We start from the raw sequence: 60,049 nt of genomic DNA on the forward strand, positions 1-60,049 counted from the left end.
GCTTCTCTTCATAAGAATTTATTGTGGCATCTCCACCCATGTCCACCCATCTCCACCCATCCTTATATGGGTCATAACTCAAAATATGAATTTTTTTCAGGACTTTTTGTGGTCCTTCCTGCTACAGGCCACTATAAGAAACAAAAAACGTTCATATTGTGTTGGGTTATTCCCAACAGGGCAAGAGTTACGAGCTTCTCTTCATACGAAATTATTGTGGCATCTCCACCCATCTCCACCCACGTCCACCTATCCTCGTATGGGTCATAACTCAAAAAATAAATTTTTCTCAGGTTTTTTTGTGGTCCTTCCTTCTACAGGACACTATAAGAAACAAAAAACGTTTATATTGTGTTGGGTTATTCCCAACAGGGCAAGAGTTACGGGCTTCTCTTCATAAGAATTTATTGTGGCATCTCCACCCATGTCCACCCATCTCCACCCATCCTTATATGGGTCATAACTCAAAATATGAATTTTTTTCAGGACTTTTTGTGGTCCTTCCTGCTACAGGCCACTATAAGAAACAAAAATCGTTCATATTGTGTTGGGTTATTCCCAACAGGGCAAGAGTTACGAGCTTCTCTTCATACGAAATTATTGTGGCATCTCCACCCATCTCCACCCACGTCCACCTATCCTCGTATGGGTCATAACTCAAAAAATAAATTTTTCTCAGGACTTTTTGTGGTCCTTCCTTCTACAGGACACTATAAGAAACAAAAAACGTTTATATTGTGTTGGGTTATTCCCAACAGGGCAAGAGTTACGGGCTTCTCTTCATAAGAATTTATTGTGGCATCTCCACCCATGTCCACCCATCTCCACCCATCCTTATATGGGTCATAACTCAAAATATGAATTTTTTTCAGGACTTTTTGTGGTCCTTCCTACTACAGGACACTATAAGGAACAAAAAACGTTTATATTGTGTTGGGTTATTCCCAACAGGGCAAGAGTTACGAGCTTCTCTTCATACGAATTTATTGTGGCATCTCCACCCATGTCCACCCACGTCCACCTATCCTCGTATGGGTCATAACTCAAAAAATAAATTTTTCTCAGGACTTTTTGTGGTCCTTCCTTCTACAGGACACTATGAGGAACAAAAAACGTTAATATTGTGTTGGGTTATTCCCAACAGGGCAAGAGTTACGGGCTTCTCTTCATACGAATTTATTGTGGCATCTCCACCCATGTCCACCCATCTCCACCGATCCTTATATGGGTCATAACTCAAAAAATAAATTTTTCTCAGGACTTTTTGTGGTCCTTCCTACTACAGGACACTATAAGAAACAAAAATCGTTCATATTGTGTTGGGTTATTCCCAACAGGGCAAGAGTTACGGGCTTCTCTTCATACGAATTTATTGTGGCATCTCCACCCATGTCCACCCATCTCCACCGATCCTTATATGGGTCATAACTCAAAAAATAAATTTTTCTCAGGACTTTTTGTGGTCTTTCCTACTACAGGACACTATAAGAAACAAAAAACGTTTATATTGTGTTGGGTTATTCCCAACAGGGCAAGAGTTACGGGCTTCTCTTCATAATAATTTATTGTGGCATCTCCACCCATGTCCACCCATCTCCACCGATCCTTATATGGGTCATAACTCAAAAAATAAATTTTTCTCAGGACTTTTTGTGGTCCTTCCTACTACAGGACACTATAAGAAACAAAAAACGTTTATATTGTGTTGGGTTATTCCCAACAGGGCAAGAGTTACGGGCTTCTCTTCATAAGAATTTATTGTGGCATCTCCACCCATGTCCACCCATCTCCACCGATCCCTATATGGGTCATAACTCAAAAAATGAATTTTTTTCAGGACTTTTTGTGGTCCTTCCTACTACAGGACACTATGAGGAACAATAAACGTTTATATTGTGTTGGGTTATTCCCAACAGGGCAAGAGTTACGGGCTTCTCTTCATAAGAATTTATTGTGGCATCTCCACCCATGTCCACCCATCTCCACCCATCCTTATATGGGTCATAACTCAAAAAATAAATTTTTTTCAGGACTTTTTGTTGTCCTTCCTACTACAGGACACTATTAGGAACAAAAAACGTTTATATTGTGTTGGGTTATTCCCAACAGGGCAAGAGTTACGGGCTACTCTTCATACGAATTTATTTTGGCATCTCCACCCATCTCCACCCATCCTTATATGGGTCATAACTCAAAATATGAATTTTTTTCAGGACTTTTTGTGGTCCTTCCTGCTACAGGCCACTATAAGAAACAAAAATCGTTCATATTGTGTTGGGTTATTCCCAACAGGGCAAGAGTTACGAGCTTCTCTTCATACGAAATTATTGTGGCATCTCCACCCATCTCCACCCACGTCCACCTATCCTCGTATGGGTCATAACTCAAAAAATAAATTTTTCTCAGGACTTTTTGTGGTCCTTCCTTCTACAGGACACTATAAGAAACAAAAAACGTTTATATTGTGTTGGGTTATTCCCAACAGGGCAAGAGTTACGGGCTTCTCTTCATAAGAATTTATTGTGGCATCTCCACCCATGTCCACCCATCTCCACCCATCCTTATATGGGTCATAACTCAAAATATGAATTTTTTTCAGGACTTTTTGTGGTCCTTCCTACTACAGGACACTATAAGGAACAAAAAACGTTTATATTGTGTTGGGTTATTCCCAACAGGGCAAGAGTTACGAGCTTCTCTTCATACGAATTTATTGTGGCATCTCCACCCATGTCCACCCACGTCCACCTATCCTCGTATGGGTCATAACTCAAAAAATAAATTTTTCTCAGGACTTTTTGTGGTCCTTCCTTCTACAGGACACTATGAGGAACAAAAAACGTTAATATTGTGTTGGGTTATTCCCAACAGGGCAAGAGTTACGGGCTTCTCTTCATACGAATTTATTGTGGCATCTCCACCCATGTCCACCCATCTCCACCGATCCTTATATGGGTCATAACTCAAAAAATAAATTTTTCTCAGGACTTTTTGTGGTCCTTCCTACTACAGGACACTATAAGAAACAAAAATCGTTCATATTGTGTTGGGTTATTCCCAACAGGGCAAGAGTTACGGGCTTCTCTTCATACGAATTTATTGTGGCATCTCCACCCATGTCCACCCATCTCCACCGATCCTTATATGGGTCATAACTCAAAAAATAAATTTTTCTCAGGACTTTTTGTGGTCTTTCCTACTACAGGACACTATAAGAAACAAAAAACGTTTATATTGTGTTGGGTTATTCCCAACAGGGCAAGAGTTACGGGCTTCTCTTCATAATAATTTATTGTGGCATCTCCACCCATGTCCACCCATCTCCACCGATCCTTATATGGGTCATAACTCAAAAAATAAATTTTTCTCAGGACTTTTTGTGGTCCTTCCTACTACAGGACACTATAAGAAACAAAAAACGTTTATATTGTGTTGGGTTATTCCCAACAGGGCAAGAGTTACGGGCTTCTCTTCATAAGAATTTATTGTGGCATCTCCACCCATGTCCACCCATCTCCACCGATCCCTATATGGGTCATAACTCAAAAAATGAATTTTTTTCAGGACTTTTTGTGGTCCTTCCTACTACAGGACACTATGAGGAACAATAAACGTTTATATTGTGTTGGGTTATTCCCAACAGGGCAAGAGTTACGGGCTTCTCTTCATAAGAATTTATTGTGGCATCTCCACCCATGTCCACCCATCTCCACCCATCCTTATATGGGTCATAACTCAAAAAATAAATTTTTTTCAGGACTTTTTGTTGTCCTTCCTACTACAGGACACTATTAGGAACAAAAAACGTTTATATTGTGTTGGGTTATTCCCAACAGGGCAAGAGTTACGGGCTACTCTTCATACGAATTTATTTTGGCATCTCCACCCATCTCCACCCATGTCCACCTATCCTCGTATGGGTCAATACTCAAAAAATGAATTTTTTTCAGGACTTTTTGTGGTCCTTCCTACTACAGGACACTATGAGGAACAATAAACGTTTATATTGTGTTGGGTTATTCCCAACAGGGCAAGAGTTACGGGCTTCTCTTCATAAGAATTTATTGTGGCATCTCCACCCATGTCCACCCATCTCCACCCATCCTTATATGGGTCATAACTCAAAAAATAAATTTTTTTCAGGACTTTTTGTTGTCCTTCCTACTACAGGACACTATTAGGAACAAAAAACGTTTATATTGTGTTGGGTTATTCCCAACAGGGCAAGAGTTACGGGCTACTCTTCATACGAATTTATTTTGGCATCTCCACCCATCTCCACCCATGTCCACCTATCCTCGTATGGGTCAATACTCAAAAAATGAATTTTTTTCAGGATTTTTTGTGGTCCTTCCTACTACAGGACACTATAAGGAACAAAAAACGTTTATATTGTGTTGGGTTATTCCCAACAGGGCAAGAGTTACGGGCTTCTCTTCATAAGAATTTATTGTGGCATCTCCACCCATGTTCACCCATCTCCACCGATCCTTATATGGGTCATAACTCAAAAAATAAATTTTTCTCAGGACTTTTTGTGGTCCTTCCTACTACAGGACACTATAAGAAACAAAAAACGTTTATATTGTGTTGGGTTATTCCCAACAGGGCAAGAGTTACGGGCTACTCTTCATACGAATTTATTTTGGCATCTCCACCCATCTCCACCCATGTCCACCTATCCTCGTATGGGTCAATACTCAAAAAATGAATTTTTTTCAGGATTTTTTGTGGTCCTTCCTACTACAGGACACTATAAGGAACAAAAAATGTTAATATTGTGTTGGGTTATTCCCAACAGGGCAAGGTTACGGGCTTCTCTTCATAAGAATTTATTGTGGCATCTCCACCCATGTCCACCCATCTCCACCCATCCTTATATGGGTCATAACTCAAAATATGAATTTTTTTCAGGACTTTTTGTGGTCCTTCCTACTACAGGACACTATTAGGAACAAAAAACGTTTATATTGTGTTGGGTTATTCCCAACAGGGCAAGAGTTACGGGCTTCTCTTCATAAGAATTTATTGTGGCATCTCCACCCATGTCCACCCATCTCCACCCATCCTTATATGGGTCATAACTCAAAATATGAATTTTTTTCAGGACTTTTTGTGGTCCTTCCTGCTACAGGCCACTATAAGAAACAAAAAACGTTCATATTGTGTTGGGTTATTCCCAACAGGGCAAGAGTTACGAGCTTCTCTTCATACGAATTTATTGTGGCATCTCCACCCATGTCCACCCACGTCCACCTATCCTCGTATGGGTCATAACTCAAAAAATAAATTTTTCTCAGGACTTTTTGTGGTCCTTCCTTCTACAGGACACTATGAGGAACAAAAAACGTTAATATTGTGTTGGGTTATTCCCAACAGGGCAAGAGTTACGGGCTTCTCTTCATACGAATTTATTGTGGCATCTCCACCCATGTCCACCCATCTCCACCGATCCTTATATGGGTCATAACTCAAAAAATAAATTTTTCTCAGGACTTTTTGTGGTCCTTCCTACTACAGGACACTATAAGAAACAAAAATCGTTCATATTGTGTTGGGTTATTCCCAACAGGGCAAGAGTTACGGGCTTCTCTTCATACGAATTTATTGTGGCATCTCCACCCATGTCCACCCATCTCCACCGATCCTTATATGGGTCATAACTCAAAAAATAAATTTTTCTCAGGACTTTTTGTGGTCTTTCCTACTACAGGACACTATAAGAAACAAAAAACGTTTATATTGTGTTGGGTTATTCCCAACAGGGCAAGAGTTACGGGCTTCTCTTCATAATAATTTATTGTGGCATCTCCACCCATGTCCACCCATCTCCACCGATCCTTATATGGGTCATAACTCAAAAAATAAATTTTTCTCAGGACTTTTTGTGGTCCTTCCTACTACAGGACACTATAAGAAACAAAAAACGTTTATATTGTGTTGGGTTATTCCCAACAGGGCAAGAGTTACGGGCTTCTCTTCATAAGAATTTATTGTGGCATCTCCACCCATGTCCACCCATCTCCACCCATCCTTATATGGGTCATAACTCAAAAAATGAATTTTTTTCAGGACTTTTTGTGGTCCTTCCTACTACAGGACACTATGAGGAACAAAAAACGTTTATATTGTGTTGGGTTATTCCCAACAGGGCAAGAAAAAAAAAATTTGTCTTATGAGTTCAGATCCAAATGACAGTTATTGTATGGGGATTAAAATCTCTTCTTCTATAGTTTCCATGATTAATACTGATTTTATAATTAGTTGTCAATAAGCTAGAAAAATTCATTTCTAACATTAAGGTAATTTGATAAAATTTCAATTTTTGCATTTAATAAATTAAATATTACACTATTATATTTCAAATTTACTATACAATGTTTGGCTAAAAAATGAAATGAAAAATTAATATAAGTACACGCGGAATAATAGATTACAATTTTATCGTATATTATTTTTAAAAAAATGATTAATAGTTTTGAGGTACATGTATATGTTTATTTATTTTTCATAAAGACAAAAATATTTGCAATGTAAAATTTTAGATATATGATTCAATATAATTTAGTAGTTTCAAAGATTCATAAATTTTATAGATTATTATTACAAACGCACAGTACAATATAAGTTTCAGGACTAAAAATATACCACACAATCAAAATAGTATAGATGATTGAATTAACAATCACAGCACAAATTGTTAATTGTATTCACAATTAGATTAAAATCCGTTAAGATATTGAGACATAACAGATTCAATCAACAGAACATATTCTGAAATATTTATTGAAGAATATTTTTTTAAATAGAAATAAAATATTTATAAATGAATTTTAAGTCAAATTATTTCAATGAGTTTAATTTAATCAGTGCAAATGAAAATTATTGTATAACTAATTCGACATTAATGATAGCGTTACATCAAAATTATATAAGTTGCATTAATCGCTTCAAAATCACTTCATAAGCTTGATTTTAGCGATCCAGAGTTTGTAGTTTTTTTTTTTTTTCATATAAATTGAAATAAAAAGGTACCAAACCTGAAATCTTTAATTACCCTTTAGTTCCAGTTACAGTTATATCATCATCTGAATTATCGCAAACTTTTAACATTAGCATACATCACAGGACACTAATTATAGTAATTATAATATATATTTACATTGTTGTTCTGTTATTTTTTTTTTTAAGTTAGTGATAATAAAATCAAAATTATTGTTAATTAGTAATTCATCATTCACATATGACTTGAACACAATATTTATTTCTGTAAATGATGAATGTGTAATAGAAATAAATTATGGAATTGATTACTTAAATAATTTGATATTATAAAGAAGACTTGAATGAAAATAAAAGTTAAAAACATGTATTTCAATAAATAACCATTCTGAAATAAATATTTAATTATTAACAAATCAATAGTAACTTCAGTAATGGATAAATTAATAATTTATTTTATAGACTCTCGGCCTCTATTTAATTATTAAGATTTATTATTTTAAAAGAACGATAAGTTTTTTTTTTTCACTATGAAAAATAACTGTATTGTTTTTTATGAAATAAATTATATAAATAATTTATTTCATAAAAAACAATACAGTTATTTTTCATAGTGAAAAAAAAAAACTTATCGTTCTTTTAAATTTGTATATTTTTTTTTGTCTAAACTAAAAAAATACTGAATTTATTACTTTAATTATTATACTTGACACATTTTATTTATAAAAATTTTCATACCAATTTAAATATATTTCAGTTAAAATTATATAAGCGAAAATCAAATATATTCGTATTAAAGCAAAAAAATATGTTAAGTCAATTCTTTGTTTAATAATATGAAAAAAAAATTGTATTTTTTTTTTAATCGTTCGAAAAAATATAATATGCTGGACTGTGTCATTTAACAGTAATTTTTTATTTTATCGTGTTCTCTATTTAAAATTTATTTTTATATTCTAAAAAAAAAAGTTATTCCCATTTATTTTCATCTATCAATTCTACTGAAAGATTGCAAACTGTCAGAAAAAAATTTATGTATATCAAATGACACAGTCTAATAATTCAATTATATACTATTTGATTATCAACGATTTTTAAAAAGTAACTGAAAATATTCTATTTATTGTAGCAATTAAATTATGACTGCTATAGATAATACAATAATTACTAAATGCATGAAATAGTCTTGTTGATATTGTAATTTTTATATTACAAAATATGAATAAAAAAAAAAAATAAAGTTATTTACTTTTAGAATTGTCTTTCCATGATCCAGCAATACTCCAAAATAAACCATTATGAAGTAATTCAGATTGTATATAAGGCAATAACCAACATATATACCATTTTTTACCTAAAACATCTTTAATATTGTCTCTCCATCCAATATTATACTTTGATATATTTTTATCTTTTTCATAAGCAACAGTACCATTTAATATAAGATTAAAATGATAAATAAATAATACACCAGTAAATAGCATACCAACAATAGATACAATATAAAGCATCAAATAAAATTGTTCCCATGAATCGTCAAATCCAAATATAAATATTGCTAATGGAAATATTATTTTAACAATAGATAATGGAAATTCAAATTCCATTTTACTCCAAATAAAATAATTATTATAATAAAATGAGTATGTAGCACCAATAAATATATAAAAAACAAGCATTAAAAAATAACGATGATTTAAATATCCAATGCAACAACCAGTGAATACACAATGATGATCACGTTTTAAAATACATGTATTACATGTTTGACAGTGCCAGGATCGTGGTGGTGATACTGCTTCACACGATGAACAAAATCTCCAACCATCTTTTACTTTTGCTTTGCTTATTGACATAATAACAGGCCTTGTACTGGTATCACACATTACTGTATATGTATAATTACCAACAATATTTATCATTATAAAATTACCAATTATAAAATGAAATATATATAATGATGAACCAGGTTCAAATAAATATGGTAATACAACCCACAATTCAAACCAATAAATTAATGGTATTATTATTAAAATAAATAACATTGATAATCCATCACCAATTGTTTTTGGTAATATTTTTCTACGTATATCCATTATTTATTTATTTATTTATTTATTTATAATAATAACTTTTACACTTTAACAATAATAAGATATTTCTTTTAATAAAATTAATTATTCTTTTACTATACATTTGTTATTGTTTGTTTATTAACTAAAGTTCATTGAATAAATAAAATTATAAGAGTGATGAGCTCAATGTAAAAATTAAATCATAATAAAACTGTTTTATCGACTCAATTATGTGAGAGATTTCGAGATTTGCGAGAATTCAAATAAATACTCCATTGTTAGCTAACGGAGCTAACGGAAAACGTATGTGTATTTTATTATAAATTTTTATATTAAGTCAAAAATTTATTATTTATTACTTTGAATATTTCAAAATAATATATTTAAAAAGTATGTATGTATAAATTTACAATAATTTGATATTTATTACTTATTCTCTATATATTTTTGTTTGTTTATATAAAAGATATAAACAATTTAAAAAAATAATGATACTGAAAATAGCAGATGCTTGGAAAATTTATTTAATTTGAAAACATTTAAAAAATTTTTTTTGTTTCCTCTATTAATTTTTTTCGATTTAATTATTTAAAAAATTGCCGATGGATGTCTGCTGCTTTTAGTATCGTATGTAAAAAAAAATTTAGGCTATATAACTGCTTACTGCAGTATAGTTAATAGTTATTATTTTATTTTGTTAGATAAACATTTTAAGTGAAGAGTTATAAAAAAAAAAATCACTATAAATAAAAAATGATTAAGCAACGACGTAAAAGTCATCGTTATGAATTGATGATAAACACAAATGATAACATTAGTCCTCTACGCCGACGACGAAAATCGTATTCTGGAATACCATCAACACCTACTATTGATCAAATTAATACTAATAATGATGATGAAACTGAACGTGAATCTTTACGTAGCAGAGCTAATAGTTTAATTTCATCAGTATCTTCATCATGGCAAAGATCATTTAATTTTGAAACAATCTCTAAAATGTCAACGTCACAAATATCTAATTGCATTACGGAATGTATAAAATTGAGTGTTGATAAGAAAATAAATATTAAAAATGCCTTTAATTTGAAGATTATTGATTATATGACGTGTTATATGGCACGAAACAAAGATGAAAATCAATTGGATCTACAAATAGCAGCAACAGGTCTTGATGTAAGCGCTAAAATTTATTCACTTCGAGTAGATTCTCTACACCAGGATGCATTGAGAATATCTAATAGTTTGAACCAAGTCATGAATAAGATCACTAATAATGATAAGAACAATAATAATCATACACTGGAAGATAATAATAATAATAGTGAAAATTCTCAAACTAATGGAACTAAAAAAGCTAAAAATAAAATAAAGAGCAAAAAGAAAAGTAATAATAAAATCTTAACAACGATAAAAGCTCTTCAAGGAAAGTCTGATACTGTTGATTATACACCAGTTATGTTTGGTGAAATAGATTGTCAAACAACTAATACAATGTACTTAACTTCTTTGCCTCAATATTGTAATATAGGTCTTAGTCTTAATACTTACTATGACACCATTATTGATACTGAAGATAACATAATAGATGTTCACCAAGATGAACCAAAAATAAAATGGCCGCCAGTTAATAAATTAAATTATATTAAAAATATCAACAGAGACGAATTTTCACATTTTCAATTTCTCAAATGGTCAATTGAAAAAGATAAAGATGAAGATAAATTTGTTGGGCAACTCGATCAGGAGCTTTTATTATGTCAAGACGATGATAATATTGTTCTTGATGATAATGCTAACTTACCAGCATCATCATCATCATCTGAAGAATTAACTTTAAATCATAGTTATGATTATGATAATACTAATACTATCGATTTTTATGAAAACAAAGTTAGTTGTCATAATAATAATAAAATATCATGTGTTATTGCAGATATTAATAATTTCACGGAGGAAACTTCCAGAAAAAACAATATCGAGTATTCATTACTCGATGAGGCTATAGAAATTCGTTGGATTGGTCCATCTTATTGGAAAATCGGTAAGCTTGATAAAAATAAAAAACGACCTGAATGTCGAGGAGCTCAAAAAGAAAAGAAACAAAAATTAATTATATTTGATGATCAGGAGATTGAAATTAGTCAGCAACAAATAGCTTTGCCTAAAAACAAAAACAAAAATTTAATAAAATGGGACAAATTAAAAAATTTTTGGCCGGAAAAAAAATTAATAATACCTAAAAACAGTTATAAAAATAGTCAAGAATTGTATAAATTTTATTTTAGACCAGATTGCAAGGTATCTGAAATTAATATCTATCGTGTTACATCACTTGATGCTGATGATAATGACAATAATAAAGAAATCAATAATTATTTTTCTAATAAAATGGATAATCAAAATAATACATCTGACAGTTATAGCATAGAAGATCCAATTGTAGATGCCAGCTACAATTCCGTTGATGATGACAATCCAATAATTTTAGAAACAACAGAAATATCTTCAAAAAATGAAATGTCGGTACGGCCGTACGCTCGTAGAGCTAGAAAATTAAACGCATTTCGATTAAAAAAAATTCTTTGGAAAATTTTAACTAATACAGATGAAAACAATAACAATTCCTATGATTGTACTTGTGAATATGGCTCAATTTTTGAGGAATTCAAGAATTTAAGTGAAATTTACTTAAACCTATTAGTTCAACTTCCAACAACAGAAGCTGAAGATTTAAGCTTTGCTGTTGTTTTCACTCTACTACTACAGCTAGTTAATGAAAATAATCTAAAAATTTTTTCCGAAGTAGATAATTCAGACATTATCATTACATCAGAAGCACAGATTTAAAATGATATTATTAAAAAAAAAAAAAAAAATTTACAATAAAAATAGTTATTTTATTTCACTGATTTTGAAAATTAATTTAAAAATGGTTTATTTTTTTTTTCACAATCGATTTAAATTTTAAAACATATTTATACAATTGTTTCTATAAATTTAATTTTATTTACTGTAATTTAAAATACAAGTATGAGTAGTTTTATTTTTATAATTATTATTATTGCAAAAAAAATTGTTTTGATAGATAGTTTTATAGATATTCTTTTAAGGTTTATATGTTATTGAAATTAAAACCGACAAAATGTGATTAAAAGTTGTTTATAAAGCAATTAAACAATTAAAATAAATAGTAATATAAACTAATGAAAAATAAAATTAACTGATATACTTATATTTACATTTGTTTAATTTTGTATTGAATTAAAAATAATAATAAATTAATTAATCAAATTTAAATTACGCGCAATTTAATTTGAAAAAAAAAAAAAAAAATTAGCCATTTTATCGACTGAGCACCGAATCATAGCGCGATCTATCAGTCTTTTTAAAGAATTACTCGAGAATTTTTTTTTTTTTTTTCACATTTCTTACAACACCAATGGCTGTTCTTTGTATTCAATATACTTAAAGTACTTTAACGTTTATAAAAAAAATAAAACATGTTTCTTTAAATCTTTAAATATCTGTAAAAATTATTGAACTATGTACAGCGGTTTTTGTTATTTTTATAAACTTTAAATGTTTAATTGATAAGTTAGTAGTAAGGTTTAAAAATAATACGAGTGTTAAAAAAAAAAAACTAGTGACAATTATACCCATTGAACAAAAAAAAAAAAAACATATTATCATTATCTTTATGAAATCGGTAATCGTTAAAAAAATATTTTTTTAACGTTAATTTGGAGTTTGCAAAAGTTTATTTTTTTCTTAATACTTTTGAAAAGTTATTTGTCATGGTAAAATATATATATAATTTTTTTTTTTTATCGTATTATAAAAATAAGTTGACTGTTTTATTTGTCGAGTTGGTAATTAGATAATTATTCTTATATAAATTTTTTAAAATTTTTTGTACCTAGGCTAAAAAATCAAAAATAATGCCGCCATCATCTAATAAATATAAAAAAGTTAAAAGGCCAACTGTGTTGGTGAAAAGGAATCAATTGAAACGAAAATCAATTTCAAAACCTCGTAATTTATGTAATTGTTTATTAAAATTATTTACTTAAATTTATAATTTTTTTTTTATTAATATTTGTTTGTATTTTTTATCAGTGTACGAAAAACTTAAGGCGAATAATAATGCTCTTGCACGTGCATTGTCTAAGGAAAAACAAGATCATCAATATACATTTTCTCATAGTCTTGCATTAACAAGTCAAATTCAAGAAATGCAAATATCATTAAACAAACGTGATGAAATATTATCAAAGATATTGCAGAATTCAAAACAAGGTTTAGAATTACTTGTAAAAGCAACTGGTTATCTTACTGATACAATACAATCATGCAGATCAATCGTACAAACAGAACCATTTAATTTACGAATTAGTTCATCACGTAGTCCAATGCCACGAAGAGAATCATCAAGACAATCAGTTGTTAAATCACCAGCACGTGGTGTTGTTCAACCAATGGTTAGTGGACACACAATAACAAAACCAGTTATTAATTTAAGTAGAATAAATATGCCACGTATACGTACATCACCAAATTTAAGTGATATTGAAGAAAGTATCATATCAACACCAGAACGCAGTTCACTTCAAACCGATAATAGTTCAACAACAGCAACAACAAATAATAATAATAATAATAACAATAATAATTCAACAGCAACCAGTTTTATAAGATTACCACCAGTAAATCAACAAAATGGTTTTCCAACTAGACGTGTAGAAAGATTATTGCCTGAAAGAATACGTGTATCAGCTGCAAGAATAAGCGATGAAATTGATGATTTGTCTGACAATAATAATATTAGTAGACGATCAACAAGTAGAAGAACTAGTCGACATTCACGACGCGAATCACGTAATTCTGAACGTCTGTCTGTTGTTAATCTTGAATCACGTTTCAATAATGAAACTTTACCGGAAATGTTTAAAAGTCCACGTGTTGCATTGCAAGATGTATCACGTTTCTTACGAAATAATACACAAACCATAAACGTTAAAACTTTTATGGAAAATGGTAATACTATTAACAATATCAATAATAATAAGAATAATAATAGTAACAGTGTAAGTAGATCGGAAGACAATACAATTGTTGAGTCGTCAAATGATCGAGACATTTCTGTACAGGACAATGAAAGTACAGTAAATGTTACAGATAAATTATCAGAATCATGGACAGCTCCTACATATGGTTTTGATTCAAAAAAACATGAAACAAAGAAATCAAACAATGGGGATGATCCATTAGAAGGACCAAGTTGGATGCATAATTCAGAACCTATTGATATTGATCAAAATAATTCTGATGCTGATAATAATATTCAAGTTTCAAATTGTTCACGTATTAATCCCTCAGAAACTTATGTTATATCATCATCATCATCAGCAGCAGCAGCAGCAGTAGCAGTAGCAGCGTCTGCACAGATAGATGAACCAACTGGTGAAGATGATCCTAATGATTCTTCACAAATTGAATGGGCTAAAAATAGCTGTACTGTTTCCTCGTCAAGTAGTGATGATGATAATGATGATGATAATGATAACTATAATGTCGATGATAATAAATCAGTTAACTATTCAAAATATTTATCAGTTAATACAAGAGCTAGAAGAATAAATAATTATGTTTCTAATGACAATGATAATATTAATACAACTAGAAATGTATCTAAATATTCTTCTGCTGATAGGGACACTCCAAAGAGTCGTAAATTTTCTACTCGTGTTGTTGATGATGGTGATAACGATGACAATGGAGATAATGATGACGGTGATGATGATGATGAAAAATGTGGTGATTGGGGTAGATTAGCGGCTTCAATTAATACACGACCACGAAAAACTGATGATTTTGAAAATAATGATTTATTACGAGTTTCGACAAATGTTACTGTCGCACGAAGTCGTCAACCTATTGATGATGATGATGATGACTTTACGATGATTATTAAAAAAAGACCATGTCCTACTCGTAACTTACCTTTTGATATAAATGAATTAGATTTACCTGTTTTAGAACGACCGCTGATTGAAACACCACAAGTTGAACCTGAACCAGATTTTACAACTGAAATAAATATGTTAACAAGAATTATAAATATGCCGGCTACTCCTCGAACAAGTATAAGAGAATCATTGATGGATAGTATTAATAATTCATCAGCCTTGATTCCACAAATAAATGAATCAATAGAATTGGAAAACTATGAGACCATTGAAAATACTCGTGATTCTTTTATTGGACATCCTGATGTACTTAAAAGAAAAAGAATAAATAAATATCGATTTGCATCTTCCAGTGACTCAGAACCGTCTAGCCCACTGGAAAAAGTCTCGAAAAGTAAGCGGAAAAATGTTAAAAGAAAAGATCCTAGCAGTGCTAAGGTTGTGCTTGAAAAATTAGATGAAAGTAATAAGAAAATTACGTCAATAACATCACGGAATTCTTCAAACTCTACTTCGTAAGATTTTTTATTTTTAATATTTATGGTTTTGATTATCTGTTTTTTTTTTTTACAACAGTCATTTAAAAACTGTTTATTAATTTTAATATATATTTTATCTTTGATTGCTTAGTTGTTACTTTAATTATATATTGACACTAATATTTAATTTTTTATTTTTTAAAAATATTGATAGATCGCTACAACTTGATCAACAGAGTGATTCAGATAGCAGTAATGCCAGTAGTAGAATTTCTGGACGTCCAAGAAGACGGAAAGCTCCTACTAATCTCAAAGAACCACGTTTAGGAACTAAATTAAGACGACAGTGAATAATTATCATTTTTTAATTTTAAATAGCCATTTTTTTTTTTTTTAACTCTAATTAAATTTTTGTTAATATTTATAATTCGTAAATTAATGATTTAGTTATTATTAAATAATGACGATACAATATCGTTTAATGCTTTATTAATAAAATTAATAATTTTACAAAAGAAAAGATTTTTTTTTTTTTTTTTTGCCAATCATAGCATTTTGGTTTTCATTTTTCTAAATAATGACAAAATTGGTAAATTAATTTTACTATTCAATTATAAAATAACCATTCGATAGACTTAACTATAAATCATAAACAAAAGTTATATTTAAAATTGTAAAAATGTTAACTTAATGAATTTGTTGGAAAGGTTTTTCATTAACTATTATTTATTGTTATAGTTGGATTCAATGTTAACTTAATAATCGATTTTTTATTTTAAATTGGAAAACGAAATAACATATATCACTTTGAGTCACTATTAATATTATATAAAAAAATATATCAACTGAAAGACATAGCTTATGATATAGTTCCTGTTAATGAAAACAATAAAGTTTTAAATTTATGACAGACTGAATTACAATGTTAAGATTAAATTATTTTCCCATGTCCACTTTGCTTTTCCAAAACTTGAAATTTGTCTTTAGGTTCCTAGAGGACCTCAAAACGTCAAAATCTATTCAAATCTTCATTTTCAGAAACTGAATGGAAACCAATAACTTTGCGGAATAGTTAAAAAAAAATTAAATAAGTGCTTACTTGGATTAAAATTATAATTAAAATTGTAGTAAATTACGATTAATTAACTATTAATAGTGAAAACTGTTTTAATAAGAGTGTTTGATTAGACGATTTCAAAAGATATATATTGTATTTTTGAAAACCAATCTTATTGATATTTTTAATATACATATATTCTGATATATATCAGGGGAAATATCTCATATTAAATTAAATGAAATTCCTATATAATTATATTATTTTTTAAATAATTACCAATTGATAGTTTTTTTATAAACATACCGGTAAAAGGGTTACAAAATAAATTTAGTTGTAAGTTATTTAATTTAAATAACGCGCTATAATTTTTAGAATAAGTCAGGTAACGCCATCTAATGTCGACGAATATTCAAGCAATTTGGTCCGTGTAATTTTTTAATCTTTTTATCGACAGACATTGATGGTATAGTTTTATTATAACGGCGCTACATATCCTCTTTCCTTAAAACACACGTGTTTCAGTAATTCTAACCTAATAATTGTTTACAATATTAGCAATATTTTTCAAATATTTTATTTAACAACTTTGTCATAAATTTAGAAATATATTAAGAACAACCAAGATATTTAATATTTTTATACCACTGGAAGAACAACGTATGTATTATTTTTTATTTTTTTATCTCTAACATTCTGTTGACTAAACAGTTTTTTCGTTCATTATTAATTTATTTACTGTGACAAAATACTATAAATTTATTTTATTTATTTTTTTTTTTATAACTATTACTTAATATGTTGTTGTCATTTGATAAGATATAGAAATAATAGCAATTTCAATCGTATAAAAATAATAAACAAAACCGTCTATTGAAAGTTTTTTTTTAAATTTATAATAAAATTGTATTCACAGTTGAAAGATTTATAAATAATTTTATATGTATATATATATAAATTTTTGTTTATAGAATAATTCTACGATGGCGGAATTGTTGAAGGATCCACGTTTTGCGGATATTCCAAAAAATCCTAAATTCAGAGGTATGCCGAAGAATGAAAGAAAAATAAAAATAGATAAAAGATTCAGTTCAATGTTGAAAAATAAAGAATTTCGTGTAGTTTATACTGTTGATAAACGAGGAAGACCAGTTAATCAGTCTTCATCGGAAAATCTCAGAAAATATTATGATTTATCTAGTGAAGATGATACTGATGATGATGATGATGATGATGATGATAATAACGATGGTGATAATGAAATAGATGATCAAGTTGAGAGTGATAATTCTACTAAAAATAAAAAATTATCAAAGAAAAAAGAATCAGTAAAAGCTGATAAAAAAATAAAAGTCGTTGAGAAAAAAAAAGTTAGCAAAAATGAAAAAATAAATAACAAAAAAATAAAGAAGAAAACTTGTGTGAAAAAAGATGAAACTGATTCAAGCGAAACAGAGATTGATGACATTGATAATGATGTACTCGGTGAAAATGTTGATTATGAAACGAATAATTCTTCTGCGACAGATGATGATGCAAATGATTCAAATGTGGAAAAACCAGAGGTTATAAAAAATAAAATCGATAAAAAGAAAGAAAACATGAAAAACACAAATGCTAAATTAAAATCTAAAGTATCAGAAAAGCTTAAAGATCTTTCTGTTGATTATGCGAGAGGTAAGGGTGTACTTTTGTCGAGTAGTTCATCAGAAGAAGAGTCATCTGAAGAAGAGGAGGAAGATATTGATCATAATTGGGGTGAATTAGATAAAGATGCGGAACAAGTTGATGAGCCAACAGAACGATTGGCACTATGTAATATGGATTGGGATAAAATACGTGCTGTTGATTTGATGGTATTATTTACTTCTTTTTTACCACCAGGTGGTTTAGTACGTTCAGTAACAATTTATCCAACAGAATTTGGGCTTGAACGTATGAAAGAAGAAGATATAAAAGGACCTATTGAGATAACAGAAGCTAAAAGAATTAAAGATAATAATTTAAACAATGAAACCGATGAAAACGATCAAGACTCTAATAATCAAATGGAAAAAATAAGACAATATCAGTTAAATAGATTGAAATATTATGTTGCCGTTATTGTTTTTGATTCAAAATCAAGTGCTGAAAAAATTTATACAGCTCTTGATGGTATTGAATATGAATCAACAGCAACTAAAATTGATTTGAGAGTTATTACTGATGATAAAGTATTTAATCAAGAACCTAAAGAAGTTTGTGACAAATATCCAGATGTTTCAAAATATAAACCGAGAAATTTTATAACAACAGCACTACAACAGGTTAACGTTAAATCAACTTGGGATGAAAATAATATGGGAAGACAAGAATTTATAAAAAAAATTAATTCTGGTCAATTAGATGAAATTAGTAACGATCTTATTAGTACATATGTTAAATTATCTTCCAGTGATGATGATGACTTAGACAATGAAAATTTTGATAATTCAAATGATGAAATTAAATTTAAAAATGATAAAAAACAAAGTAGAATCGATAGATTTAGATCATTATTAAAAGAAATGGAAGAAAATGATAATAAAAAGGAAGAAGATGAATATGAAATTGAGTGTACATGGGGATTAAATTTAAAAGAAAAAAGTGAAAAATTAGTTGAAGAGAAAATGAATAATAAAGATGAATTAGCACCTTTTGATAAATATTTGTTAAAACGAAAAGAAAAAAAAAAGAGTAAAATACAAGAGAAGAAAAAAAAACTTGGAAACGTATCTGACAGTGAAGATTCTATTCCGTCTGATATTGATATGAATGATCCTTATTTTAAAAATGAAATTATGAAAATAAAATCTAATAAGACGAATAATAAAAAATCTAAAAAAACTTCAACTCTTTGTAATGATGATAATGATGATGATAAAGATAAACAAGATAATGCTGAACTAGAATTACTTTTATTAGATAAAGAAGATGAAAAATTAAAAAATCATTTTGATATGAATAAAATTGAAGAAAATGAAGCATCATCAAAATCAAAAAAGAAACGACTAAGAAAAAAGAAGACTGAAGTGAATAAAAATAATTGTCAAGATAACTTTACAGTAAATGTCGATGATCCAAGATTTGTTGCGATTTATAGTTCTCATGACTACAATATTGATCCTACTGATCCTCATTATAGAAAAACTAAAGGAACTGAAGCTCTTGTAAAAGAAAAACTTAAAAGACGAGTAAAGAATGATAATACAATAGAGGTAATTTTCTTTTATTTATTATCTATTAACAATTATTATTTATTAAATTAATATTTTATTTAAACTTTTTCAGGAGGCACCAACAAAACGCCCTAAAGACAATAAAACATTAAATGTTGACGTTGAGGCACTCGTAAATCGTGTTAAATATAACACAAAAAATATGTCAAAAAATAAAAAAAAGTAAAAAATAATTTAATTATATTAGTACTAAAGAGAAATTAATGTAGTAGATTTTAAGAGATTACATGATTTTTTCAGATTACTAATAAATTATTTAAAATATATACACTTTTTTTTTCTCAACTATTTTATAAATATAATATCCATAATAAAAGTACCAATAGTTACTGTATTGATAAAAAACGGAATCAAGTTTCATTAGTAGAAAAAATTTTATAAACGTAGATAATCCAATGATATCAATAATTTATGTCTTTTCATTGTGAACTTTGATTCAATACGAGAAAATTTTAAGTACTAGCGATTTAAATATGTTAGAAAAATAAAATTGTTTTGAAATTATTTCTGGTAAATTTTACTTTTAAAGCTTATAAAGTAACTAAAATTAGAAAAATTATTTCTTTATATATTTTTATCATACAGAAAAAAACTATAAATAATTTAATGCAATTTTTTTAAAAATAAATTTATATATATAATTTTTTTTCAACCTGAAAAGGCTTTAATTTATTTTGCTCAAAGACTACAATTGAAAATTATTCACATAATTTTTGTCGTCTAAATGATAACCATAATGATTGAAAAATTTTCATGATTTTTGCAAGATATATATTTTTTTTTCTATTGTAAATGCTATCATTTATGTAACATATCAATAAAAAGAAATTAAAGAATATACAAGCTATAGATAATTTTAACAAACGATAATTTTCATTTACAATTTCCTAAAATTTTACTAAATACTTTTATTATCGATCAATAGCCCTACCTAAATATTTTCATAGAATCTTCTAGACTGTATTGGTTTCTATGCGGTTTTTGTCGCATTTGAGTGGATTCTATGGGAATTTTCGGATAGGAAGCGCTTGTAGCTTAAGTAATTCATATTTTCATTATTTTACTATAATTTTTTGTTTAAAATTTAAAAAATTTTACGAGTTACATTCTATTGCAACAAAAAAAAAAAAAAAAAAAAAAACGGCCATTCGGTATCCGAAATGGAATTAGATTTCTATATATACATAATTTAATAATCACCCATAAAAAATTTTCAAAGATATAAACAATGGCATTATCATCATAACACATGAGTCAATTATGTGACTTTGAACCCTTATTAAAAGTGAAACAATTATCGTAAAACAAAAAATAAAAATCGGTCTCCCGGTTGACCCTGCGGGCCAGCCCCAAAACTTTCCGCTGTTATCGAGCTCCTTGAGCACGAAAAAATTGTTGTGAATTGAGCTCTTCGAGCTCGAAAATACTTTTGTATTTTCTACTATTTTTTCTCCAACGATATCTCTCAGAAGAATTAACCGATTGAGATGGTTGAGGCGGCAATCGGCGTGTTTTATTAAACTTTAGAGCTGATTAGATTTTGTAATCGATTGATCGAGCCATTTCTTAGAAATTTCAAAAAAACTGAAAAAAATTTTTATTTTTTTCGTATTTCTTCTATATTTTATTAGAGTCAATTTGATCGATCGATTTGAAATTTTCTGAAGGTTGACGGCCAAGAAACTCTTTCGATTGCCACCTCAACCCTTTCAATCGGTCAATTCATTAAAAAGATATGAAGAGTTTACATCCATACACACACACACATATACAGACACTCGGACATCCTTCTGAAAATAGTCAGAATAGCTTCCTAGGACCTCAAAACGTCGACATCTGATGAAAACTCGATTTTCGGAAATTGGGGTGTAACCAATAACTTGGCGAATTTTCGAAAATTAACAATTTTCTTAGCAGGAAGTTAAAAAAAGGAAAATATAGCTTTTTCTATCGGCTATCAATAAGTTCTTTTTACATAATAAGGATAGATATACCCGTTAAAAAGTACCGTTAAATGGTATTTTTGGAACCTACTCGATGAATTATGATAGATTATGGCAAAATTCTTTGAAAATTCCACCATGAGGACAAATGCAAAAGATAGATTTCCATTAAATCTACTAAAAAAAAAAAATACCAAATTCGGTTGCTAAATTGAAAAATAATAAAAAAAAATTTGAGCAAAAAAATAATGGATAAAAATTTTGATTTTAAAATTCATTATATTATTTTATACTATACTAAACTATTGCAATAAATATTTTTAAAGCTCTTCGTCGCAACAACGAGAAGAAGATTCGGCATGCCGCGCAGAGCCGTTATTCAACACCTGAACAATCGTATTGCTCAAATTTTTCAGATAGATGATTTCCGAGTTTGAGGTAATACATGAAATTTCTGTCATAAAAATAGTCGTAACGATACACCTCTTAATATCAATAATAAGGGCTCAAACTTGCACAGTAATTTTTTTTAGTCATCAGGAATAATATTTTCACAGTATCGAAAAAAAAAAAATATAGTCGATTTTTTTGGCCCAGTCTATTGTGTATGCTTATTCTTTACTGCATACACACCTATCGAGAAAAAAATCATAATAAAAATGTATACCCCAATAATTATTTTCTTTATACTTCGAATAGAACTTGAAATTAATATTTTTATAATAAGGAACTTCGTTCCTATCTGGTGTCCCACGACACCACGCAATTTTTTTTATAGTTATTTTTTAAAGTTTCGAGTATTAGAATAAAATTTTAGTTTAATGAATAATTTATCCATTATACTACTTTATTCTTTCATAATATAAAATTTCATGAATTTTAAAAATGTATTTAATAAGATACAGTTATAACAATTTTTAAAAAATTTGACGTAACCGAAATTTAATCTAACGAATGAACGTTAAAGTAAAAAATGCCTGGCTGAGCGCGATTTTGAAAACAGTCATTTAATTTAAATTTATAATCTATTATAAAATAATTTGATACATCATATTTGAAAATATTTAGATTCACAAATAATTATTTATCAATAACAATATTTTTAGTTGTAATTTTTTTTTATAAAAATTATAAAAAAACGCCTTAAACAATTAAAGTGAGCGAGTAATGGTACCGAGCGGGTATGAGGGGCTTCTACTTTAACGATATTTTACATTAATCATCATTTGTTAACTTTATTTTAGATACGAGTTCTTCGTCGTTCGAAAAATTGTATTGTACGCCAAGGAATTTATATTTAAGCAGTTTAGATTGGAATTCAACTTCCGCTTCTGATATACTAAAATATTTTAGTCATGATTTATCAAAGAACCTAGTGCGTTCGGTAGTCATATACAAAAAGGACGCTGATTATGAACTCATTCTGCGCTCAAATAGTCGACTTCGCACTAACCATCAATATTATCAACCGGTACAAGAAAGTCCATTCTTTGCTATAATTGCCGTCGACTGCCTAGCAACGGCAACTAGTTTAATGGATTGTTATAACGGTAAAAAGTTCAATGCAACCAATGAAATCCCTGTGGAAAAGGTCTTATAAAATCTCATAAAAAAAATTGGCTATGAGAAAACGATCAGTATTTGTCCACGAATTATGTATACTCAAGAATATTTGTATGAGTATTTATGCCGAAAATCCTTAGCAATCTATTCACGAAAAATCTATGAAATTGAGTCAGTTTATATATTCATCAAAAATTACTCAAGTAAACATTAATATTAAATATTAAAGTCATAATGTATTATGGGATATACTATAGTACAACCCAAACAGGTACTTGTTGGTCTGTCAAATGACAGAGGACTCGAATAAAATCGTATTGAAATTTGGAATATAACACTTCTGAAATAAATGTCTTACCAGGGACACTACATGTCGTAGGCGCGATCTCGTGGCGAGCACCGAACTACTCCCGCTGCTGCTGCCTAGCACCGGTGACTTACCCCTTCTCCATATCGATCTTTTCTCCCAAAAAATTTTTTCTCTTAGCTTAAGCAACTTTTGTTATTTTGGTCGGAGAATACAAAAATACTTGCGTAAAAAGAATAGTACTTGTTCCGAGAAATTTTATTCTGTTTAACCAAAAAAATGCAATATTGCTACAAAAAAATAATGTATCTTGCACCAAAAAAAAAAAATGGGGCAAGATACATTACTGGGTTTGTAAAAAATCACATAAAAACTTATATTTTCACTCATCTCCGAACAGTTAAAATATTCAAAGTACAAGAAAAAGTGATAATATTAGTATTTCTGGTGTAAATTCTTGTAAAAAAAAAATGAAGTTAAGCAATTATTTTTAAATGAATCTGATAAAATTAATATTTTATGTGAATGGAAATTATTTATAAAATCTCATAAGTACTCCATAATATTTTATAAGTAATAGCCTTCTAAATAAAACTTACAAAAACTCATAAATCACATAGCTTTTAAATTGAAATTAAATCTTTCAAGTTTTTACAAGTTAATTCGATTATAGATTTTCTTACTAATTCTCATAAAATTTTTATGAGAAAAAGGTCTGCATTTGTCCATGTGATTCCTGATTCAGTCTCATAAAATTTCGAAGAAATACATGTTAAATATTTTCTCATAAAATATGACAAATATTTTATGATATTCAATAAGATATTATCTCCTAGGATAACTCTTACTAAAACTTATAAATTCTGAAAATTTCGTATGAAAAAATAATCTTATTGAGATTTTGTAAGTATTATAACATCGGAATTCACCTGATCAATTCTTATTGAAAATACATTAGAATAAACTGTAACAATCTTATAGAAGTGAAAGTACTTATTCAATCTCATAATCGTTGGCGGAATTCGAGTCACAAAATCTCATAAATTGAAAAATCTTACTCATTCTTTTAAAAATCTAGTACGGAAATCATGATAGGAAAACATCAAAAGCTTTGACTCATAGATTCTCATAAAAATTCATATGATAATTTTTTTAAATCTTATAGATATTTTCGAACCTCATAGATTCTCATAAAAAATATTCAATATCTTATCAGAATTTATGAGAGCTTTTCCACAGGGAACCATTTCATTGTGGTTAGAGAGAGGCGATGAAAATTACGAAGAAGAAAAAACAGATTGGGCTGAATGATCATCATGATGATTGTGACTAAATATTCGTAACAGAATGAAAAATTAATATTAAAATTCGAGTTATCAGATTTATAATTAATAAAAATCAATCATGTATATTAAATAATTTTTTCATAATTCAAGATTATAATTTATAAGATCGATTGTTTTTATTTACAGACCTGTTGATAGCTTATACAATATAATCCAAAATATTAAACATCCCATGTAAACACAAAAAAAGTTTAAAAAAATTCTGATAAGAAAATCCAAAATTTGAGGCAATTGGTAACTTTGAGTTAAAATTTTTTGGAAAATTAAAGACTAAAAATACAGGTCGGTTCAGTACCTACATTGTTTTAACTTCATTTACACTTTTTTTATATATATTTATTTAAAACGGTTATTTATTTTTTTTCATTTTTTTGTAACAAGTTTAGAAAACAAACATCAAACGAAAATTCTAAAAATAAAGTTTTTGAAAAAAGCTTAATTGTCTAAAATTTGAAAATTATTCATTCATAACATTTTGAAAAATTTTTTTTTCACGAAATCTACTAAAATCTTTAGTTTATATGTTAATAAACTGTCATCATAAAAGACTTTGATTACAATATATGATATCATTAAATTAATTTACTTTCGATAAACTTAAACTAACAACTAATTTTAAAAAAACGTTTAATATTTATCTTATTATTATATTTTTTTTTTACACGTTTTACACATTAAAAGAATAGTCTATATTATATTTTCATCTGATAATTGTAATTTTTAATTATCTGGCCTATCAATAGTTGTCACTTTTTCCCACTGCTTAGTATCATTTAAATTAATAGTCTCATTTATCACTACATTCACTGTCACGGGTGGAATAGTTTGCAGTTGAGTATTGTTCGGGCGTTCAGATAATAGCGTCGTTACAAGCTGAGACTCTATTGTTTTATTGTTATCATTATCATTATCATCAATAAAATTATCCTGTATTACAACTCTTTCAACTTTACCTGTAGGTTGTGCTCGTTTAGTATTATTAGATAATGTTGATAATTTTTTAGTTATATAATACTGTCCAGTGTTTTCATCTCGTGAAAATCTTTGTGAGTAATTAAATGATGCATTTACAAGATTTGATCCTTTTAAACGCGGCCTTAATCTTCTTATAACATATTTTCCATGTGTACTATTAGATTTATTTCTAATTATTCTTATTGGTACTAAACTTATTTTATTTCTTTTACGTTTATTTGATAGAGTAGGTAAAGAAGTAGAAGAAGAAGAAGAAGAAGAAGAAGAAGTAGTTGATGGTGTTGTTGAGGGGAAAGAAGAAAATGATGATAATGTTGATGATAATGGTAATGAAGAAGTTGAGGTTGATAAAAATATAGTTGAAGATGAAAAAGAAGGTTCTATTTCACGTCTTTTAGTATGATTTCTATATCGACTTGAATTTTTTGACACGCCTGAAATTTCTTTATATTTATTATCAGATTCACTTGAACTACGGTCTGTAGCATAATTCGGTAGTGCAACAGAATTAGTACCATTAGGTGGAGGTTCACTGTGTAAAAAAGTAATGGGCCAATGTCTGCATTGATACTCACAACTATCAGTTCTAGGCCGTAATGGTCGATTTATTATTGGTGGTCTTAATGGTCGAGGATTCAATTGATAAGGATGATATTTTTCACTACAAGGTCTCCATTGATCTACAGAAGGACCTACATAACACCAAGGATAATTATAACCATGTGAAAATCCACACTGATGACCAGGATCACAACAATATTCCCAACCATCGGGCTCCGAACCTTCTGGTTGACAAGTCCAAAATCCAGCTAATCTATTTCTTTCACATTTTGTTCCTCGATTGCAAGGATTTCCATTTACGGTAAAATGACGAAACACGGATGACTCATCGGGTCGTGTTGAAAAAAAGAATTTTTCATGATACCCATTATTTTCATTTCCTCCTGAATATTCTCCGGTATCATAAGCTGGACCTAATGCAGTAATTGTTGGTTTTATTGGTTTTGTTGGATCTGAAATTCCTATATCGTAATAATAAGGATCATCTGGTTTTGCATATGGTTTATCTGCTACTGGACGATAAATATTATGACCAGATGGATGAGGAAGTGGATAATAACTTGGTTGTTTGTCATCATAACTGTCGTCTGCTGAACATCTTGATTCTAATTCTTTCCAAACGTATAGTATGTAATCGTTATCATGAGTATAGTCTAAGCCAAGTCGTAAATCTCGTGAAGAAACGTCACTGAGATAACAATTTTCATCCTGAGGATTACTACTAATTCTGTAATTTTAATATATTATATGTCAGATTCTAGGGAACAATTGTTTGTTTGATAAAAAAAACTCACTTGTAATTATAAGACATACATGGAGGTGAATCTCGATGCCTCATATTTGAACATTTTCGACGACATTCAGCTTCAGAGCCAACTTTTAACGTAAATATTATTGCATACGGGGTTAATTTGCACGGCCTGTCGAACCCAGTATAACAGGAAGCTATCATATCATAATTATTTACCATAGATACTAAAAATATTATAATCAATTAATAAATACATTTTGTTTAGTAAACTTTACCATCGTCCGGTCGAAAAGGTCTACGATCAACTGGACGATGTGCACCAGGATCAGGATGTGCTACTGGATGATGAGGCTCACAACCACGTCCAAAACTGCCTCTTTCATATAATTCAGCACCGTCCATATCTTGCATGGCCTCTGGTTTTATTTCTACTGCCGGCCAGTCGCTCAGTAAACAATTTGCTTGTCCATTTCCAGAGTATGTTTCATATCTATAAAATTTTTTATTTTAAAGTTGTAAAAATAAAAAAGGAAATAGAAATATTAATATTATAAGTTAGAAAATATTTCTGATTATTTTTAGAATAATGCCTGAGTATATGGATGTAATAGTAAATTGTGCGACAAGGGTTAAAAAAAGACGATTTCATATAGGGTTCAGTATATTTTTTGTGATTACCTTAAAGTGTTAGCAGCCACCAGTCAGAAACAAGTTAATTCAATACTAATTATCGCAATTAAAAAAATTATTAAATTTTTGTATCTTATAATATTAGGACTTTATAGGGTCAATCTATTTCCCAATTTTGTTATTTTTTTCTATTTAAAAAAAAAAAAAAAATTACCTGAAGACAAAACTTCGGCAGGTAAAATCTCTTGAACCAACGCAATTAACTTGACATTCACCCATACCGTCAACGCGTATTGGTTTTTTTATCATTGACGGTGGCATACTGAAACCACTCCTAACACGCCAAAAACATTCTGAAAATAAATTATTTATTTATTAAAATATTAAATAAACAAATAAGAAATTATTATTTAAAAATATTTAATACCATCCGGTGGATGTGGACGTCTAGGATTTGACGATTTTGTTTTAACTTGACACCATTTTGAATTTTTCGTCATTGCATAAATGTCATAGTCACGGTCAGGCTCAAGGTCTGTATAAAATACAAGATTTTCAAAGACTATATCACTAAGAAGACAATTGTCTGAGGGTGATGTTGCAGCTAAATTATACCTATAAAATAAATTATAAACAGATAAATAACAAAAATATTTAAAAAATTATTTGAATTTACCTATAAGCGAATGTAAGACATGAAAATTCTTTTTGTTCATCACACAAACTTTGACACTGCTCTAAATTCGGAGTGAGATAACTCTTTCGTATAATACCTCGTGCAAGTCTGAATCCACCAGCAGATCTAACAGAGCACAGTTTTGACGGATGAGGTAAATTTTTTGGCGGCAAAGCTGGAGTATTTGAGTAACCATAAGCTCCTCCATAATTATAATATGGTCCAGGAGGGTAATCATGATCATTAGATACTGGCGGTGGGTGAAGTGGCAGAGGTGAGGGTGGGAGTGGAAGCGGTTCTCGACCTATAGGAGATTCTTGAGTTGGTTTATAGTCTCCAATATAATGAGTATGATAACCATCAGCGTATGATGGACCATATGAATCCCAATGTCCTGGTTTCAATGGTTTTCTACGTTCTGGATTATACGGAGCTATTTCATTTGTTTCTAAAAATACAATTTTTTCTTTTTTTTTGTCCATTTAAAGATTTATTGCTAGTAAAATATATAGAGAAGACCAGGGTAAAATGAGACACCATAAAAATTATTTTTTTTAGATATAAAAACAATGGATCAAGTTGGTCAGCTCGAATAATACTGGCAGTTTTATATTTTCAGTAAATTTTTTTTTACACTTTAAGTTTGTCATCTGAATTAATTAATTTAGAGCTGAAGAAGCTGAATCTAAGGTAAAATAGATAGCTACTGAAAAAAAAAAAAAATAATAATAATAATAATAATAATAATAAAAGTTGGATTGAATTTATTGTACTTAATTTATGACATTTAAAGCTCATTTTAATAATTAAAATAATAAACACTTGAAAAAAAAATTTAATAACTTCGTTAACTGTTCAGACTGATGAACTTGCTTTATCCTTTTTTTACAAACTGAGAATTTTTAGCTAAGAATTTTAAAACTAAAAATAAGCACTTACGAAGATTAGAGTGTCTGTATTTTGCCCTGATTTCCCTTAAATATTTACCTGGATCAGAACCATATCCGTATTTTCTTTGAGGATATTTAGAAAAATAATTTCCTTGCCATCTATCAGACACAGGATGGCCATATGAATATCCATTTCCATTTTTCCCATTAAAATCTCCCGGCCTTGCGGGTAAATAAGGTCTTTCGGGCCCCCGATTTCTATTGTTATAATTATAAAAATCATTTTCTGTAGGTCGTTCAGGCCTTTCAGGTCTATCATTATCATAAATGGGATAATAATCTTCAATAGGTCGAACAGGAAGGGGTCTATCTCCACTTGATCCAGGTCGAAACCACGAATCATCATGACTTTGACCTGATTCTGGACGTCTTCCTGGATCAAGTGGTCTCGATAAATCAATAGTCAGCTGAGTATTTTCATTAAACGATCCTCCATAAGGAGCCGGTTGCGTGACGAGAGGGTTGCGATCTGGAGGTAATCTCGGTCGTGGATCTTTTGGAATTGACGGATACCCTCTTTGTTCATCAGTATTCCAAGGCCGAAAGTCTTTTGGAATAAATGGATACTCTTTCTGTCCATCTGGGTTCCAGGGTTTAGAATTTGACCACCAATTTTGTGACGATGGTATATTTTTATCATGCCCATGGAAACAGTGATGTGTCCAGTCTCTTTCGTAAAAGTCACAACGACGATCTTGAGTGAAATCTCTATGTACATTAACCCGATTCATTGGCGTGGATGTTAACTCGCAAATACTTTTACCGGTTGGTTGAGCTCTATTATAAATAAATGAAATAAAGAAACAAGTTATTTAGGTAAAGATGTTGAAAATTTAATTATAAATTTGTTACTCAAGATTTAATTTTTTTAAATAAAATATGGATAAATTTTGATATGGTGAAATTGTTGGGCATTTTGTCCACGCGAGTATCGAAAAATTGCATCCGCACTGATGCAATGCTAAACCGGATAAACAATGCACATCACTTGTATGCATGATGCTCATGAATTATAATTTAACCTAGATATTTCCCTTCTGAGGATACAGCAATCACGCCAAGCGTGGATAATCGTTAAGATTTATCGTTATCATTTGTCGTTATAATGACGAAACAATTGTAATAAAATTATAATAAATATAGATTTTATGTTATAATATACATAGAAAAACTAATTTTATTTATTATTTTTTTTTTTTTTTTTCAATTTACCTGTAATTAAAACCTTCACATGTAAAAGATCTCTCGTACTCACACATCCGATAACAATCTTCCAATCTATTACAATCCATTGATCTTCGTATGTATGAATTGACAATCCGTTTACCCGAGACCGATCTTCGAAAACAAGCTGAGAAATAAATCACAAGAAAAATTTAAAAAAACAAACAAACAAATTTATCACTAATTTTATTATTATTTAACTTACGATCATTACAGTCTGCATCACGCACTATAATTACCGTATCTAAACTAATTGATTTTGATACAAAAGTCATAAATAATAAAATCCACATTTTAAACATTTTTATAAATAAATCAATTAATTATCTATTTATAAATAAATGAAATGTCAACATAATTTATATTTGACTAAATAATTAAAAAGTGGTGAAGATCAAATGGATAGTTTGAGTAATTTATAATGTGTAAACATGTTAATAAAATAAATAAACTGACCGTAGAAAGAAATGAAAAATAATAGCAAAATTCAAAGACTTACATCGTTATTATATACAGAAAAGTGAATGTTTATAAATGGTGGGAGGATTTTATTACACCGTGAGGGAGGGGCTTTGTTTGATGTATCGTAGGATTAAATAAAATTATGAGTACTAACAATCATCCTCATCATCATCATCATCATAATTATTACTACCAATCCAATTACCTGTATGTATACATGATTTTCAACACTTATAATTTATACTTCATCCATCAAACTCACTTTATTTTAATTCCTGTACCGTATTTACGCCAACGTAATTATTAACATATATTTTAAAATGAATAACAAGATTTAAATAACTTTTAATTGTCGTGACATAAAAAAAAAAAAATTTTTAGCTGACCTTGAAAGTTCTTTAAATTATTTCAACTATATATATATTCTTAAATGTTTCAACTTCCTTTATTTAACAGCATTACGTTCCAGAATTATGAACAACTTGATAATTATTTTAGTAATATTATTTTTTATTGTATAATCTAATGAATTTTGTAATATTTGTTGTTTTGTGTTTACCTTAAATTAAAAATGTGTCACGCAAACTTTAATTTTCAAATATTAAAAAGAGTAATTAAGTGAAGATGAAGTAAAATTTAAGAGATAAAAGGAAAATGAAAATGAAAATAGATTGTGCATATAATACCGGATGCCTCTCCCTTTTCTTCCGTTAATCAACTTCGCCTCTCCCCCGTAGTACAAAGACACTTTTACTTTCAATCAATTTCCTTTCTTTCTATCAATCTATTATGGATGTAAAAAAAAAAAAATGCCATTTGCCAGGCAGCTTGATAAAATCCTCAAAACTTATGTTTAAGTAAAAAAATCAAATTAAAGGTTTAAATATACAATGAAATCGGTTTGAAAGAAGACATGAATCTCAAATTTGTCGTTATTTTTTAAATTCTGAATGCCCATACTCCAATATTTTTAAATTAATCGACCGATTTTTCATATTTTCAAACTTTATAATGGTAATAATCATTGCAAGAAAAAGTGAATAAAATTTTTGAACCAATCGTATATTTTTGAAGCTTATTTGAGAAATTAAAGACAATAAAGACAAAGATGAATGAAGATTAATGCGGTTGTTAAAAATATTTATCATAAATATTAGATTTAAAAGTATTTTGTATGAGAGTATTAACTTGAATATTTATTTGTTTAGGTATAAAATGTATATGAGTTGTTTCTGAAGAAAGATATAGGTGTAAAAAATGAACATTTACATTGTTCATTAACGATGTAATGATGAGCGTGGTCATTATTCTCCGCTCGCACGATCCTCACCGGAAGTTAATATAAGTGAGAGAATGTAATAGGGTAAATGTACGTAGATTCGCGCGTCATTTTGAAACTGTGTCAATGCCGTCGTTTCCAAAGCGATTTGTCGATTAGCTTATTAATGTAAAAGCCGTGCTAATAAATTAATAACCGATAATTGTTATATCATCTTCATTATTTAATTTTTTATACTGATTATTATTTATCTTAAATATTTTTATATTTACTTATTCTAATAGTCTTTATAAGAATAAATGACGAGACAGTTTTTTGCACTGATGACCACGAAAACTATTGAATATTTTAAAATTAAACTGCTGCCAAAAAAACTCAGGTAATAAGAATTGTAGTTTTAAAGAACAATTTTATTATACATAATCCTCAGAAATAAATTTTACAGTTGTTTTAATTTGAACTTTAGTAAAACTTTCAAATGAGATTTTGAACCATTATAGCATAAAAGAATTTCAAACAGAATTAAAATTTTTGAATGTTAGGATAGTTTTAAACATTTCAAAGGTATTTTCATGTCAAGAAAATTTAATGCATTTGAAAATAATTTACGTAAGCAAATTATTATTTACTAAACTTAAAAAATACCGAAACTCGTCTGCGCGACCGCTTAAAATTAATTTTAAAATTTTAACTCCGAAAGAATTTTTTTTTTATCGAATACAATCATTTTTTGCTTATTGTCAAAAACCAAATAAAATCGATTATTGTCAAGTTGATTTATTCTTACCTTTGTCCCCTTTCAGTTCAACTCCACTTGATCCAAATATTTGTGCCTCTAAATCTTCTGATGGATTTTGTTTAATTTCATAACTAGAAAAATAGCAATTTTTTTTTTTTTTTATTTTGAATGTTGTATTTAACAAAGTACATATAATATTACTTGAATGATTTACCCAGAGTTGATCCAATAATTATCATCATTATGAGATTGAGATTCAAATTCAAAGTTTGATTGATCATGAATTTTTCGACCGAAATCAGAATAGTATTCTAATGCTGTAGGATAATTATAGTCATCAATAACTGATGGCAATATTTCTTTTTGATTTCGAAATGTATAAAAATTATTCGGTGGATTTATTATTTTTTGTCCAAAAAATGTTAATTCCTTATTTTTTTTTTCTTCTACTGGAGGAATTTGTATGTCTTTAAGAGTACTCAAGTAATGAGATTCAAAGTCATCCTGATGTAATAGTGGATTACTATTAAGCTCATTTATTTTATTTAGATAATTATTTTTGTAGTTATTTTGTTTTTTATTTATTAAAATATCAAGTACTCTTGTCCGAGCATCATTTTTAAATGACGGAGTTAAACTAGATGTTTGTATTGGATTAATATTTAAATTAGTTTGATTTATTCTTTTGGTGAAAAATGAATTTTCAAAAGTATTTAATAAACTTGAATTGCCAAAAATTCTTCCTAGATTATTATTGATAATTAAAGTTGGTGCTGTTTTTTTGTTATTTAAATTTAAATTTGAATTAATTTTATTCTGATTATTAGCAATGGGTGACAGTACATTTGATAAAATATTTTTTGACCAATCTTTACTAATTCGACATCCTAATAAGGACACTTTTCCTTTAGCATATATGTCATAATCTGTATCGGCAGTGAATGGGTTTGTGCTTTGAGTTATATTTTGTCCGAGCATACACGTACCATTTCCCCTTGCTCCGACACTACAGAAAAAAAATTTATAAATATTAACGGTAATGATGACATAAATAATAAATAATAAATATATAAAATGTAAAACCGAGGCTTTAATTTTTTATCAACAATACAAGTGTCCTTAAAATTTAATATAAATAATAATAATAATAATAATAATTTACCCAAAACTAAAATAAACACAGGATGTTCCGTTGGCTGAACAAGCGGTCTCGCAATCTGAAACACTTGATGCTTCAATTGTCGTTGTTATTGAAGAATTTTCAAGACGTGAACCAATTATTATTCTTTTATAACAATCTAATGAAAAATTTAATATTTTTTAATTTATTTCAATCATTTAAATAAAATTGATAGAATTAAAGCCGATAATAATTTTTTTTTTTTTTTTTCAATCGGCAAATGCTGATTCATTTGAACGAAATTTAATTAAAAATAGAGAAACGAGACCAATAGTAGTGCAGTTAAGAGAATTTTAAAGATTTAGGAAAGAATTTACTTATAAAATAGTAACATAAAAAAAAACTACATATTTATAATGGAGTCCGATTTATAATAAAATAAATTCAATATTTTGGCTTGGGACAAGAAATAAAAAATTTTTATTATTCTACATTTAATTGATTATAAAATAAACTTTAAATTAGTTAAAAATTGTTCAAATTAATGTTAAAATTTTTAATACAATATTAAAAAATTAACTATAAATTCAGAAAAAAAAAAAAATTACCACTTGGAGTAACAAATAAACGATTATCAATGGTGAGATCCAGCGCATAAACATTATATTTAAAAATAGTAAAAGAAAATAAAAAAACTAAAAAATAATTATTAGTGTATTCCCTCATCGGGTATTTAATTTTTACACGTCTCTCCATCATCTCCACAATCTATCATCTCTATCATCAGCATAAACCATGACTTTCTCATTCCGATAATTATTGTTATGTAAAATTCTAAAGCTTTTTAGCCCTGAAGGTTGTCTATGACTCAACTCTATATCTTTCATCAAGTCCCCAAGAACATTAACACACACACACACACACACACACACGTATTGACTGTAAAACACTAAAATATAAAAGTTTTGTTTTTAAAGTCATGTAAGATTGATTTCCCTTCCCGTAATTTAATAATTTATTACTACATAATAACACAAGAGAGTAATCTCGTTATTATTATAACAACAAACGATTGTATACTAGAGTAGAATTCGCATCAACTGGCAGGATCAGGTAACTGTATCATCATTTTATACCACACTAAACAAGCACCTCTTTCACATTCTTATAACTTATTCATTCTCTTCCTTCCTTTGTATACTTTTACTATAATAGGATAGGTCGTCATTGTTGTCGTCTTCAACCCATAACTTAAATTTTATTTGAGCTTATTGGATTATTTTCTAATTAACTGAAATGCTAGTCAACTAGTGATGACTATAAAGGAACAAATTAAATCATTAAGTTGTGGCTTTAAAATTAAAAAATTAAGAATAAGGGTGTGGTAAATATTTTGTTACATAAAAAAACCGATTAAAGAAGTATGTTAATAACCACAATTATTATAATTTAAGCAGAACAAAATAATAGAGGACTGTAAAGTTTAAACATGATGTTCATAAAAGCATTATGTTGTTTTTACAAGCTATTGTTGGGATGGTTGAGTTTGCGAAACAATCTTGTCATTTGTTTGTACAAATAAACGATTGAGCGACGTAAATTAGTTACTCTTAAAGTAATTAGACGCACGCAAATTTAATGATAATAATTGTATCTCGACATTCTCGACAATCATTCATTCAACTTGAGAGTAAAGTAAATAATAAATAAATCAATTTGTTTTTTTATTCTGCAATTATTAATATTATAACGGTTAAGAATTTAAAAGTTAAAATTAATTTAATTAGCATACGTTTAACGGAGTGATTATTATTTTTTTTTTTCTGCCTTAAGAATATCGCGGTTATAGTATTAATGAACATGCAGAATAGATCCTTGATCCTTGCCCAATGAGAATTGAACGGGTCTAAATAAAACCGTGTCACGCTTCGAGAAACTCGTATACTAACAATCTTGTATTTGCCGGATGACGCATCGCTTCAGTTTTACTTCCAAGTCTACTACTACTACTAAATTTTTTATATCATTTTTCTTCTTGTCTTTTCAGTTATACTCTTACGTTATTTTTTATCGCGATAACATGCATCATGTATCATTTCAGTCAAAAGTTTGTTGTACGATTTTTTTATTTTTAATCATAATCACTAATTATTTAATCGTTTTATTTAACTCAAGTCTCAAATGTTTGTTTAAAGATTATTTTCATTTTTTCTGTATTAAAATGTAAACAAGTGCCCAGAAGTTTCATGCATCGACATCCGGTTAATACGTGAAAGAAACTTATCTCGGTTATGAATCGGATATTATACAATCATTACTATATTATTATATAGTATAGAGTGGTATCTAATGTCTAATGAAAGCCTGTTTACACAAGACAGTTAATATGAAATTAACACAAGACAGAGTCGACTGACACTCCATTGTGAGATTAATGAGAAAAAATATTCGTTTCTTTAACATTACAATTACATTTTAATTCTCACGATTATATTCTCTTTTCTCTTTCTTATTTTATCTCTCAAGTTCTTTTAACAAAATAATTTAATTTGATTTTTGTACCGTACAATCTACACAGCCGAGTGCTTAATTATTATTATTATTTGTTAAAAAAATAGTTTTAATTAATAGCAAGTATTTTTTTTAGGCATTTATACAATTGAATATTTGTCGCTATACATTTAAAATTACTTTACTTAATTTAATCAGTTGATAGTTTTAACTAAAAAATAAGTTAAATTACTGTTGTTTAATAGTATTTATTAATAAGTAAATGTATATAATATGCAAAATAATTTTTATGAAAATTATACTATAGAATTTGTTTAATTTTTTATATGTTTATCTTAAGTTATCATGGTCACAACTCTCGAGTCTTATTTTTTTAATTTTTCCTGAGGAGAAATAACTTACAATAAACCTTTTTCTTTCGTATTCGAACAAAATAAATAAAAACAAATGAATTTTTGGCAAGTTTTAACTTTTTCCGAGCATATTTATTTAAATCACTTTTTTTTTTTTTTGCTTTTAAATCTGCTCTACAACAGTTTAACATATAGAAATAATATACGTACTCTAAACAAAAAGTCCAATTTACTATTTATCGAATAATTCATGACGTTCAAATTATTTTTATTTTTTCGAATTAAAATATTAAACTTAAATTTTTTTACAATAATTTACGAATTATATGAATTCTTCTAATAATTCAAAATCTTATGATTACGCCCAGATTATTCACAGACTTGTAAAATTAATTTGAGTCAATATTTTTAATTAAATCCTCTATTTAATATTGTATTACACTTTTATCTTTAAATTGGATTTATTTATTCAAGTTTTTTTTATTTTCATCGACCTATAGAACAGTCGATTATTAGTTGATTAGCAAAAATATTTATTTACACAGTCTTATGTTACTTAAATGCTACACAGAAAAAATAAAAGAGCTTAAATTTCTGTCATAAGTTAAATTTATAGTAAATCATAAGAAAAATTGTCATCATCAGTAAAAACATAGTTATTTTTGCTTAACTTTTTCTAATCGTATTTTCATGAATTTATCTAAAATTCTTCTTTATGAGATATATATTTTTTATGTAAATTATGAATTAATTACAAGTAATATTTTGAAATGAGTGCAAACAGACTTAAGGTATTAAAAAGAAAAATTGTCAAGATTTATTTTTTTTAGTCATCACCAGAATAACTTTTTATCTCACAAATTATTACTATCGTATAATTTCCATAAATAATGCGCAGATTTAACATTAATTAGTGAGAATTAAGTCTCAAATTTACTACAATATAATTTAAAGTAAATAAATTATTGTTCAACTATTTATAATTGACTTTGGCAGACATTTATAATATTTAGCTATAATTGTATATATATTTTGTTTTATACAAGGCATTGTTATCAAATTGTCAGTTATTTATTTTAACGGCTAATAGAATTTAATTTTTTATATAAAAAAATAAAAACTAAGTATTTTATGAGCCTTTTTTTTTTCTTTTTTTTTTTTATAGAAAAATAATTATTTATACAAAAATAGCGTGATATTAATTAAATTTATAAATAATACGAGAATGCTGAGGCAGTCTGATTTGTGCTCATTATCAGCATAGTTTATATAAAAATCGTCAGCAGTTATAACACCTGATATCTATTTTAAATACGATATAACACAATAGAGCTTTTGTTTAACAATTAAATCTAACTTTGTTTTTTTTTTTTTTATATGATTTTTAACAGCACGCTGGTGGTTTTTCATGTATTCCATGAGCAATAGAAGTTGCAAGTGACTCTTCACTTGATGGCGTAAGAGGATAATCTGAATCAAAGCTACCTATTCCAGAGCTTGGTGAATCTTGAATTCTTAGATTCGATGTATGATGTTCACCGTTATTTAATCTTAAAATTTTAAAATATAATAACAACGGATAATATTTATTAATTAGATTAATAATAATAATAATATTTTACCTTACAAGACCGAGGGCAATAGATTGAAAAACTCTTAGGATTCCTTCGTCATGAAGTACAGAAGTTTCATAATAAGTCGCACCAATTAATGTTGCATATTTTTGAGCCTCTTCTGAGTCAACTTTACGTTGATCTAATAAATCATTTTTATTTCCTACAACAACTAATACCATTGGTCCTTCAACATTTCTTTGTAATTCAGTTACCCATGACTTAACAGCTGTAAATGTATTGTACTGTGTAATATCGAAGACTAAGAGAGCGGCATTTGCATTTCTGTAGTACATTGGCGCCATTGACTTGAATCGTTCTTGTCCAGCTGTATCCCAAATCTGTAAATATATTTAATTACATTTTCTATTTATTATTAAACATTTGAAATTATTTAAATAAATAAATTACCTGGATTTTGACTTTTGTGTTATCTACATTTAGATTACAATTAAAAAATGATGCACCGATTGTTGGACTAGCATGTGGATTAAATACTTTGCCTGAGTATCGGCTAATCATACTGGTTTTGCCGACACCTATTGTAATCAAAAATTTTTATTTATTTAATTTTATTGTTATTTGGCCACTTAAAAGTTTTCAATAAAATAATTTGTAAAATACGCAATGACATAATAAATTTTAAAAATGTGTTTGATGATACTTTTGTGACACCAGTAAAATGCGATTTTTTAAAAATATTTTTCCATGAATTAAAATAAAATATTAAATGTCCAAAAATGGAGCAGTGGCCACAAATTCCACTTCTACCCTATTCAATTTTTACGAAATTTTGTAAGTTAAAACTGATAAAATTAACTTTAATTTGATATTTTTCAAAATTTACTTTCGTTGTGGCTGCCAAATGGCATTTTTAAAATGTTAAATTCATCACCAGGTCTTCTCAACAGGTGTAATTGTTGTTATTAATAAATATATTTATGTACTTAAGATCTATAAAAAAAAAAAAATAAATAAATAAAAGAAAAAATAATTTAAACTGATATAATTAAAACTATAATCAGTATACATTATTATTATTATTATTATTTAAAAATGGCAGTTTCTTTGACCTTGTTTTAACTTTATCTAATTAATCTAAATATAGATATGCATCGGATCGGAATTTCTTAGGTGTAATTGAGATCTCATTTTGATTGACAATACAACTTTTATTTTTAACGCACTTTTTGGAACAGAAACTCTGGTGTGACAAGTACGTACTTGAATTATCAGTGATATTTTTTTAGATTATGTAGTTTTGCAGATATACAGTTACTATTTATATACCTAAAATATATGTTTTCTTATTCTTATCTATTCATATATAATTGAATATGAGTAAAGATTTGATAGTTAGGTGGTAACTGGAGATTACGGAGAATAGCTGACCATTTTAATGCTCCTCCTTATTTATCTCTTGGTCTTTTACGATAAAATCTCGTTTAAAAAATCCCATTCGGAATAAATGAGAAAATTCTTTTCATTATAACAAATTTAAATTTTTAATTTTTCATTGAGGAATTTACCCAATCTAAAAAAATTAATGTAATAACAGTATTATGGCAACTGAGGATTTTATTTATGATGTTATAAATTTAGTATTTATTAAAATTATGTACACTACAAAAAGTATAATTTACTATCAATGCGTATAATGTAAAGTAGATTATTAATTTTTGTAAATTCAAAATTACTGTACTATTAATTATTTTGAAAATCAGATAAGCTTCATTACTTTTAAGCATAGTAAACGCTGTTAATTTATTATATCTATAAATAAAATAAGTTATACTCATTAATTTACATAATGAGCTATTTTATCAGTTTGGCTCTGCTATATGTTATAAATTTTGATATATAAATGTTTACCATTTTTTAAATAAATTATGCTTCTGACTCAATATTAATATATAAGTAATACTATTCCTACTGTTTACTGAAAAATGAGTAAAAAAGTGAAACGCTTAGATATTGAAATTTTTATCAAATCAGCCGAATAATTTTAGTGTATCTTGATTACAGTTTTAACTCAATGAAAATTATAATTTTTTTTCGATAAATTTAAATTGAGTGGAAAAATTCATAAAATAAATATATGTATATATTATATATACATAGAGAAAATATTTTTATTTGGAGTACTATGATGTCATAGTAAAGACGGACTACATTGGCCACCCAACGGAAATTTGAATATCGTTACAAAAATTACTACGACCATATAGTAAAATTTACAATGGTTACAATAATTTGTAATATAATCGTTGTCAATTTTATTATGGCCATAGTAATTTATATATGCGTTTGTTTCAATTTTCGTCAGGTCGCCATGATTCGGCTTTAATATAACACTCTAACATTTAAAACAAGAATAATTTCGGATTGAAAAAGAGCATGTCTCTGGTGGTCGCTTTGCTAAATTTTTAAAATTTCTAAAATTTTAATATTTTTATAAATAATTTATCAGAAAAAAAATATCAATCGAAAAATTTTATTTAAAACTTCAAATAAAACTTTTTTTAAAAATCTGTTGGCTGGAGTATGTTTTGTCATACAGACTTTTTTTAAAAATTATATACATAAAAAATGGTTAATATCAACCTCTGGTCAATTTGCGATGAAATGATAAAAACATTTAAAAATTAAAAATAAATGATTTAATTAACGCGATTATAATCACACAGTTATGTATACTAATAATTAACTTTTTTCTTTTTTTTTTTTGCTATAATTGTTTAGTTAATAATCTATGTCATTAAATAATTGACTTGAAGTTATTAACAATGTAAATAAATATATTGTAATATAAATATATATATCTTAATGATAACCTACGTATAGTAATTAGTATTTTAATCAAGTTTTTTTTATAGAAATAAAAAAAAATATTTAAGATTCAATTGACTAATTATATAATTAAGTTATAAACATTAAATAATTGATTATATTTAAAACATCATTAATTAATATTATTAAGTATATATATAATAATAAAAAAATATTATATAAACTTTCTATATTATTCAAATGATAGTGATAGTTATATAAATAATTCGTTTCAAACGATAATTGTCATCTATTAATAGAGAAATTTGATAAGAAAAATTAATTCGTCAATTATTACACTGTGATAAACAAAAAATGATATTGATAATATCAGACATCCGACAAGTTTCAAGTTTATATAAATATGTTAAATACTGCTTTTTAAAAATGAATCAAAATAATTGAAATTACAAATTCTTTCTGTTAATTTTTGGAAAAAAAAAAGATTTTTAAAATAAAAAAAAAAAAAATTGTGGATTTGTAATGATCCTGAAGTTAGCAGACAATTAAAATTTTTTGGACTTTTAAGAAAATTAAAAAAACTATAGGTGCAATTTATTGAAATATTTTTTTTTTTTTATGATTTATCGTTTTTAAAAAATCGAAAAATTATTAGACGTTGGCTAATTTCAGTATCATGGGTTGTATTTGTGTTGTTATGATAAAAATGGGTCTTCCCGCGTCAATGCTGTAAAAATATCTTGAGTTTATTTAACATTTAAAATATAAATATTTACACTCGAAATTTTTTTTTATTTGTAACATAAAAATATGTTTTTATCATGATGAAAAACAAAGAAGATATTTATAATAGTTGATAAATGTGTCGATATTACACACGTGGATAATAATTAAAATAATCTTAATTTATATTCTTAAACAGATAATCTGAAAATATCTGCGATGTCCAGTCATTGACTTTCTGATAACATCCCAATACGTAATATTAATTTTAAGTTTTAATCACTAACACGTGCAACAATATGTTATTATTATTATAATTATTATTATGTAATTATAAAATATTATTTTTGTGACCGAAAATGTATATTTTTAGTTAATAGATTTAAAACAAAAGTAAAGCATACCTTGAGAACCAAGAACAACTAATTTTCCGTCAACTGTATTCATGATGATTAATACCTCAAAACAATTCACTACATACTAAATCCTAAATCACAGGTTGATTATGTCAACAAGAGTTATTGATTATTGTGACCTTAAGGACCTGTAATAATGAATTTTAAATTTAAAAAATATTGTCTTTGCGTACATTTATCACTTTAGCATTTAAATGTTATGATCTATATCACTATTTATGATATTGTTGTTGTCGATGAGTTTACTAACCTTGTGACGATTGAATACCACCACAAAACACCACAAAAAATACTATCACTATCATCGATGACTCGTGCGCATTCTATAAACTTATATGTGTGCATGTCATGTTTACATTGTTTACATTGCATACTCACACAGAGAGATAATAAATTTGTTTTGTAAAATAATATGGGGCTAGAGACATCTAGTAATGATACATATATTAGAAGCAAAGTAGCAGATGATAATGAAGGAATTCTGTACAAATCCCACACAACATATAAAATAATAATAATATCAAATCTATAAAATTATGACCCTGAAGTTAGCGGACAATTAAAAATTTTATGATTTTATTTTCAACAATTAAATTTGAAGAAAAAAAAAACTGAAAAAATGCACATGTAGAAAATTAAAAAGACTATAAGTGCAATTTTTTTAAATATTTTTTTTTTTATAATTTATCATCTTTTAAAAAATTCAAAAATTATTAGACGTCGGCTAACTTCAGTATCATATAAAATTAAACCGAATTTTCTAAGTTAGAATATTACTTTAATTACTTTTATGATGGAAAAAAGAAAACAGTACAGACAATAGAAGTAGGGTTTTGAAAACTGTAAAACATTCTCTATAAGGCGAAATTAGTGGCTTTTGATGAAAAAATTTTTTTGAAGCGATAATGTTTATTATAAAACAGGTAAAGATTCACATATTTAAGGATATTCGGAAATCTTGGTCTAACTTTGGATAAAACGAATGAACAGAGGATATCTTGGTTTTTTTTTTCAACCTCAAAGTGTCCTGAAAAAACCCTGAAAATTTCAAACTGCTGCGATTTTTGTTTCTTAGTGCCCCGAAGCTTTAAAATTATCAATTTTGCCAAAAATCACCATAATTGGTACACTGTAAAAAGAGCGGTGTTAAAAATGGACTCGTTTTAACTCCGCCCGGTGTAAAAATGAAATTACACCGGTGTAGGAGGAGTAATACACCAGTGTTAAAAATACCGGTGTTAAATTGGGATAACCGGTGTAAAAGCGGAGTAATGCCGGTGTAAAAGCGGGATAAATTGCGTCCGCTTGGAGTATCAACTTTAAAGATTATAAAACACAAAAATGTCAATTCTTTATGAAAATTAATAAAAAATATCATTTATTAACAAGTATAGTAATCGAGTAAGTAAAAATATTCACAAAGTAAAATATTTGTACCGGTAAAGAATATCTACTCCGGCGGCTGCCTTATTTTAACACCGGTCTAGAATATTTACACCGGTGGCGGCGTTATTTTAACACCGGTACCGAATATTTACACCGGCGGCGGCGTTATTTTCACACCGCTTTCGGGGGTAAATTTAACACCAATAATTTTAACACCTACACCGCTTGGATTTACCCCGGTGATTTTTTACAGTGCTCAATTAATTATTAACATGAAATTAAACAAAAAATGCATAAGTTTGCTGTATATTTATATTTAAATCCTTGTACTTAGACATTAATTTTCCGAGCTTAACCGATCCTACTCGAATTAAGATTTTCTATTATTCAAGCTGCAAAAGTATGACCCTTAATTGGCAAGAGCCGCAAGGAGATGGAAGCTTGAGCTTCCGACTTTATATCAAAGCTTGTTGAGCATTCACGTGAAGAGGACGCGTATTCTTCATTATATATATTGGTGAGTTTTTTTTTAAATTCTTTTTTCCATCTCGATAAATGCATTACTCTTTTAATTAATTAATTCTTTTATTGATAATTTTTTTTTTTTTGCTATAAATATATTACAAATCTTATTTAATATTACACTGATATTAAAAAAATATTATACATTAATATTTGAGTGTAAAAAATGCGCGTTGTTTTTTTTTTCTACTAATAATTTAATTCAATTTAAAGCGTAATAAGTTTTATATCGTTAGAACAATTAATAATTCAAATTTAATTATTTTATTGGCGCTAATGGCGTTGGACGAAAAATGTAAAGAATTCGGTTCTTTGTTTCAAAGTCGAGTCTTTCCCGGTATTTTATTAATCCATAATCAACTTTTATTCTTTTCAATTCCTTTATAATTTCTCACTGATAGTAATAGGATATATAAAATACCAAGAATTTTCCAATCAAACAAAATAAACTGAAGGTTTAATTTAATACTTAATATAATTATTATCGATTATAATTATATAAAGTAAACATATATAATAAATAATTTATTATTATAAATATTTATGAATATTAAAATTTTTTTTGTTCTTTTTAAAGTTTCCATTTAGCATAAAAATGACCGGAAGAAGCCGAGGAAGGGCAAGTTCGACACCCCAACAACCACTTCAAGGAGCTTGGGCACGTCGTCCTGGAGTAGCTCAAACTCCTCGCTCATCGCCAAATGACTCTCTGCCGGTAAATTATTAATTATTATAATAAATCTAATTGTTAATATATTAATCGATCATAATAATTAAAAAGAGAAAAATAAAATATTCTCTTTGACAGAATGTAGGCCGAATCATTCTTGCACCAGAGCCTGCCATGAGTGCACCTGCTGGCGTTGATCGTCAACCAGGAGTTGAACGTCCAGCCGCTACTTCTTCAGATGTTGTTTCAGTTGGTACGTAAAATTTACTTTCATTGATCGAAAAAAAAAATGTTTTTATGTTTTAAATAATTAAACATAAATATTATGTTTATATGTTGTCCAGGAGGTAGTGGTAAAATGTCTTCATCAGCTACTGTCGGACGTGGAGCAATGCGAGGACGCAGAATGATAAACGCAGATCTTATAAACTCACGACCTGCTCATGTCAAAACATCAAAAAAAGGTTTGTACATATTTTCTTTTATAAATTTACTTAAATTTTTATTATCATTTTTTTTTAATAATTATATTACAGGAACAAGTGGCAACGCAATAAAATTGCAAGCCAATTTTTTCAAGATTTTAAGCGCTCCGGATTGGTGTTTATTGCAATATCGAGTTGATTTCGCTCCTGAAGAAGACAGAACTGTCGTTCGCAAAGGGCTGCTTCGTCTTCATAAAAAGAGATTGGGAATTTACATGTTTGATGGCAGTGTTATGTATACTTGCAATCGCTATCACGGAGTTTCTAAAACAGTGGTAAGTTTTTAATTCATTTTAAAATTTTAATGTACTACTTTGTGTGATTGTTTTTTTTTTTTCATTGCAGTCAATGGAATTATTTTCGGAACGACAATCTGACAATACTAAAATTACAATCAGTATTCGATTAGTAGGAGAATTAGCCAAGGGTGACCCGCATTATCCACAATTTTTCAACATCATCGCTCGTAAAGGATTGGAGCATCTCCGCCTTCAATTAGTCGGACGCAATTATTTCGATGCTCGTGCAAAAGTAAATTTTTATTTAATTATTTTATATTAATAGAAGATAAATTTTTATTTTTTAATTGTTTTAGGTGGAAATTCCTGAATACAGGTTCGAATTGTGGCCAGGTTATCAAACATCAATTCGTCAACATGAACGTGATGTTCTGATGGGAGTGGAAATCACCCACAAAGTAATGCGTCAAGAAAATTTATTGGATATTTTGAGTAAAGTTCGTGCTAATGCTCGTGGTGGTGATGTCCAAGTAAGTTTAACGGGATATTTTTTAATCTATTTATTATAAATTTCATGTAATTGATTCTTATTTATTTTTAGGGAGCCTGCAAAGCTGAAGTAATCGGAATAACGGTATTGACTGGCTATAATAATAACACCTACCGCATTGATGATATTGATTTTTCAAAAAATCCAACATCAACATTCAAAATGGGAAAGGAAGAAACGCCAACTAGTTACATGGACTACTATCGTAACAAGTACGGCATTAATATTAGTAATCGATCGCAACCACTTTTTGTTGCTCGTTTACCTCTGCGAGATCGCCGCGCTGGGAAAGATGAGTTACTTTATTTGATTCCTGAACTCTGTCGGGCCACCGGTAAAATATTTATTTTATTAAAAATAAAATAAAATAATAATAAATTTAACTAATGACTTTTTAAATTTATTTTCAGGATTGACTGACGCGATGCGTACTGACTACAAGTTGATGGCAAAGTTAGCAACATTTACTCGTCTTAGTCCTGCCAAACGTATTGAAAGATTGTTACACTTCAATAAACGGTTGCAAGATGAACCAACTGTTGTTGAAGAGTTTTGTCAGTGGAATTTAAAATTGGATAACAAATTGGTTGAAATTCCCGCCCGGGTAATAGCTCCGGAGAACATTATTTTCGGAAACATGAAACAATCAGCTACTCAAACTGCTGATTGGACTCGACATTTCCGCGACGCAAAGTTAATTATCTGCACTAAGTTGTCCGATTGGATTCTCATTGTTCCTGAACGTGCCAGATCTGATGCAAAGGTAAAGTTTAATGTCTTTCTAATATTTTTAACAAATTTTGAGTTTTAATCATATGTTTATAAAATTATTACAGACATTTGTTAACAACATAATTAAAGTTGGTAGAGGAATGTCATTCGCAATTAGTGAACCGAAAGTCTGTGAAATTCGTAATGATTCGGCTCAATCATATGCCGAAGAACTAGAACGTGTAATGAGCCGCACAGTTCCACAACTCATTTGCTGTATTTCAGTTAGATCTCGTGCTGATGTTTATTCAGCTATTAAGAAAAAGTGCTGTCTTGATCGTCCTGTTCCGAATCAAGTTATACTTCAAAAAAATTTAGCATCTAAAGGAGCCATGTCAATTGCTACTAAAATAGCAATACAAATGAACTGTAAGATTGGTGGGGCTCCTTGGAGTCTTGACTTTGGAATGTCAGGACTGATGGTGGTTGGATTTGATGTTTGTCACGATCCTAATCAGCGTGGAACTGACTTTGGTATGTTAGTTTATTATTATTACAAGAATAAAACTAATGAAGAATTGAATTAAATAATTAATTGAATTGTTTTCAGGTGCTATGGTTGCATCACTTGATCGTGGAATGACTAGATACTTTTCAGCTGTCAGCGCTCATCGTAGCAATGAAGAATTGACCAATGAATTCAGTGTCAATATGATAAAGGCGCTTCGTAAATATTCTACTTTAAATCAAGGGAAACTTCCTTCCCGTATTGTCATCTATCGTGATGGTGTAGGTGACGGACAGATTCCATTCGTATTGGAACACGAAGTAAATCATTTACATGCCGCTCTTACCAAGTTGTATGGATCTGTTGATCTTGTCAGGCTGGCTTTCATTATCGTTACAAAACGCATCAACACACGATTGTTTTACAATCGTGAAAATCCACCACCTGGTACAGTCGTTGATGATGTCATTACAAATCCATGGAGATACGATTTCTTCATTGTGTCTCAATGTGTAAGACAAGGATCTGTCTCACCTACTGCTTACAATGTTATTTATGATAATGTTGGGTTGGATGTGTCTAGTATCCAACGGTTGACATTCCAGTTGGCCCACATGTATTTCAATTGGAGCGGAACTGTCAGAGTACCGGCACCTTGTCAGTACGCTCATAAATTAGCGTTCCTTGTAGCTCAAAGTATTCATCGATCACCAAGCAGCCACTTGGAAAGTCTTTTATACTTTTTATAAAGTATGTTAAGCAAACTAAAGACGAAAAATGACCATTATATTTTTCTTTAATTATATTCAAATTAATTTTCTTATTAATAATTAATATTTTTACAATAATATACATTTCTTCTAATGGAAAATTAGAAAAATTTGGTACTTTTATGTACTAAAAACTTTATAAATATCGAATTAATTCTTTAATTAATTACATACATGTATGTATTTTTTTGTTTAATTTTTATAATTAATACTTCATTATTTTTAATAATTGAAAAAGTTTAGTTTATAAAAACTTATGACCTAAATACTATTAAGACTAAACTAATTATCAAATAATTGTTTTTGATATATTTAGAAATTTACGAATTATTAATGACTAAAATAATATTTGATGTACTTACGAAAAAAATAGAATATAATATTTTCTTATATTTTATTGATGGTTACAATTAAAAATGGATTGTAAGTAAAGATAAACTAATCGTGATTGTTAATAAAATAAAAAATAATTTGTTGCATTAAATTGTGTTAAAAATAAATTTTCTTCGAAAAGTTTATATTTTTATATTATTTTATTTTTAATCCCATTATCAAGTATTTGTAAGTTTAAATTTAAAAATCCCTTTTAATTTCTAAAAATAACACTTGATATTTTTTTAATGAAAAATTCCTATTTACTAAATTTAAAAAATAAATTAGATTTATTTGCTATTTACATTTTCACTGGGAATAGAAATTTAGACGCAATAAAAAATCTTCTGGTCGATCGTTTAATAGTCATAGCCGTCAAAATTAAACAATAATTTTAAAAAAGCCTATTCGACACCCGAAATTAAGTCGGATTTCTGATTATTTATTTATTTTCAAGTTTTAAGGTGAGATTGGTTTAATTAACCCCTTAAAATCGATCAGAAGACTATTTTTTTTATGAGCATGTCATTAAAATTAAAATAACTAGAAAACAATGCGGAATTCGAAAAAACTTTATTCGAAATAACTTCTAGGGAATAAAATTGTCTACAAAGAAGGTCCAATGATATTTTGTAATAGGTCTGATAGTTTCGCCGGAAAAGTAAGAAAATCTCAAAATTTAATATGAATTCGACTTCAACCTCAAATAACTTTTGAACAAATAGATTCCTCAAAAAATGATAAGAATCTTTTTTTGTAGAACATTCAATTCCCTACAAAAATATGCCTGCTAATTATTCCTATGACGCATCGTTAGCTGCTTATTAAAATCAGAATACGTAAAAAAATTTTTTCCATGTTATTCTTATGCACGGAAAGAATTTTTTGATAAAAATTACTCTGTAATTTCAAGTAATCCTGGGCCGTTGCAAAAAAATGGTATTTTTAACTTCCCGCTAAGAAAATTATAAATTTTCAAAAATTCGGGAAGTTATTGGTTTCGGTCCGATTTACGAAAATCGAATTTTCATCAGATGTCGACGTTTTGAGGTCCTAGGAAGCTATTCTGGCTAATTTCACGATGATGTCCGAGTGTATGTATGTATGTACGTTTGTAAATACCTGTATCTTTTGAACAGATGAACCGATTTTGATGATTGAGTTGTCATTCGACGCGGCTTGTCAATACCTTGAAGCTGAAAGAAAATTGAGCTTGATCGGTAGAGCTCGTTCTGAGATATTCCAAAAATAAAGTTTTTTCAAAAATGTTTTTTTTGGATAACTTTTAATGTGCTCAATGGATTGATTCCAAAATGGACTGGGCTCTAGAGCTTTATAAGCCGCGTCAAATGCCACCTCAACCATCAAAATCGGTTCATTCGTTCAAGAGAAACCGTTGTCGAAAGAATTAAAAAAATTTTTTTTTTTTAGTTTTTTTGAAATATCTCAAAATCGACTCGATAAATCAATTTAAAAATTTGATCAGCTTTAGAACTTGATAAAACGCGTCGATTGCCACCTCAACCGTCTCAATCGGTTAATTCGTTTGAGAGATATCGTTGGAGAAAAAATGGTAAAAAACGTTTTTTTTCGAAAACAACAGACCGATTTTTTGTTTTAAATTTAATATTTTTTGTTTAAATATTAACGTTGCTAGACAATGTTTTACTCTACTACTGAGTAATTTTTTAAAAGTCTTATATTTAATCGATTATTGTGAATGTCTCATCTTAATTTATCAATTTTTACTCCCCAATAAACCATTCTTTTAAACCCATTAACTGTTTGATGAAAAACTGCTTATAACTCGAATAAATTTTCTTATCTATGGGAGTAATTTTTACTCTAAACTGCAGAGTAATATTTCAGTAGTCTCCATTAATCTTCCGTTAATGTCGGCTTCAATTAAATGTCTTTTATTTTGCTCGCGACAATTTACGTGTTACGCACACAAACGTAGGCTTGGAAAAAAGACGATCTCTGTATCTCTCTATGACTTAATATTTATTTTAAAATTAAAAAAAAATTTGTATCTTTTCTTTTTCAACACAATAAGAGTAATTTTTTTTTTATTCTTTTTCATAATATTTATTTTAAGTCATATTCTAAGGCAATTAGATGGTTATTAGATTTTTTTATGGAAATTTCAGCCTATTAATTGTAATTTTTATTGTAATTCAATATAAATTTTATAAATTGAATCATCAACTTTTTATCATAGCCTACGAGTAAAAATTGAATTAGAGAGAATTCATTTAGACAGCCGCTAGGTGTATTTTTTACTCGTAATTGTGAGTAAAAATTGATCTGATTGATTTTTACTCAGTGAAAGAGTAAAATTTCGTAATTCGAAAGTAAAAAGTCGTAATGGCTCAAGATTACTCGATTTGGAGTAAATTTTAGAATAAATAACATGGCAATACTCATACGAAAATTCTTTCCGTGTGGGAAATAGAAAAGTGCAATGTTAATATTAATATTAAGAGCTATAATTTTTACAGGCGTCTTTTTTTATCTAAAAGAAACTTTTGAACCTTTTGGAAGAAAAAAAAAAATTTGTTTGTTTTTTGAATCACCCTAATAGGTATATTGTATAGGCATACAATGCATTTGTACGGTGCCCCGTAGGATGCGCTATAAACTCACCCCTGGAAAGTGAAAGTCGTAACGAGGTCATTCGTTGAGTAGATTTTACACCTCATATTGTTTCCATACCGGGCTCCTTGTATGAAAATCGATTCTTAAGGAGTAAATTCCAAAAAACTTTGTTTTTGAAAACGTTTTTTAAACATTCTGAAATTACTTTCGTAAATATAACTATGCTTAAATATAACAAAGAAAATATATGGTGCCATATATAATATAAATTATATGCTACCATATATTTCATTTCATATAAAAATTTTATATTTTTTAAATGTAAAAGAAAATATATCAATACAATATATTATAATGTAAATGTAAATGTATATATAGCTTAAAATATAAAAAGCATATAAGTTTCATATATGGAATACATATATTTACTACTGTATATAATTTTATATTAAATCTGCGAAAATCTCTATATAATTTTTTATAATATACAATATAATATATCATATATTGTTTTGTTGCAAAAACATATATGATTTTATATATTTTAACCATATATTGTTTTTTCATACGGGTATGAGCTACCAAAAATTACAGCCTTTGTTTTCGCAGCATTTAGTTTAAGATCATTTTCATCACACCAACTACAAATTACTTTAATTATATTGTTAAGCTCACTAACACGATCATTAATATCAGCAATATTACAAGATAAATAAATAACAAGATCATCCGCATAGAATAAGTATTTGCAGTTAAGTAATTTTCCAAGATCAGAAACGTATAGAGAATACAATAAAGGGCCAAGTACACTACCTTGAGGAACACCTCTTTGTATTGTTTTCCATAGTGATGTTGTGCCCTTATTATTATCACGAACTGATTGCCTTCTTTGATCAAGATAAGACCAAATCCAAAAAATAGAGGCTTCAGAGAAACCCATATTCCTTAACTTATTTATTAATTTAATATGACTAACAGAATCAAACGCCTTACTAAAATCAAAGAAGACTGCAATTGTAATTTTCGATATAGGGTGAATATCGTTTACAGAAAAAAGAAAAAGGAGAAAAGTCAGCAAGTGATATTCCTGAACAGAGCAATGTACAGGTCTAAGGAGGAGCAGCAACAAGTGGCGTTTCTACATCGGAAGAACTCCAAGAAGCAGTAGAAAATTCAGAAGATAAATGTTCAACCTCCGATTCGTCGTCATCCACTGGTAGATAATCGTTGAACACGTTAACGACAGTTTGAGTGGTGAATGCAATATTTTTTTCATCGTTTATTTTATATGAATCATTATTGCAGAGATTCTAAACTCGTCTGATAACAAGAGAGATTCAGAAGAATTATATGATCAAAAGATCACAAAAATTTTAATCCTTGGTCTGGACTGGCAGCATATTAATGAAATTATATTTTCTACTTTCAATTTAAAATCATCAATAAAGTTATTATATCGAGTCATTCATGCACAATAAAAGATTCCATAAATGTTGACCATCGTAAGAAATATTTGATACTCGGTCGACAAGCAGAAGAGTATTGGTGTCAGAATCGCTCTCAAGTTAGAATATAATACTTCTGAAATAAGTTTCTTACCAGGGACACTACAAATGGTAGGCGCTGTCTAGTGGCGAGCACCGAACTACTCCCATTGCCGTTGTCTAGTAACAAGAAATTTTTCTCTTGGTTTAATCAACTTTTTTTTCATAGTTGGAGAATACGAAAATTCATGCGTTAATAGAATAGTCTTCATTCCGAGAAATTTAATTTCTTTTTGTCAATTCAACAAATATTTTTTGGATCCAAAAAATTTTCGATAAAGTAAACAATTCAGTTAAATTCACGAATAATTTTTGCAGTAAGCACAGCTAAAGAAATCCTTAGATTTTTGTTAAATTGGATTGAACAAAATATCAACAAGTATTAATTGTTAATTTAAATTAAATATAAAGCTAACAACTTTACTTTGTGCCGCTTAGATACTACACTGTAAAAAATCACCGGGGTAAGTCCAAACGGGGTAGGTGTTAAAATTATCGGTGTTAAATTTACCCCCGAAAGCGGTGTGAAAATAACGCCGCCACCGGTGTAAATATTCTAGACCGGTGTTAAAATAACGCTGCCACCGGTGTAAATATTCTAGACCGGTGTTAAAATAACGCCGCCGTCGGTGTAGATATTCTTTACCAGTGTTAAAATATTTTACTTTGTGAATATTTTTACTTACTCGATCACTATACTTGTTAATAAATGATATTCTTTATTAATTTTCATGAAGAACTGACATTTTTTGTGTGTTTATAATCTTTAAAGTTAATAATCCAAGCGGACGCAGTTTACCCTGCTTTTACACCGGTTATTCCGCTTTTACACCGATTTTACTCCGTTTTTACACCGGTTACCCCGCCTTTACACCGATTTTACTCCGCTTTTACACCGGTTATCCTGATTTAACACCGGTATTTTTAACACCGGTGTAATTTTATTTTAACACCGGGTGGAGTTAAAATGAGTCCATTTTTAACACCGCTCTTTTTACAGTGTATAGTTAAATATTTAGACCTTAAAATTTTTTACTTATAGTCATAACCGTCAAAAATAATTTTAAAATGCCTATTCGACACCCGAAATTAAGGCTGGGCCGCACCTAACGAAGTCCTGAATTTAAGAATTCTAATTACTTTTCGAATATTTATGGGACTCGGATGATGAAAATCTTCCGAGGAAGTTCATCTTCTGCTTTTAGTCGGAAGCTAAGAAAATTGCTGTTATGATAATTATTTAATGAATAATTAGAATTCTAAAATTCAGGACTTCGTTAGGTGCGGCCCAGCCTTAAATCGGATTTTGTATTATTTATTTATTTTCAAGTTTTAAGGTGAGATTGAATTAAAAATATTCTTTTCAACACTTTTGTATAACGACAGAGAACGGGCTCAAAAGTTACTTCTTATTATAAAAAGAATCCTCACAAAATTTCAGCCAGATATCTTTAAAATTGAGCAATCACAAAGGGCGGTCCCCTTTCCCATTTAAAACACACGCGAAAATTTTTCATTTTAGTTTTTCGTTATAAAGACTATGAAAAAAATTTTTTTTCAGTTTTGCCTAGTATGATTTTGTAGGAAATTAAATTCTCTACAAAAAAGTGCTGATGCATTATGTTCGTCAAACGAACTGGGAAAAAGTTACGGGGCTTCGAAAATCAACAAGAATTTAGTTTCATCAGTGTTCAATTTTTTAAATTATTTTTCATTTTTATTGCATCAAAAAATTTTTTTTTCAAATTTTAACGACCACACTTTTGTAGGAAATTTAATTTTCTTCAAAAAGTATCTGATATCATATATACGTCAAATGAATGAGAAAAAAGTTACAGGGCTTTAAATGTCAACGAAAAGTGAAGTTCACTTTCCGTTGACATTTTTTTAGTTCAAAAAATTAATATGTTTTAAACTTAAAATGGTAAAATGTTTGTACAATTGTGTCATGAAGACAAATACGATAGTTAGATTTCTATGAAATCTTAATAGATTTCTCTTAATAGATAGTCTTTAAATAGAGACTGAAATTTTTACTGACCAGTAGCACCAGGATGTTAATTTTTATTAAAAATAAACGCGGCTACTTAAATTTATTTTTTTAAATTAGCAAGTGTTTAGTGGTAATTTTTTGAAATTGTGAGAAAAATATTTACTCTTAAATTTTTTATCAATTAAAGTATTTATGAATATATTCACATTTAAATTTTCCGATTTATAAATTTGAATTTAGTTGTTATAAATCTGAAATAATTGACATAAAAAATTGTTATAATAATTGTTTATTTCGTGTAAAAAATAAATTGTGTGGGCTTAAAATTTAAATGAACATTATCGATTGTTCAATCATTTAAAAGTTTAAAATGTACATGATAAATAATTAAACTTAAATATAAACTGACAAATTAATTAAAAATACTTTTTTTATACAAAACGATAGTGTTTCATGCTTATCAATAATTATCATTAAAATTGACCATAAAATAACGTAATGACTTAAAAACACTTGATTTATATTTTTATATTTATATATAAAATTTCGAGTATTTTATGGGGAAAATCGTGGCATCCAAGAGTGAACACGACGATGACGACCAAGGTTGCATTTGGGTGCAAGCAGAGCCAATAGAGCCAGAGCAGCTCCAAGTAAAGAGACCCCACAAAGTGCCCCGGCAGTAATATCATGCAATGGAGTTCCTTTACGAGGTGACTTAACAGCAAGCAACAATAATCCACCACAGCTGAGTGCTGATAATCCAGCAAGACCTAATCCTGTCCAAGGACGTCGAAGACTGCGGCAAGCTCCTGCAAGTGCACAACATACCCCGCAACCAGCCGCACTGTCCAAATAATACCTTTAAAATCAATAAAATCATCTTAATACAATTACAAATATTTTTTAAACATTAAATTAACATATAGGGGTGGAAGGGGGCAAAATGGGATAGTCCCAAAATTTTATAAAAAAAATTTGTTTCTGAAAACGTTTTTTAAATATTCCGAAATTACTTTCGTAAATATAACTGAGCATTGTTTTGAATTTCTTCCTTTTACCGTTTTCGAAAAATTTAGTTTTTGTAAAAAAATAATAAGAAATAAATTTGATTTTTGGTCTTGTCAATTTACAATAAAAGAACTTGCATGTTAAATTACTTGAGATGTATTTCAATAGTCAACTTTAAAATGCTTACGATTCTTATTATTTTGAAATTTAATTAACTTTTAATAATTTTTTAATCTATTACTCTAAACAATATATGATTGCTTTTTTGAAAATATCTTCTTTGGAATTAAAACTAACTTGAATTTAGGTAGTTAAGCTTTTTCGAAAATCGAAAGTGTCAGTCGAAAAATATTAATGACTTTTATGATACAAAACTATTAAAAATATTTTTCTTTGTATCCAATAATTATGTGAAATGTAATTTTTATTTATATAAAAAAATTTAAATTTTATCAAATTTATTCAATTTCCAGAAATTTATTGTTTTCATTTTTTTAGGGGGTACCCCATTTTGCTCGAAAAAAATGAAAATTTCTTCTATTTACTTTGAATATCATTAAAAAAAAAAAAAAACGATTTAACGTATTTGAGTCCCCGAAAATTTAATATTTTCTTAAGTTCCCCGTTTTTCCCCTCCATTCTTTAATAATAATAATAAATAGACTGTAATGTCAAATACATTTAAATTTCAACTTTTTAAATTGAAAAAATAGTCGTACGCAGCACTACGAAATTACCCAAATGTAGAAATACATGTAAGGCTCGGAGGTAGAATATTCCATATAAGAATTGCAGATACAATAAAAATGATTTATCATAGAATGCAATATGACTAATAGATAAACGTCAATAATCCTATCTTACACATTTTCCCTATATAGCATAAATTGTAGAAAAAATACTTACTGGCGTCCTTGTGTCCATGACAAATAAAGTGCTAGTCCACAAGTCAAAATGCCAACTAATACGAGGATCAAAGGTGCGCTTTTTCTTTCATTCTTTTCTAACCCACTCGCTAATGTCGTATTAGCGTCACTGCTTGGTGGTGATAATGGAGGTACCTTATAAAAAAAATTTAATTATATAATTATATTTAATAAGTATAAATAATAATGAATGATAATGACTTACTACGGCTGTTCTAGCAATAAATGCACTTTCAACACTCTGATACGGATTCCTTTTTAGTTGCGCTTGTGATTCAGAACGTGATGACAATATTTGATACTTTGGTGATCCAATAACCATTGGCATGGACTCGGAGTTTGATTCCAAGAATGCATAACGTGGCGGTGGTTCACTGAATTGTGATAATTCTGTAGGAGAAGTTGCCAAAGATGTCGTTCCACCGCGACGTTGTGAGTATCGTGCACGGCCACAATTACTCGCTGGACAGATGTCCTGTTGTTCATTAAGGGGAAGACATCTGCGTGCTGAAGGTGTTTCTTTGTTCGGTGTAGACGTTTGGGGAGCCCTCAATGGTGATAATGCCCGTTGGGGTGTACCCACTGGCGTTTCTCTTCGACTTGAACCTGGTACTATTCCCCGAGCTAATTTACATTTAAAAATTCACATTCAATAATTTTATTAGTTACTAATTATAAGCAGCTGATAAATAGAATTACCTGTTGGCGAAGTAGTTGCACTGATAGGCGGAGTAAATTGAGAACCTCCTCTGTGTGGCGTTCCCCGGTCAATTTTACCAGGTGATAAATTACGATCTTCAGATTTAGATCTAGGTTTTCTTGGTGTAGTCAATATCTCGTGTAGTTTTTGCGTTGCAAGATTATTTCTTGATGAAAAACTATTATTATTATTATTATTTCTTAGCTCTGGCTGAATGTTAAAATTATTGCGATCTGGTAATACTGGAGGTTCATCATCTTGCATGGGTACCCTTGCGTAACGTCCTAAAAGTCCAAGGGGTGATTCAATGAATAGACAGTAAATAACCATAGAAAATAACAACAAAGACCCGTAGTGCTTACTAATGAGTACTTATACGGTTATTATTATTGTAAATGAAGGAAATATATACATATACAAGTATACAAGAAGTATAATACATACCACGAGGGGAAGAATGTCCGGCGTTTATCCAAGAACTGGATTCTACATCTATGGCACCCTCATCTGCAGGCACCAAAGCATAACGGTCATTTCCGTCTTGGCGATAACGACGGACTCTTTGGTTTACATTACGATCCTCAAGAGCTTGCAGCTGTTGTCCATGATAACTTCCTTGGCGAATGAATTGATAATTTTGACGGTGGTTCATTAATTCAAAACGTGTTAAAGAAGCTCTTCTCTCAAGTCGTGGTTGAGGTGGAGGCAAAGGTTCGTCATCTTCAATGTATTCATATCTAGATCGAGTATTGCGATCATAAATAACACGTCTCTCCTGAATAATATCTTTCTTTTTATTTTCATCTAAATAACAATAACGATCAGTTGGTGGTTTAGCATAACGATCTAATTCAATAGCGTCGGGATCAGATCTCGTTGGGAATCCAGGATTAGCGTGTCCCTGGCCATAATTTTGTGGTTGCTGAATGTGAATTGATGTTGTTACGGTAGTCGGAGCCAGCGGTGGAGGTGGAGGTGGTGGAAGTTCATCGGGTTCTTGAAACTGTGGTGGCGGTGGCAATTCATCACCATGATCATCAGGTATCTGCTCCGATTGCCGGCAAAACGATGGATTTGTGTAACAATATCCCGGTATTGATTGTGACATTTTTTTTTTTTAATTTTTATAAAGAAAAGTTTTATTGAAATTATATCAATAACGACGAATGATAATCACTAGAGCACTACTGACTACCGAGGGCCTTCTCCAAGTTTCTAGAGAAAAATTAACAGACTGAATTGGCGCACTGATAAATTGTGTCGTTACATTTATTTTACTGCACATTTTTTTTATTATTCATTTAATTTATAATAAAACATTTAAAATACTGTAACTGAAAATGAATAAAATAATAAACCGGAGAGTTTGGCGGTTGAAAGTGAACTGGAAACCTAAATGTGAGTGTGCAGGATTACAGAACAGTGGCAGCTGCACTTGGGGCACTTGGTAAGAAGAGAACGAAGAGAACGAACAGAATGACGGTTTTTCGTTGGCCAGTGGAGGGGACGAGGGGTTGCATGTCACAGGCAGTCACAGGGTTCATTCGTAATACGGGCCCGGTGTCGTTTCTCCTTACATTGCCCACCACTTCCACTTTGGGATCACCGGGATCACCTCTACCCCTACCACTATCGCAACATACGTAACATAATTCTATGCTCACTTTTAATATATATATATATAATAAATTTAACTTAACTTGCATTACTTCTTTACTGTACTCGGTATCATTTCTTCTTTTAAATTTAAAATAGAATAGCTGTATAAAATAACTTTGTCGTCTACATGGATACAAATTATTTAAATGAATAAATTGTTGATTAAGTATAAATTTAAAATAATTAAAGGGACATTGAATGAGAAGTTTGAATAAACCGAGCGTACAGTTGAATTTTGTCGGAGCAGCTGTTTGCGACCGTTGAAATTTTGGGGCGCGTGTCCCGCGTGTGCTCCTTCAAACCTTCAGATCACACAGCTGCTGTTTTGTGTAAAGATACGCGCGTGTATTGATAGTCAACGGAAGGTACTATCAATCCTTAAAGTCAATTAAATAGATCCAATGACTCATAACAGCTTAAATATCTAAAGATAAATAACACAAGTCAATTTTTATTTCTTCTTTTTTTCTTTTTATTTTATTTATAAAAAAAAAATTATTTTCATTTATTTATTTATAATTACATTCTACAATGATCAGAGACAAACTTCACAACCGGAAGTTGTTTGAAGGTACGCTTTAGTTTATTTAACTGTAATTATTATTATTAAGAATTTTAATTATTTTCATTATAA

At 28.8% G+C, this 60,049-nt stretch overlaps 8 protein-coding genes across 12 annotated transcripts; 4 read left to right on the forward strand and 4 right to left on the reverse strand.

Moving 5' to 3' along the window:
- Window positions 1–8,194: 8,194 nt before the first annotated feature.
- On the reverse strand, window positions 8,195–9,196 carry LOC130669963 (probable palmitoyltransferase ZDHHC24). Its single transcript, XM_057473136.1, has one exon. The coding sequence runs from the start codon at window positions 9,096–9,098 to the stop codon at window positions 8,244–8,246; it is 855 nt and encodes a 284-aa protein (XP_057329119.1). The 5' UTR covers window positions 9,099–9,196; the 3' UTR covers window positions 8,195–8,243.
- Window positions 9,197–9,240: 44 nt separating this feature from the next.
- On the forward strand, window positions 9,241–12,112 carry LOC130669962 (condensin complex subunit 2-like). Of its 2 annotated transcripts, none has more exons than XM_057473135.1 (2): window positions 9,241–9,380; window positions 9,779–12,112. In XM_057473135.1, the coding sequence occupies exon 2, from the start codon at window positions 9,831–9,833 to the stop codon at window positions 11,925–11,927; it is 2,097 nt and encodes a 698-aa protein (XP_057329118.1). In that variant the 5' UTR covers window positions 9,241–9,380; window positions 9,779–9,830; the 3' UTR covers window positions 11,928–12,112. The 2 variants fall into 2 exon arrangements, with proteins under 2 accessions (XP_057329118.1, XP_057329117.1); XM_057473134.1 differs by having other exon boundaries at window positions 9,330–9,467; window positions 9,779–12,111.
- A 603-nt stretch (window positions 12,113–12,715) lies between these two features.
- Window positions 12,716–16,168, forward strand: LOC130669826 (probable serine/threonine-protein kinase DDB_G0282963). 2 transcript variants are annotated; one of them, XM_057472927.1, is made up of 4 exons: window positions 12,716–12,877; window positions 13,001–13,121; window positions 13,197–15,561; window positions 15,740–16,168. In XM_057472927.1, the coding sequence occupies exons 1-4, from the start codon at window positions 12,875–12,877 to the stop codon at window positions 15,873–15,875; spliced, it is 2,625 nt and encodes an 874-aa protein (XP_057328910.1). In that variant the 5' UTR covers window positions 12,716–12,874; the 3' UTR covers window positions 15,876–16,168. The 2 variants fall into 2 exon arrangements, with proteins under 2 accessions (XP_057328910.1, XP_057328909.1); XM_057472926.1 differs by having other exon boundaries at window positions 12,763–12,786.
- Window positions 16,169–17,074: 906 nt separating this feature from the next.
- Window positions 17,075–20,105, forward strand: LOC130669912 (ESF1 homolog). The gene is made up of 3 exons (XM_057473063.1): window positions 17,075–17,242; window positions 17,554–19,818; window positions 19,892–20,105. Exons 2-3 carry the CDS (start codon window positions 17,566–17,568, stop codon window positions 20,003–20,005), a joined length of 2,367 nt encoding a protein of 788 aa, XP_057329046.1. The 5' UTR covers window positions 17,075–17,242; window positions 17,554–17,565; the 3' UTR covers window positions 20,006–20,105.
- Window positions 20,106–25,108: 5,003 nt separating this feature from the next.
- LOC130669471 (uncharacterized) lies at window positions 25,109–37,626 on the reverse strand. 2 transcript variants are annotated; one of them, XM_057472404.1, is made up of 12 exons: window positions 34,974–37,626; window positions 34,408–34,543; window positions 33,460–34,251; window positions 33,294–33,376; window positions 30,754–30,892; window positions 29,579–30,318; window positions 28,592–29,039; window positions 28,343–28,530; window positions 28,130–28,268; window positions 27,561–27,775; window positions 27,329–27,479; window positions 25,109–27,261 (listed from the first exon to the last, which is right to left on the reverse strand). In XM_057472404.1, exons 1-12 carry the CDS (start codon window positions 35,122–35,124, stop codon window positions 25,719–25,721), a joined length of 4,725 nt encoding a protein of 1,574 aa, XP_057328387.1. In that variant the 5' UTR covers window positions 35,125–37,626; the 3' UTR covers window positions 25,109–25,718. The 2 variants fall into 2 exon arrangements, with proteins under 2 accessions (XP_057328387.1, XP_057328389.1); XM_057472406.1 differs by lacking the exons at window positions 33,294–33,376; window positions 33,460–34,251; window positions 34,408–34,543; window positions 34,974–37,626 and adding an exon at window positions 30,971–31,224.
- A 144-nt stretch (window positions 37,627–37,770) lies between these two features.
- On the reverse strand, window positions 37,771–43,156 carry LOC130669472 (uncharacterized). Of its 2 annotated transcripts, XM_057472407.1 has the most exons (5): window positions 43,022–43,156; window positions 42,760–42,899; window positions 39,254–39,381; window positions 38,852–39,183; window positions 37,771–38,779 (listed from the first exon to the last, which is right to left on the reverse strand). In XM_057472407.1, exons 2-5 carry the CDS (start codon window positions 42,800–42,802, stop codon window positions 38,614–38,616), a joined length of 669 nt encoding a protein of 222 aa, XP_057328390.1. In that variant the 5' UTR covers window positions 42,803–42,899; window positions 43,022–43,156; the 3' UTR covers window positions 37,771–38,613. The 2 variants fall into 2 exon arrangements, with proteins under 2 accessions (XP_057328390.1, XP_057328391.1); XM_057472408.1 differs by lacking the exon at window positions 43,022–43,156 and having other exon boundaries at window positions 42,760–43,011.
- Window positions 43,157–44,548: 1,392 nt separating this feature from the next.
- On the forward strand, window positions 44,549–48,880 carry LOC130669984 (piwi-like protein Siwi). Its single transcript, XM_057473152.1, has 11 exons — window positions 44,549–44,674; window positions 45,257–45,394; window positions 45,488–45,602; window positions 45,694–45,813; window positions 45,886–46,109; window positions 46,180–46,365; window positions 46,430–46,603; window positions 46,675–46,957; window positions 47,034–47,386; window positions 47,460–47,868; window positions 47,945–48,880. The coding sequence occupies exons 2-11, from the start codon at window positions 45,275–45,277 to the stop codon at window positions 48,589–48,591; spliced, it is 2,631 nt and encodes an 876-aa protein (XP_057329135.1). The 5' UTR covers window positions 44,549–44,674; window positions 45,257–45,274; the 3' UTR covers window positions 48,592–48,880.
- A 6,543-nt stretch (window positions 48,881–55,423) lies between these two features.
- LOC130669589 (uncharacterized) lies at window positions 55,424–59,193 on the reverse strand. Its single transcript, XM_057472572.1, has 5 exons — window positions 58,201–59,193; window positions 57,756–58,040; window positions 57,262–57,680; window positions 57,037–57,191; window positions 55,424–55,981 (listed from the first exon to the last, which is right to left on the reverse strand). The coding sequence occupies exons 1-5, from the start codon at window positions 58,862–58,864 to the stop codon at window positions 55,675–55,677; spliced, it is 1,830 nt and encodes a 609-aa protein (XP_057328555.1). The 5' UTR covers window positions 58,865–59,193; the 3' UTR covers window positions 55,424–55,674.
- Window positions 59,194–60,049: the final 856 nt, after the last annotated feature.

Source organism: Microplitis mediator, chromosome 6 (assembly GCF_029852145.1).
Source record: "Microplitis mediator isolate UGA2020A chromosome 6, iyMicMedi2.1, whole genome shotgun sequence".
Lineage (NCBI taxonomy): Eukaryota > Metazoa > Arthropoda > Insecta > Hymenoptera > Braconidae > Microplitis > Microplitis mediator.

What these genes read in the sequence shown, in the direction of transcription:
- LOC130669963 (XM_057473136.1), bottom strand. Translation starts at nt 9,098, where the DNA reads ATGGATATACGTAGAAAAATATTACCAAAAACAATTGGTGATGGATTA.
- LOC130669962 (XM_057473135.1), top strand. Translation starts at nt 9,831, where the DNA reads ATGATTAAGCAACGACGTAAAAGTCATCGTTATGAATTGATGATAAAC.
- LOC130669826 (XM_057472926.1), top strand. An exon ending in TTCAAAACCTCGTAATTTAT is followed by an intron (nt 13,122 to 13,196) that starts GTAATTGTTTAT and finishes ATTTTTTATCAG; the next exon opens with TGTACGAAAAACTTAAGGCG. An exon ending in AATTCTTCAAACTCTACTTC is followed by an intron (nt 15,562 to 15,739) that starts GTAAGATTTTTT and finishes AAATATTGATAG; the next exon opens with ATCGCTACAACTTGATCAAC.
- LOC130669912 (XM_057473063.1), top strand. Translation starts at nt 17,566, where the DNA reads ATGGCGGAATTGTTGAAGGATCCACGTTTTGCGGATATTCCAAAAAAT. An exon ending in AGAATGATAATACAATAGAG is followed by an intron (nt 19,819 to 19,891) that starts GTAATTTTCTTT and finishes AAACTTTTTCAG; the next exon opens with GAGGCACCAACAAAACGCCC.
- LOC130669471 (XM_057472404.1), bottom strand. Translation starts at nt 35,124, where the DNA reads ATGATGGAGAGACGTGTAAAAATTAAATACCCGATGAGGGAATACACT. An exon ending in TTTATTTGTTACTCCAAGTG is followed by an intron (nt 34,544 to 34,973) that starts GTAATTTTTTTT and finishes ATTTTTCATTAG; the next exon opens with ATTGTTATAAAAGAATAATA. An exon ending in CGGATATGGTTCTGATCCAG is followed by an intron (nt 29,040 to 29,578) that starts GTAAATATTTAA and finishes TTGTATTTTTAG; the next exon opens with AAACAAATGAAATAGCTCCG.
- LOC130669472 (XM_057472407.1), bottom strand. Translation starts at nt 42,802, where the DNA reads ATGAATACAGTTGACGGAAAATTAGTTGTTCTTGGTTCTCAAG. An exon ending in AGTTGTTCTTGGTTCTCAAG is followed by an intron (nt 39,382 to 42,759) that starts GTATGCTTTACT and finishes TGATTACAATAG; the next exon opens with GTGTCGGCAAAACCAGTATG. An exon ending in ATTGCCCTCGGTCTTGTAAG is followed by an intron (nt 38,780 to 38,851) that starts GTAAAATATTAT and finishes TAAAATTTTAAG; the next exon opens with ATTAAATAACGGTGAACATC.
- LOC130669984 (XM_057473152.1), top strand. Translation starts at nt 45,275, where the DNA reads ATGACCGGAAGAAGCCGAGGAAGGGCAAGTTCGACACCCCAACAACCA. An exon ending in GTGCCAGATCTGATGCAAAG is followed by an intron (nt 47,387 to 47,459) that starts GTAAAGTTTAAT and finishes AAATTATTACAG; the next exon opens with ACATTTGTTAACAACATAAT. An exon ending in TCAGCGTGGAACTGACTTTG is followed by an intron (nt 47,869 to 47,944) that starts GTATGTTAGTTT and finishes AATTGTTTTCAG; the next exon opens with GTGCTATGGTTGCATCACTT.
- LOC130669589 (XM_057472572.1), bottom strand. Translation starts at nt 58,864, where the DNA reads ATGTCACAATCAATACCGGGATATTGTTACACAAATCCATCGTTTTGC. An exon ending in CGGACATTCTTCCCCTCGTG is followed by an intron (nt 58,041 to 58,200) that starts GTATGTATTATA and finishes TTGGACTTTTAG; the next exon opens with GACGTTACGCAAGGGTACCC. An exon ending in TTATTGCTAGAACAGCCGTA is followed by an intron (nt 57,192 to 57,261) that starts GTAAGTCATTAT and finishes TTTTTTTATAAG; the next exon opens with GTACCTCCATTATCACCACC.